The sequence below is a fragment of the Saccostrea cucullata genome, unplaced genomic scaffold (genome assembly GCF_032062105.1).
Source record: "Saccostrea cucullata isolate Sc308-1 unplaced genomic scaffold, CSIRO_AGI_Scuc_v1 ctg18, whole genome shotgun sequence".
Classification (NCBI taxonomy): domain Eukaryota; kingdom Metazoa; phylum Mollusca; class Bivalvia; order Ostreida; family Ostreidae; genus Saccostrea; species Saccostrea cuccullata.
The window spans coordinates 222,549-294,637 of record NW_026932065.1 but is presented as its reverse complement, the minus strand read 5'-3'; the positions used below and the strand labels follow the sequence as shown (position 1 = coordinate 294,637).

Sequence of the window (72,089 nt, the reverse complement as noted above, 5' to 3'; positions counted from 1 at the left end):
TATTATGCACACATCATATCCACACTGCACTTGAGTTTTGAGTATAGTTTCAAGTCAAATTCAACACATGCCACACGATTGATCGTGAAGTCCCAGGGAAAAATACCTCAAATATATGAAATGATTTCGGCACAGTTATACACAGAAGTATATTCATTATCCAATATCAAAATAGCACAAACAACACATTCCTGTGAAATATCTTGAATCCCATCTCAATTCCTTGGATATGTGCCTCTTTGAAACTCTGTCATTATTGGTACACAGATTAATACATCATGATGCTTGATTTAAACGTAAGAAAACGATAACCAATAATACCTGGAAGAACAAATTTGATGTTAGAAAACTGATAGATACATGTATCTTTTAACTCTGAAATCAAAATCATCACCATTGTGGCTAGCAAATCATGCATACTATCATTAAATGATAAAATGAATCAAAATTCCACCATTAGGTTAAAAATTTATGAATTGCACTAATAATTTTTTAAATTAAGAAAAATATAAATGTCATTTTTGGAGAATAATACCATTCACCTCTTACCTATGTAACTAAATACTTAAAAGTATTTCTTTAACTCTTTTTCTATTGACATCAATTTTGCCAAATGGCAATACCACAAATATACTTGGATAAACATCCATAAAATAATTTTATTATAAAATTAAATATATCAAAATTATTTAAAACAAAATCTGTAAACTAAAAGAGCATAATATTGTGCAAAAACACTTTAAAAATTAAAATAACTAAAAGTTCAATTATTGTGAATCAAGAACGCCCTTTTTTTTCCCGAAGACATTCTCTTCAAATGGCAACAACATAAATGTGTGTATAAACATCCATTTGATAATCAAATTATAATAAAGCAGATTTAAAAGATTTTTTTTTTTTTTTTTTACCATCTGACTTCTTGTATATATAACTCTCTGATAAATCATTCTCGTCTTTTTGAATAAAAAAAAAAAAAATCACAAATGGATTTGAAAATCAACCATACGATCATAGTATGATCTAATATGAAATATTAATTTGTCAAGACTGATCAAATTTTAATCAAATTCAAACAATGTTACCTAATGGCATCAAAACAAATGTGGTTGGATAAACACCCATAAAATCATTTTAGATATAATTTATCAAAAAGTTCAAATTCCAATCAAATTTACTTTATTTTCATCAGAATTATCAACCTTTACTTTACTACTTTTGTAGAAATACTTTCTACACAAACAAATCTCGCCAAATGGCATCACCACAAATGTGGTTGGATACAAATCAATACATTCATATTAGGATATAATTTATCAAAAAGTTCTAATTCCAATCAAATTTTTTTACTTTATTTTCATCAGAATTATCAACCTTTACTTTACTACTTATGTAGAAATACTTTCAACACAAACAAATCTCGCCAAATGGCATCACCACAAATGTGGTTGGATACAAATCAATACATTCATATTAGGATATAATTTATCAAAAAGTTCTAATTCCAATCAAATTTTACTTTATTTTCATCAGAATAATAAACTTTTACTTTACTTCATATGTAGAAATACTTTCTACAGAAACCAATCTCGCTAAATGGCATCACCACAAAAGGGGTCGAAAAACATCTATAAATTCATACTATGTGATAAATTTATCAAATACTTCAAGTTCCAATCAAATTTTACTTTGCTCTCATAAAAATTATCAACTTTTACTTTACTATGTGCTAAGAAACACTGTCTACAGAAACCAATTTTACTAAATGGCTTCACCACAAATGTGGTTGGATAAACATCCATAAATTCCAACTCGTATGATTTGAACCCACTTTCTACTTTAACTAACTGCAACACCACGAATATATTTGGATAAACATTTATAACATCATTTTATGATAAAATGTACAAAGCATTTGAATCCAATCAATTTCTATTTCATATTATCAGCAATATAATGAAAACAATCTTTAATAAATTGCCAAATGACAATACCATAAAAGTGGATGGAAAATATTCATAAAAGCATGATATGCTAAAATGTGCCAAAGTTATTCAAATTCAAAACCAATTTAATATTAATTTAAACAGAAATATTAATTTTTATTTGAATATTTCTGTACTTCTCATTGTCTACTGAAATCAATCCCGCAAAAAACCAAACACCACAGATGTGTTATGATAAACATCCATAAAATATTTTATGTTAAGCTGGGCTATAGTTGAAATTCCGCTCAAATTCTATATTTGTTTTAAATTCATAAATAACAGATTTTAAATAGCTACAGTATTTTAAAAACCATTTTCCACTGAAAACTAATTTCAATAAAAGTAAATACTCCATTAATGGTTGCCAATTAATAAACATTCATTAAATCATTTCATTATCAAATGAAATATATCAACGTTATCAAAATTCAAATCTTCCAAACACTACCAAACACGAAAATTGTGCAAAACAACTCATGAAATTAATATTCAGAAAAAGTTGAATTCAATTTTGGTGAATCGTTTTTAAAATTAGAATTCATTGACAAAATTTCCTTTTTACTCGAAAATCAAAACCGACAAAACTTCAGTTTCTGTTATCAAAACTTTTTAGTATTGAAACTAAATACTTAAATCTCTTTTTTTTTTTTTTCAAGATAACTCGACCAAGCCAATTAACAACACCGCAAATATTGCAGAATTAACAATCATATAAGCATTTTATACCATCTTGATCATATATTTTTCAAAATCAATACTCATTTAATAAATTTCAATTCTAAGTAGATAATTCAAATGAGACCTTAGTTTAACTATAAATATATAAATTTGTGGTATCTCTCCATTATATAAACATACAGAGAGAAAATATCTTCAATTCTGTATGAAGTTTGTCAGAGGTCAGAGGTCAATACGTGACCTAATCACACGGCGCAATAATATCTACCGGTACATAAATTATAAAATGACCTGCTCTACTTGCTTTTCGTGTATAAAAATGAATAAAATAAGCAAGTAAAATGATAATTATTTTATTTTAAATGTAAACAAGTATTTCATACAGTTTTTGGGCTATCGATTCAACCTGTGTACATAGAGAAAACTAGGAGCCTAGCGTTTGTTTACATTTTTCTTCAGCTGCACAGTCTCTAACGTTCATCCTTATTTTTTGGATAGACCTTTGGTTAAATTTTCATGATAAACTTTTATTTTATCTTTAAATTTTACTCACGATAAATGTGTAAATCTGTTGGAAAATATCTTTGCAATCATGCCATGAACAGCTGCCAAACACCTCGGCGTTTTCGTAGTTCAATGTAAAGCTGTCGCCAGTGTCTCCGTGTTTATCAGTGTTTTGCGATAAGTATGCCTTTAGTTACTGAAACCGTGGAATATTTTTGATCAAATTGCAAATTAAATGGCTCGGACAAGTGTCTTAGTCCATCGGATCCATCCATCCCTTTCCAGCGACCGAAATTCCTCCAACTTTTTATCATCAAACTTCGGACGTGTTTCTTGTGTCTTTTCAGCATCGATTATCATTTTCACGAATGAAATATTCCCAGACAACAATCTGATTCACTATTACTGATCACAAGTAGCCTTTCACAAAATATTCCCTTCGAAATAGATTCCTTAGCCTAATGAATTTGAAGCGTAACCGCCATGCAAGCCGATTTACACCTTGCGTCATTTTTCAAAATCTACGACGGACGGTTAGTGCAATAAATTAAATTCGAAAATATTTAATTGTCTGTCTCAAATGTATATATAAGTAATAAATAACAAGTTTATAAACTTCAATGGGAATTGAAGTGGGTCGGTACGTGATCAAATCTTCTGAGAAGGCCTTCGGCCTTCACAGGATTTGATCACGTGACCGACCCACTTCAATACTTAAGTTTCGAGATTATCTCCCTTGGTGCGCTCTTTCGTTGAGGAGGGGAGTTTGGTTGCCGCGTAAACAAACAGGTGGGACACATATTTATTATTGGATATATCGCATCATCGATATACTGGTTTATCGTAACTAAATAATTGTAATGATGCACTGTTCAACTCGAGAATAACCGAATTAAAGTAAAGGTGTCATTTTTAAAGCAAAAAAATCAGAACAAAAAAGAAAATTCCGGGGATGTGAGACTTTTCAGACGAGGGAAGAGATATATGGACCTCTAATAAATACGGTAAACATGAATCTGACCATTACATGTCGGCAATCTAAATGACACATTGATTTTTTACCTTATTATAACTTCAAAAAACCCACTAACTTTTTAGAGAATGTTTGTACAATCAAGAAAATCTTTTACTTTTTATAAAGACCACGATGTTTATTTCGTTTTCAAGTACCCTATAACTGAAAGTAGATATGTAAATATACACAATTGAGCTTGATAAAATCATAAACGCATCACTGCTTAACATTTTTATCTTTCTATAACATTAAATAAATTTTAAAAGCCATAAATATTGTTCATTTATTTATGCACGTTTGTATACATAAACAAAATGTCCCACCTCCATGCTGAAATGGATACTTTTTGCGCCTCTATCGCAGGAGAGTTACAATCTCGAAACTCGCGTATTCCCATTGAAGTTTATAAACTTGTTATTTATTTCTTAATGAAAATCTAAATGCAAATATTCTAAACCTTTAATCCACTTAGGCAATGTCGTACCTTTCCTGCATTAATCACAAGACAAGTAAAACTCGTTTTCTTCTATAAAGTCTATATGTCATTAATACATATATTTGGTTAAAAGATACCAAACAAAATATGTCTATGCCCCAAACTCTACTATACGTATTCTTGATTGAATAATCTACTAAAACAAATCGAAAAACGAATTATTATATTCAAGTTCAGAATATGAAATGTTTCTCTTTTCCATTATGATGGAGTTAACTTTTAACTTGAATTTAACTTTCAATTGGCATAAAACGCAAAGAAAAAATCTACCGTACTTCTCTGGAGATCTTAAAATCACCTTCTTCATTATACTCATCGTGATACCAACCCCAACATGTAACTACCTGAAACATAAGAATATACTGTTTTCTCTTCAATATATCTAAAACTTTTCATTTTAGTAGCACATTTAACAAAATGGCAAGAAACTGAAATTGAAAAATAAATTCAAACAATTTTACATCCTCGATATTTTCTATACTTAGAAAATGTCCATGTTATAATGCTGATGCACTTAAGAAATTTAAAATGATAAGCAAACATTCTTAATTGGATATGAATGCAAATATAATACTAATATCTTATTAATTCTATACTTGCATTAATTGAAAAATAAAGTAAATTATCGTAACGTATTTGTTTTGATTTTCATAAACACCAGTTTTCTTCCATGAACAAATCCATCTTTCTACAAAACAAATTATCTATTTCTGGAAATAACTTCGATTATCACAGAAAAGATAAAATATTTATCAATATATAAAACAATCAAGAATTAAACCATGATATACTAACGAGAATTAACGAATCTCATAATTTAATACAATCATGTACATGTATTTGCTTTCAAATTCTCTCTATTACAAGCCTTGTTATCACTACTCTATTTCTTATTAAAAAACTGATCAATTGTATTCTCAATTGAATACTTATCTTATCAAAACAAGCTCTAAGATGGCTTTTCTTTGATGACCTCGTTTTCCACACTGTCAAATCTCTCTCCAACTTTATTTTCTGTGATTACATATCATCTACAATGGCTAAAACATGTCGATGAACCACTCCCTACGCTTCTTCGTTCTGCTTCTGAGATTTAAACTTTATCGTGCTCTACGTGTCGTCCTAAACTGGTATTTAAACCACTATTCACCTCTTATATAGCCTTGCTAACAAGACCGGTTCTAAAGAACCACGTGATATTCACCAGGTATTTGAATGAAAACCTTGTAATTCCGAAAAAAGTAATTCATTATCACACCAAGTAGAAATTGATTTCTGTCTAATTCGTTCCTCAAACGAAAGAAATCATATTGCCATGTGGGCGATGCGCTAAAATCAAACCCGCGAAGTCGAATCAACTCCCGTGTCACATTACGTGCTGGCACTAAAACGATCCCAATCTGGTCAATGGCCCTAATGGTCTAGATTTTCAGCTCTCCACCGGCAAGAGTTGGTGTCTCCATACGAGTGAAAAATAAAATTCGATAGGAACATTAATTATCAAACAAAACGAATGTAATTGCGGGATGTGGTAACAGGTCCTTCGGATGAGACCACATAAGCTGAGGTTTTAGGTGCTTGCACGGCAAATATCCTAAGTAGGTCTAAGACCACCCACCATTACATGTAGCAAGTGGTCGCGACTCAAAGGGACATAAAATAGAACAAAGCAAACAAAGAGTAAGTTTTAAGACCCCAACTATGACACGGGACCTCTGTGTATACGGTTTCATCCGAAGGAACGGTCTCCACGTCCCAGAGTGGGATTCGAATCTGCAACATAAGGATCAACTCCTTTCTTCGCGGCACTCTAGGAAGCATGCGAAGTAAAGAGTTTTCATAAGCAAGAATATTTAAATCTACAGATGTTGTAAGCAGTCAGATCACTAAATAATACCCCCGTCTCCCATATATGATTATAATGGCAAAGTTCATGTTTGAGATCTTTTTACTTATATAAATAATTTCCTTGTATAATTCTTTTGTAAAAATAGAAAAACCTCTGTTTCAAAATAGTCATTAATATTTGAAAATGCACATCAACCTCATGCATGTTTTTTTTAAAATTTGAACTTAACAATTTGTCACTACACAAGATGTGTTTGTGAAACACTGATGCCCCCGTATTGCTGCAGCTTATGGCGAGGGTTTAATTCTCCAAAATGCAGGTCAATACCTGGTATTTAAAGGTCAAGGTCAAAAGTAAACAAGATGTGCTTGTGAATTTACGACCTTGACCTTTGGACCTCAAAATAAATAAGGCTCTTTTTCAAACCATAGGTAGTTGCGATTTAAAATATCTTTACAAAAGCTCAAAGGTTTCTCGAGATATCGGCTGGGTGGAAACAAAATTGTTAAAACAGACATTCTTTTAAATGTTTGACCTTGGTCTTTTGACCTTAAAAAGGCGACAGGGGGTTACTGTGTAAAATTTCATTGCAAAAGTTCAACGGCTTCTCGAGATATCGCATGGAAATGAAATTAATATCCCCCACTTTCTGCGCGGGACAATAAAACAGCTTTACTTACACGAGTATTCTAAATCATTCAAAGATTTCTGTAACTATGTACTTGAAGTGTCTCTCACAAACTTCAATACGTCAATGCAGGATTTTACGCGGTTAATATAAGTAATATTCTTAATTCCAAAAGAGTCCTTGTATTCCATCATATATATGCCACACACCCCTCTTTTAGAAGAAGGGAGGGCAGATTGCTTTGCTGCTGTCGGTCCACCATTAGTTTCCGTTCATTTTCTTTGCAGAGGTTGCACATATTGAATGAAATTTGGTATACAGATTTATCATAAGAATATCTAGGTCAAGTTCGGTTTTGGATACAATCTAGCCATTTTTGACAGAGCTATGCCCCTACGACGTAGAAAAATTCCAATTATTTTCGGGAAAGGGGGGGGGCATAAGTGTTTTACAAACATCTAGGTCAAGTTCGGTTTTGGGTACTCTCTAGCCATTTTTGAGTTATGCCCCTTCGACTTAGAAAAATTCCAGTTATTCGCGGGAGGGGGGGGGGCATAAGTGTCTTGTTCAAGTTAAAGACTTCACCTTGTATTTCCTACAAATATATATCGACTATTGCTTCCATATTTTTTAATTACAAGAACACTTTACAGGGCCTGCATGGATATCGAACAAATCCTCCATCGAGTTCATGTTCTTCTCCGCCCTATAACTATAACCCTGCTGGACACGTTATTACAGGCGACGTAAATGTAGTTAATATTGAGGATCTTAAATCACTAACATCATTATCTTCGTTTGCTCATTATGTATATTGTATTTTAAGAAGAACTTGGATTTAAATCTACAAGTGGCTATCCAACGTATAGTTCCCTTTCTAAGGTGGAAATTCTTAAAATCACATCACCTGCATACGGGGTTTATGTCTCTCAGTTGATTCGATACGCAAGAGCATGCTCTACTTATATAAAATTTCTAAAACGAGGTAAGTTATTGACAAACAAGTTGAAGAAACAAGAATATCAGCAGTTCCGTTTAAAGTCATCATTTCGTAAGTTTTATGGTCAATACAATGACCTGTCAGCAAATAGAATTTATCTTTTTAAAGAATTTATTCATAGATTTCCAACGACGAATTTCTACTTGAGGGTTCTTCGAGTGATCCTGTGTCAGAACCATAGGTTTCCTGTCACCTAATCTTGACCGTCATACCGTAATAATACTAGGCTTTAATAAATACTGAGCAAAAATTCATTTTTGTTCTTCAACAATCTAGTCATCAAGTACCCCTATAAAATGATTTTATAGCAGACAGGAAAAGTAGAGTTTTGGTAGTTATTTGAAGATTGATTATTTGTTTCCAGGTCGGCTAATAGTCATGAAATTAATTATCGGTACTTGACCTTTTCAAACACGTTCTGTCAAGTCGATAAATCATATCTTGAAAAAATGTCACAATTCATCCATGCACAAGAGTTTGTCTTAATTATGATGCTCTGAAGGCGTTTAAGGGGGATGTACAAGCCATATTGGATCTAGTCTGGTGTAAACTAAGAAATACCAAGAATGCGCTTAATACTCTACTAAACTAGCTCAAAGTTACTCAAAGTGCTAATGCACTAATTACCTACTGTTACAGACCAAAATTAGTAAACAATTAAGTTTATTTTGTCTTAATTAGAAGAAAATTAATCATGTTAGAACTGCGCAGCTACAGCATTCATGAGATGAAAAATGCATTGAAAATGGAGTTAGTTTGATTCATTGATAATATGGCTACAACCATTTGTTTCGTTTTTTTCTTGTCATTATCCATAATTCTTGAAAATTTGATTTTTCATATGGGTGTCTTCCTGAGGCCATGTGTTTATTTCGTCCGCCATTCCTCTGTCACACAGAGTTCGAATAACAATGATTTTAGAATAAATGCGACCATAATAACATCAAGACAAGAAATTACTAAGTAATAATCATTAGGTTATATTACTTACTACTTTAATTTGTTGCATCGCATCGTCTGATTAATGAAAAAACGCGATTTTAACCTCAGTCCAGCAAATCGGGAAAAACTGTTCTGTTTACAACTCGAAATTCCTCGTTAATATATTATTCCACTAAGCACATGGTTGGCATGTGCATATATCTGCTGTGGATAAATCCGTTTATTACCATGATTATATTTAATTTTTATGGAACAAGTCTTGATAATTTGTTGGTTTCTTTAAAACTCAAGAAAAAAAGATAAAAATGTCCTAAACATATGTGTTTACGGTGGGTCTTTTTTCTGTGGCGATACAAGTTATTTTCAAATGGGGCACTGCAAGGAGGATGCTTAGCATTTAATTTGAAAATGTTAAACAATATGCAGTGCATGAAAAATAAATTGTAATTACATGTCTTACATTCGAAAAGTTGGTACATATGTCTATTTTGTTTAGAAGTTAGATAGAAAAAATAGGCAGTTATAGGATTTCCTTCAGGCACCTCACATAAATAGCTAGAATGTTTGCAATGACCCACACATTGTATGGGGTCATGTTTGGACACAAAAACGCATCATGTCTCATTATGTTGACAACGTTGTAAGCTCTCGCTCATTGAACATACGAAGCTTGATAAAATATAATGAGTTGTTTCTATGAAATTTAGAAGCGAGCACAATGTTTGCAAAGAAAGGTCCATTGCATATATGCTATGTCTATCATCGCAAAAAAAGTGAGTGCTAACCCCCCCCCCCCCCCCCCCCCCCGAAAATCCTTTGTTTGTTTTTCAAAATAGTGTCAAAGATTAAAAAAAATTGCATTACTAAGTATGTGATGGAACATGTACTAGCCTTATAATACCACTTGTTATAAAAATATTTGGTTGCCCTCTCTCCCGATCTACTGCCTAGAAATGGCCCGACTCATTTTTTTAACATTCCATTACACGATATTTTTTCTTTTTCTTCCGTCAACAATTCTGTTTAAATTTTAAGGATTTTTTTTCTCACCTATAAATACGGACCCAATAATTTTTTCCTGAGTTGGGAGGACCACCAAACATCATTTTAAAGATGTTTATAGGTTGGTTTTTTCTCTTTACTTTGTACAATTGTAATTTTGAAAATATGGGCAAATAGAAAAAAAAATTTATTCATTAAATCTCCTAACCCACTCTGAATGATTTCATGCCTTTTCAACTGTTGCTCCTCTGTAATGAAAATTATAAATGCATGTTTATTTGACACAGTATACGAGGGGTGATCAAAAAGTAAACAATATCTTAGGTATTTGATATTTATATTATTGTTGAAATATTCAAGTATTTTTCAAAGTGTAAAATTTTAATTGAAGGTCTTTGATAGCATATTGCTTTATTAAAAACACATCCCTTTTCAAACTTGCTTTCACCGGGCAACATAACAAGTATCATATTGACCATCTGCCTTCCTTCACTAAAACGATATCCAATCATTGATTGAAATTATAGGAAGCCATTTAATAAACTGCTTCACATGAACAAATTCTTATACGCTACTTCAAAGGCATTTCTAAGATATACATGTGCCATAATTGTTGAACGAGTTCCACTGAGACAACCATTTTTCGTAAAAAGTACCTGAATAATGACGTCATTTTCAGATTGTGACATCACAAACAAGGATCAAAACTTCAGCATATGCTATTTATAGAACTTGTGTTTGGCTATCTAATCTGAACTGTGGTTTTGTAGATATGGAGATATTTCGCGAAATTTTTGATAACGCTTCGTACTAGTAGGTACTAAAACAAGGTCATTCGTATCAGTCAATTCTATGTGTCTAATTTCTTTGTGTTTTATTGTAGATAATTAAATTTTAATAGATAATATAATTTATCTTTGGCAAACTTACAAACTCTTAATTTTTAACTTTGATGGTGCTCATTTTTCCTTACCTGGAATCAAAGAGTTTATTTTTTTTTATATCAATACGTAAACTATATAACAACTGTTCGATATTAATACTAAATAAATTACTTCAAGCCACACCATAGCACCTTTCCTCTTTTAAAAGTGTTCATATTATTTGAAATATTTTGCAACTGTAATTCTCTTCTACATTTAAAGATTGTTATGCCCCTCCATATTAAGAAGAGGTCTGGAAAACAAGATTCTGTGCTAAAAATAGACCACGTGCTGCTATCCATGAACTACTTTCATGGTTCTTTACACTCTTTTTGAAGACAATGGTACCTTGTTTTGAACTTCAAATTATCATTTAAAAGTGCAAAATTTAGACATTTTCTCAACAAATGGTTGTAGAGATAACATTAATGCACAGTTTGCATATTTTTTTGGATTTTTTAAGGCTCTGCTGAATTCTGTAGCTGCGCAGTTCTAAGGAGCATATCAAAAGCATTTTTCTGCAAAAGTATAGATTATATATGCACAACATGCATTCGGTTATGCATATTTATTGTATCTTTATCAAAAAGACTTAAAATTTGATCAAAATATAATGTATTTTAGCCATTTGAAGAAATGTTTACATTTTGCTCTCACTGCACTAAAAGTGGCCGTACATCCCCCTTAAGCTAGGCAGTTATTTGAAATGTTCTTATGAGGCATATAAGATTTTAAATCGCCACACCATTTATGATTAATATGAACATAACTATTTGATCCGTTTCTTGTTTTGCAAGCTAAAGAATTGCAAGTACATGCAGCCTCATTTAAAAAAAATAACCAGAAGTCTCTGTCGAGACTGTAGCTCTACTGGTTTACTTATAACAAAGGATGAGAAAAGAAGCCATTGCCATTAGACTAAAGCTGTAGAAGGAGTAGCGTTTTAAAGGAATTTCACAGACATTTCTATTTTTAGTAACCATGGCAACACTGTTCATCAAAATCAAAAACCGATGCACTATTTAATGTATCTTAGTGTAGTCTACTTGTGTGCTAAGTTATATTGAAATCATACCAAATTTGTAGGAGGTGTAGCGTTAACGTTTTAAAGGAATTTCACAGAAAATTCTATTTTTTGTAACCATGGCAACACCGTTCATCTAAATCAAAATCCGATGCACTATTTTATGTATCTTAGTGTAGTCTACGTGTGTGCTAAATAATATTGAAATCAGACCAAAACTGTAGAAGGAGTAGCGTTTAAAAGGAATTTCACAGAAAATTCTATTTTTAGTAACCATGGCAACACCGTTCATCGAAATCAAAAACCGATGCCCTGTTTTATGTATTTTAGTGTAGTCTACTTGTGTCCCAAGTAATATTGAAATTAGACTTGAACTGTAGGAGGAGTAGCGTTTTAAAGGAATTTCTTAGAAAATTCTATTTTTAGTAACCATGGCAACACCGTTAATCGAAATCAAAACCGATGCACTATTTCATGTATCTTAGTGTAGTCTACTTGTATTTTAAGTTATATTGAAATCAGACCAAAATTGTAGGAGGAGTAGCATTTTAAAAGAATTTCACAGAAAATTCTATTTTTAGTAACCATGGCAACACCATTCATTGAAATCAAAATCCGATGCACTATTTTATGTATCTTAGTGTAGTCTACTTTTGTGCCAAGTAGGCCTAATATTGAAATCAGACCAAAACTGTAGAAGGAGTAGCGTTTTAAAGGAATTTCACAGAAAATTCTATTTTTAGTAATCATGGCAACACCGTTCATCGAAATCAAAATCCGATGCACTATTTTATGTATCTTAGTGTAGTCTACTTGTGTGCCAAGTTATATTAAAATCAGACCAAAACTGTAGGATACGACGGCGTATTCGGGCCATTTTGACAATGTAGAAAAAAATGTACATAGTCTGTAAAATAAATTAATGCTTTGAAATTTGGTATTAATGAACAATTTATGATGAAATAAAATTCATGATAAAAATTTCCAAAATTTTGAAATATGTAGCCCCAGGGTCCGTGGTTCTTGTGGGATGGGTTGCAGAACTGGTTACAGGGTGGAAATGTATTATATCTTTGTTACATGTACATAGTCTGTAAAATAAATTAATGCTTTGAAATTTGGTATTAATGAACAATTTATGATGATAAAAATTTCCAAAATTTTGAAATATGTAGCCCCAGGGTCCGTGGTTCTTGTGGGATGGGTTGCAGAACTGGTTACAGGGTGGAAATGTATTATATCTTTGTTACTCTGATCTTCCTCTGGATATTAAGTAGCAATAACAGGCAATTTTTAAAATAATTTTGAAACCATACTTATTTTACATCAAAAGAAAGGTCAGTTTACAAGGATTTCAATGGTGTAAAGGTTATTCAGATTGGTCAATGTACAAAAAAGATATAAGTATTTGAAATTCAGTAGCATTTCGTGTTTTCTGCCAATTTTTCGGTTGTAAAAAAAAATAATAATAACACTTGAAGAAATGTAAATTGATATTCATTTTAAACAATTTTAAATAATGACAGCATTTACTGCTGATTTTACTTTGAGAATCAAATGCAAAATCTATTAAACTTTTGTTTTCAAGCCCCTGATTCCAGATCATTTTTCAGTTTATAAGTATAAATTGTAGGATCTTCGGAATTATACTTAATGTTATACCAAATAGGGAAACCAGGCACTTAGTAAGATAGAACATGAACACTTTTAATGAAGTACACATCAGCAAAGAATATTATTTAGATTTTGTTTACATACTCATGGATTTTAAATTATTATATCTTTAAATATGTTGTTATAAAAATGTATTATAAAATATTGCAAAATAATATTGTTAGAATATTTTTATTTCTTTTTTGTTGAAACAATTTGATTAAAATATAAATATAATATTTAAACAACACTTCAAAAGTATTAGCATTCATTGTTTTTATTTTGAGCAATTCAAATTTTAAAATAATGCTAATCTAGCTGTACGATATACTGGTACATGTGTATAAATCTGATAAAAAAAAAAAATCCTGAAAAAGAAATTCCAAGTATGAACTCGAGGTCCTCTTAATCTGTTCAATCACTTGATATTCTGTTATAAAAATTGTTTAAAAGAAATATATGAATTTAAAAAAATGAAAACATATAGATCTATTATAATAATTATAATTATCCATACATTACACCAATTACTGCAAATGGTATCCTAAAGTTGCAGAATGCAGTGATACTAATCAAAGTTCATAGATCTGATTAATTAAAATCATGCATTTTTTTTTACTTTATTATCTGTTTTTAACATTGTAAGAATATAACAGCTTGAGATTGACATTGATCAACAAATATACAACTTAGAAATAATGCCTCCTCAAAATCTCCGATGTTGCGCGGGAATTTCAGTTATCTGCCCCTGTTAAAAATGTCGACGTTTTTGTCAAGCATAACTGGTTAAAGCTCCTTGCGCACCTATGCGCAACGATTTATTTTAAGAAACTATATACCAAATGAAAGAAAAATGATTTCTCCCTCTGTTTATTGCTGTCAAAGTATTGTCAAAACGGCAAATTAACGAAAGAAACGAAGTTGAACACGATATGTCATCTACTTTCGCTTTAAATTTCTATTTATGGGACTTGATCTACGTACCCAAGATGTTTTTAGAAATCTCTATCTTTCAGCCTTCGTAAAACATTCATATGACTGTCTAATATCACGTGCTTAAGCATTATAATGCCTATTTATAACATCAGGGTTTTCTCACATAATGGCCGCCATTACGTCTTTGTTATCTATATAACCGTGCGAGTATCTCGTGTTATGCATTTTTTTACGCACTTTTGTCAGGAATCGATGTATGTATTATCCAAAATGGTCTTTTAACTTTTAATCTGAATCAAGAAATTAAAGTATGCACAGAAATTTAAGCTGTTAATTCACTTATAAACATGACCTATTTAGCATGGAGCAGAATAGGAAAGTGCCATAACTCGCGCATGCCTGTCATTGCTATATTAAGTAGCCAAAGTAAGCATTCTAAGTATATAATTATGATGAGGAATACCGTAAATCTGGAAATTTTTACGTCGATTTTATTTTGCGAATTCGGGTCAAAACGGTGTTGATTAATTTTTATGTTTTAAAATTTTGCGAATGACCACTGCTTTGTTTACATTTTCTTATTTGTAATTTATTTTTAAGAAAAAAATTTTTGCGAGTGCAATGAACTCGCAAATTTGCTAAAAATTTATCTACAGCAAAAATTTCCAGATTTACGGTAGTGCCTCTTTCAAAATTGTGAATTTCATGGCCTCAGGTTTAAAATATGAATCAAATTCAATTGTTGGAAAGTTGTTACAAGATACTCAGGTGACCTATAAGGCCTATGGCCTCTTGTTCTTTTTATTGGACTAGGATTAAGCGATGCCGTCCCCTTTCCGAAAAAAAAAAGTGCTGATTGGAATTGAAGCTTCTTCACATAATCTCTTTCACACGAAAGAAAATAAAAACTGCGAAAATATTTTATTTTTAAAGTTGCTCTACTAGAGTAAAAGATAACTGTTCATTTTTATGTCCAGTATGATTTTAATCATCCAATACTTGCGCATATCGCATTTTGTTTTTAATTCGATCGATACTTCGAAATTTCACCAAAAACATGTGTTCTAAGAGACATTGTCCGCAGTGCAGTTGAATGACGTATATGAAAACACATGAAATATTGAACTTGGATCATTTAAAAAAAAAATGGTAGTTCGTGATAATATAACCGATTGAAAAGAATCCTGAAGGGCGGTTTCCATTCTAATAGCGTAATAACAGGATATTCAACGTTTTCTATTTAAATATATGAAATTGATTTCACGAATGAGACAAGTGGGAAGCAAAAACTCCTGTGTCACGAGTGAAATGAATTCTATAATGGAATCCAATTCCACTAAAAATTACTATATTTTCTGTTAATTATCATATTTTCTTTGATTCTCACTCTTGAATACATCAACTAACAATATTACTCCATCCGGGAAAAAACATATCCAACTGCAAAGCATACACTGTAAATATCCTGCGAGTTAAAAAAAAACAAAAGAAAAAAAATGAAAAGATAAGAAATTTGCTGATTGTTTTTTGTTGGTTAGGAACTCGCTTTCTAATGTCAAATAATGTACGATAATGACCAATTTTGATTTCTCGATTCAATAATATCCAGCTATAATGGCAAATTAAACTTTATTTCAGAAACTAGTAACGCATGTTTTACTAGAAATTATTTTATTAGCCTGAACCTAATTATAGTCAAAGGTTTAACATTATAACATGAATATGTAATTCTCAAGTTATCTCCCATCTCCTTCATGAAAATCTGAAAAAAAGTTACGAACATTTTAAAAGCTCGTACACAATCAATGACATATTCTTCATTTTAAAAATCTGAAACTAAATTTTTACTCATTTATATTCTTCTTACACTGGTCTGGGTGAAAAAAACTGAACTGAAAAAGCAGTGTCTCTTGTTTAAAGATTTAAAGTTCCAAGGGTGTAAAAATTCCTCTAGCTTGTTTAAAAACGTTGAACTCTATTCAACGATGGTGGAGGAAAGTAATATCGATATATATTTTGAATCTTCTGTTACATTGTGGTTATGTTACACAAAATTAATATTGAGACCAGATTATGTTTTTACGTAAATTGAATAACATTTGTCAACAATTTATTTTATTGCCCCGTGGGGATCCGGGTTAGAATAGGTCCTCAGTACCCCCTTGCTTGTCGTAAAAGGCGACTAAATGGGGCGGTCCTTCAGATGAGACCGTATAAACCGAGGCCCCGTGTCACAGCAGGTGTGGCACGATAAAGATCCCTCCCTGCTCAAAGGCCGTAAGTGCCGAGCATAGGCCTAAATTTGCAGCCCTTCACCTGCAATGGTGACATCTCCATATCAGTGAAATATTCTGGAGAGGGACGTTAAACAGTATACAATCAATCAATCAATTTATTTTATTCAAATACTCCCAAGCACGTTGTTATTTACTGTTTCCTTGCACGATCAAACCATTGTCCATTGGATTATTTTATTCTCGTTGCCAAAGCTTTGTAAGTGAAATTTAAGGTTTTGAAAAAAATGTAAACAAATGTCCAGTTGACATTAATATTAATGCAAGTGTTTGTTTAACATCCCTTTGATGACTTATTGTTAGAAACCCCCACTTGCCAATGGAGGGCTTCAAATTAAGACCTGTACTCGACACTTTGGACCTTTTAGCAGTGAGGAATCTTTCTAATGTCATCATCTTCCGTGAGAGGAACCTCGATTTACATGTAAACAGTTCTATCCGAACGACCGGTTTCCACGTCCTGAAGTTGGACTCGAACCCGCAGCGTAAGGATAAAATCCTTACCCCGCAACTTTTAGAGCAAACTCTACTGCGCCACGCGGGCGAGTATGAATACCTTGAATTCTTAAAAAAAAACCCAAATTTTCCAACATTCCAAATGCACCATTTTTTTTAATGAGGAACAATGCAAATAGCGGAAAAGAGAAATGTCGATTGATTGATTATCCTTATTGTTTAACGCCGACTCGGCAATATCTCAGCTATATTTCGGTGATAGAAGCTTATGTTCGGAGTAAGAATTTTTTTTGTTTTCTCTTGTGGCCCCAAGACAACCTGCTTTTTTTTTTTCGAAAAAAGAGAAATGATCTTTTGCGTGCCAAGGGAGTTATCCTTGACACGGGGCGCCGTTTAACGTCCCATCCGACGGACATCGAATTTTAAAACTTTGAAAATTTCGAAAAGCACAATACAATATATTAAGGATATCAATCGATTGATTGATTGTATACTGTTTTACGTCCCGCTCCAGAATATTTCACTGATATGGAGACGTCACCATTGCCGGTGAAGGGCTGCAAATTTAGGCCTATGCTCGGCACTCAGGGCCTTTGAGCAGGGAGGGATCTTTATCGTGCCACACCTGCTGTGACACGGGGCCTCGGTTTATACGGTCTCATCCGAAGGACCGCCCCATTTAGTCGCCTTTTACGACAAGCAAGGGGGTACTGAGGACCTATTCTAACCCGGATCCCCACGGGGTGGATATCAATCGAACACAGATGCTTAGGGGTGTGCTTAGTTCTCTCCGTGCCAGGAGGCACACAAGGCCTGGACATCTCTTTTCCACTGGGGCCGGTCTGAAGCTGCACGGCGTGTCGTGTTCCAGGAGTTCCAGCCAGTGTTGTTTCTCTCCACCCCCACCATCCGTCGCCATGTTGTCTTGAGGCGACCTCGTTTCCTTCTCCCTTCAGGCGTCCACCAGAGGGCCACAACACAGTCATCCGTGGTATTCTTAATAAGCAAATGGCCGATCCAATTCCATCTCCTCCTCCTCACCTCTCCACTAATGCTTTCTGCTTCTGCCATCTCCAGAACGGTCTTGTTTGAGATATGCTGCTGCCATCTGACCTTAAGGATCCTTCTGAGGCACTTGGTCTGAAAGATGTCAATCTCCTTTTCCTCTGTCTTGGTAAGCTTCCAGGTCTCGCATCCATATAATAATACAGAGAGGACCAGGTTCTTGAAGAGGGAGACTTATCTTTCTACTGATGTCAGTAGCGTTCCAGATATTGCCTAGCCTCCTGAAGGATGCACCGACCAGTGCCATTCTCTTCCTGTTTTCAGCAGTTCCACCTCCATCCTTGGTGACATTGGTGCCGAGGTATGTGAAGCTGTCCACTTCGTCGGCTTCGCTGTTTCCATGCTTAGGGTTGAATCGCAACATATTCTGACCAAACGGTTTATTATATCTAAATGGTAAATGCACATGGATCTTGCGTTTCTCAGCAGATTTTTTCGATGCTCTTTTTATATTTATTAGGACTTCAAGGACGAAGTGAAAATGCTCACTTATCAATGTTAATGCAAAGGTTTCATTTTAAAACTATTTTTTTAAATAAAATGTTATGTTTTTCGATTTTCCACACATATAATAAAAATTTTACTATTTTTAAGCTAACATAATAAGAAATCTTTAAAAATGGCAAATGGTCAAAAAAACTAATCAGCTAAAAGGCATGCCTAAATGTTACAATTTAATCAAGCATTTCCTTTGTAACGACCACAGTCCTGAAAGTCGCTAAGTGTTCACAGTTCAAATATGGCTCAATGGCCGTAAGTACAGAATATAGGATAAAATTTGCAGCTCTCCAGCAGCAAGTGGTGGCGTCTCCATATGAGTGTAAAATTCTCGAGAAGGACGTTAAACAACATACAATCAATCAATTCAAGTTGTTTTGATCCTCATATGCATCGCAATATGTCGCGGGTTCGATTACACTGCGGGAAATTCATGGGATGGGTGTAATATTTACGTTTGTTGTTTTGCGCCCCTCTAAAACAATTCTCAATCGATCATATAGAGACAAAACTTGACGATGAAAGACTGCAATTTTAGACATATACTCGGCACTCTGGGCCATCGAGGAGTAGGATATCTTTTTCGCAACAGCAATTTCTGCGTCATAGGACCTTGGTTTATACAGTGACATCCGAATGATCAATCTCCACGTCCCGTAGTGGGACTCGAGCTTGCGACATTAGGATCAACTCCTTACTATGGGACTCTCAAGCAAACGTTCGAACCACTGCACCATACAGGCGACTGTGATCAGTATGCATTGGCGTCCAGATTACAGGCTATTAAATATATGCATTTCAAGTTGACAATGGGATATTGAAAACCGAACAGTAGCTTTACGACTCTACAGGGGAATCAACGATTACTTTAACAATCAAGCATAGCTGGGTTTACTTATTGCTAGGGGGATTACAATTTACTCAATCTTATGACCTTAGATGACTTGTAAAAGTAGTTCATGGTTGAGGTTACAGATCCTGCATATAACCTTAGAAGTGTGTGTCGTGAATATTAAATGGTGGTGCTATGTACCAAGAAGCTTTTCATGCTTACGCTGTTCAAGGATATGGCCAATTGTTGACCCACTTCATCTCAGGTGTAGTGTGTCAGTGCGAACAGTGACCAGTTTCTTGGCAAGCTCGTTGTATCACAATTAAGGACAGTGACCAATACATACCCTTAGGAACACCATGGGGTTAAGTTCAAGTTCGTATAATACGCAAAAAGTGATCGAAAGAGTTGCAGCAAGGCCATCATACATATAGTCATAGCCAAAGTATCCTTCGAAGTTTTTTGATATATTTTGTCTAGTAAAGGCGTACGTGCTAGTTTCTGTATCAAAGGGGGAGGTGGTGTATGAGTAATGTTTTATTTTTGTCATCTTTTATCATTGCTAACATTATGACAACACTGGGCTACCCTGGGGCTCTGCAACTGCAGATCTACGGACCACAGTGCGTGTAAATTATCCTAACTGACACACTTTAGTTTTTAGTGGGTCAAAAAAGTGCAAAACCCATCACTTTTGAGACAGTAAAAACGTTATTTTATGTGTATAAAAGACAAGTAGACTTGGCTTCAAGCATTATTCCTGTAATTAATATTAAGCCGGGTTAATTAAAACCGATGAATATTTCTTGGCATAAAACATTAAACTATACGACTTATTATATTCTTAATATGTTCATCGAACTTAATAATTACGTCAGCCATGCTATCAACCTGCAACAATGCAGTAATGAACTCATTAGCGTTCTTTGAAAAATGTTCTATGATAATTTTATTCACTTACGCCAAATATTTTTACATTAGGAAGGTATTTAATATTTAAATAAACTTATAGAAATTAATCAGATTAAGAACAAGAGGCCCATGGGCCTTATAGGTCACCTGAGTGTTATTTAACAACTTTCCAAAAATTGAATTTGATTCGTGTTTTAAACCAGAGGCCATAAAATTCACAATTTTGAAAGAGGCACTATTGCTTATCATAACTATACATTTAGCACGCTTACTTTGGTTACTTAATACCCAGAGGTAGATCAAAGTAACAACTAGAAAATGCATTTCCACTTTATAACCAGTTGAGCACCCACAGGAACCATTTACCCTGGGGCTATATATTTCAAAATTTTGGAAATTTTATATTTTTTTAAATCGTAAATTGTTGAATAATACCAAAAGTGCAGATTTCAAAGCATTAATTTATTTCTAGACTATGTAACCCCCCTTAAAGTACCCCTGACCCAGGGGCCCGGAAATTAAACATTTTGGAAGAGGCAGCTTTTTATCATAAATATGTATACTTAGATCATTGACATAATACCCAGGAGCAAAGGAAAAGATTTTCAAAGATTTCATGCATTTCCACTATAAAAACATTAGCCCCCCCCCTTTCAGGGGCCCTGAAATTCATAAATCTCAAAGAGGCATCCTTCCTCCTCATAACTATGTACATAGTTCATTGGTTTAATACCCAGGCGCTGAAAAGAAGATTTTTAAATAATTTATGCATTTTCACTATATAATCAATAGAGCCCTAATACCAGAACTCCCAACCCAGGGGCCGTGAAATTTACAATTTTGGAAGAGGCAGTCTTATTCAGCATAACTATGTACTTCGTTAGTTTATTTAATACCCAGGAGCAGAGAAGATTTTCAAAGAAATAATTCATTTTCACTTTATAATCAATAAAGCCCCATCTTAACACCAGAACTCCCAACCCAGGGGCCATAAAATTCACAATTTTTGGAAAAGGTAGCCTTATTCAACTAAACTATGTACTTGGTCGGTTTATTTAATACCCAGGAGCATAGAAGAAGATTTTCAAAGAAATAATTCATTTTCACTATACAGTGTTTGATCTATATAGCCCCGCCCTAGCACTATAACCCCTGACCCGGGGACCATGAAATTCAAAATTTTGGTAAAGACAGCCATATTCAACTTAAGTATGCACTTGGTTAGTTTATTTAATGCTCATGAGCAGAAAAGGAGAATTTCAAAGAAATAATGCATTTCACTATATAATCTATTTAGCCCCGCCCTAGCACTGGAACCCCTAATCCTGGGGCCATGAATTTCACAATTTTGATAGCGGAATCAATGCAGATTACAATCATACCAACAGTTTGACTGCTTGATGTCCAGGAGTAAAGAAGAAGACTTTTAAAGATTGCACTAATTTTAGTGGTTTTTGACCTCCCCCAGGCCCCATGGGGGAGGGGGGGGGGGGGGGGCAGGGACCATGAAATTAACAATTTGTCTTCCCCTACGCCCATAGATGCTATATGCCAAATTTGGTTGAAATTGGTTCAGCGGTTTCAGAGAAGAAGCTGAAAATGTTTAAATGTTAACGCACGACAACGGACGAAAAGGGATAGCAATAGGTCACACGAGTCTAGTCCGGTGACCTAAAAATATGTAAACATATGTAGGTAACACGTATGGTGCAACATATGCTCATACATCCTAAATTATTTGTAGACATCACAATATGGTCTGGAATCAACACTTGAATTCTAACTTGAATATAATCGACTTTTCGATTAAACAAGACGTCCCTCTTTCCTCCTAATTAACAATCCTTCTTGCTACAATAACACGCATCCATGCATCTTCTCTGCCCCCACCAAGTATTGATACACATACAACGACTGGTATTGCTTCAGTATATTGACACGCTGGAACAAGTTTTGACAAAAGCTTTATTAGTCACTTTACCCCGCCGGACACGCTCAAAATATGCCATATTTGAAAAAAAAAAAGCAAACTGAAAGACTTGTGGTCCCCCGCTTTCGGTGTCTTTGTGAGGGAGGGAGATGTCATTATTTATTGCATATTGTGTCAAATATGCACGCCCTATTATATGTCATTCAAGAATTAACACCAAAGTTTTTTTTTTGTTTTTTAGGTCACCTGAGTCACTCAGTGACCTATTGCTATCTGTTTTCGTCCGTCGTCGTACGTCGTTCGTCGTCAATCGGTCGTAAACTTTTGAACATTTTCAGCTTCTTCTCTGCAACCACTGAACCAATTTCAACCAAATTTGGCACAAAGCATCTAGGGTGAAGGGGAACAAAAACTGTGAATTTCATGATCCCTGCCCCCCTGGGGCCTGGGGGGTGGGGCCAAAACCACTTAATTTAATACAATCTTTGAAAATCTTCTTCTTTACTCCTGGACATCAAGCAGTCAAACTATTTGCATGATTGTAATCAGCATTGAGTCCTCTACCAAAATTGTGAAATTCATGGCCCTGGGGTCAGGGGATCTTGTGTTAGGGCGGGGCAAAATAAGGGTGTTGCTAAAACGCGGAACGGAAAACGGAACGGAAAGCGGAACGGAACGGAAAACGGAAAATATCATTTGAGATTAAATCATTTAAAATATATCAATTTCTCAGAAACGATATATTTTATACATATTTAATCCCTCCATGATCAATACAAGTTTAATTAGTCATTTTAAGTCTCTTACGAAAAGCGCTGACAAAATAATGACATAGCTCCAATTTCTTTCAGTATTATTTTCTTACACGTACTGACTACTATTGATTTAACAGACAGAAAGTGTTGGAGGTTTCAATGATCATTTCAATGGTATAAAGGTTATGTCTGGAAAACAGTTGAGGGGATGTTTGTTATCTTTCAAAATCATGGTAATTGGTAAAAAAAAAATAAAATGTAAAAAAAAATCTAAACTAGAGGTACTGTGAGCGATGAGCTCACTAAATGATACCCCCGCCTCCCATATGGTTATAACTGGTGAAAAAGTCCATGTTTTCCTGTGGCCGGGAAACCCAAAATATGTGTCAGATCAAAAAGTAAAATAGGAGGTGCACAATGGCAATATGTTATAAAGATTCTGTGAAAGTTGCATCAAATTTCATTCAGTGGTATGAGAGGAGTTGCGGATAAGAGATGGGTTAACAGACGGACGGACGGACGTACAGACGTTAACGATTACTATATACCCTCCCGCTTTTCAAGCGGGGGGTTTGATAACACTTCGATTGTAAAACTGGTTTTTAAAATTTTATACAAGTTAGAGTCGCTTCCTATATCAATTAAAATCTTGGATAGATGGAGCACAGGTACTTGTGGACAGCCCCCCCCCCCCCCGATATTCAACCCCGGGGCTTATTTGACAATTTTTTCACAATTTATATTTAGTACACTTATTCAACATGTTTGCAATAGGAACAAATCGTCAAAACCCCAAAATAATGGCTCCACAAAAAAATACCCCACAAGAGAGAAAGGTAAGCAACTTCGGTTTGTTTACGTTTAGGTAAACGCAACGGAAGTGCCTATTACCAATTATCATAACACCCGAGAGTGATTATTACGTCAGGCAAAAACTCTCTCAGACGTTATCGTAATAAGTGTAACATTCTCTATGCACTTCCGTTGCGTTTACCTAAGGAAATTTCAACATTCTAACTGGAATGTTGTTTGTGGGATTCTTACGAGATGCAGAGTCAATTCGATAGCATTGACTGAGACAAAAATATATGTAGAGACTGTGTGGACCGACATTTTAGGTGAAAATGAAATAAATACATGTTTTTAAACCCAGAAAAACCAGTGGGGGTACAGTAAACAAACCGAAGTTGCTTACCTTTCTCTCTTATAATGTATAGTGGGGGTATTTTTTTTGTGGAGCGATTATTTTGGGGTTTTGACGATTTTTTCCTATTGAACACATGATGAATAAGTGTAATAGATATAAATTGTGAAAAAAAAGTCAAAAAAGCCCTGGGGTTGAATATCGGGGGGGGGGGGGGGGGCCTGTCCACAAGTACCTGTGAGATGGAGTTGTAAATCCTTACTGTAGTAAAATTAATATATCGTCCATACGTTTAATTAAGTTATTAAAGCGTTTTTCTTTTTGGGGGGAGTGGGGGTGAATGTCCCAGTAAAACGTGTTTCCTTATGTTGCAGCTATTCATATTTTAATTTCTCAATATGCATATCATATGCCACTCATGGATTTAAAGGGGAGAAAGACCCCCGTCCTTTTTGTGACCAATATATGTGTGTGACTGAGGGAACCTACTCCGACCCCAAACTGCCCCCTCCCCATTTCAAGATTCCCGGATTCGCCAGTGTATGCGGCATAATCTGTATACCAGTATGTCAAAACTAGTTCGTTTTTGTCTTTACCGATACACGTATGTATACATACTACTAGTCTTTTTTCCTTCCGTCTTTTTCAATACAAGATTTTTTATTTATAAATAAGCATTCTCTAAAAAATGATTTGAACTAAAGTTTGACAGATGGATACTACTGTAGATCACTAAATTTTCGCGAGATTGTCATTGATTCTTTGTAAGCGAGACATAATTTTCACGAATAGTTGTTATTCCTCCATATAATCGTAAGGAATACTTTTATTCGCGAGAATTTAATTTTCGCGAACGCATTGTCTCGCGTAATTACGCGAAAATAAAAAGTTATTTACAGTAGTTAGTACATCTAAATCACAGTATGCATTTTATTGACCATCGCATGTACATGTTATGAGAGGAGCATAATTCACAAATATATCATATTTTACGTTAATTTTTCATTAAATATGACTTTTATATCCTGAATATTGCTTTTTATTTCTGATTCATATCGAATCAAGGTTCTTTCCTTGACATTTATTTTCCGTTTTCCGTTCCGTTCCGCCTTCCGTTCCGTTTTCCGTTCCGCGTTTTAGCAACACCCGCAAAATAAGTATATAGTGAAAATGTATTATTTCTTTGAAAATCTTCTTCTCTGCTCCTGGGTATTAAATAAACTAAGTACATAGTTATGAAGAGCAAGAGTGCCTCTACCAAAATTGTGAATTTTATGGCCCCAGGGTCAGGGGTTCTGGTGTTAGGGTGGGGCTCTATTGATTATATAGTGAAAATACACGAATTCTTGGAAAGTCCTTCTCTGCTCCTAGGTATTAAATAAATTAACTAAGAGCATAGTTATGATAAGCAAGGGTGTCTCTACCAAAATTGTGAATTTTATGGCCCCAGGATCAGGGGTTATGGTGTTAGGGCGGGGCTCTATTGATCATGTAGTGAAAATGCATTATTTCTTTGAAAATCTTCTCTGCTCCTGGGTATTATATAAACTAACTAAGTACATAGATATGATGAGCAAGAGTCCCTCTACTAAAATTGCGAAATTTATGGCCCCAGGGTCAGGGGTTCTGGTGTTAGGGCGGGGCTCTATTGATTATATAGTGAAAATACACGAATTCTTTGAAAATCTTCTTCTCTGCTCCAAAGTATTAAATAAACTAACCAAGTACATAGTTATGATGAACAAGAATGCCTCTACCAAAATTGTGAATTTATGGCCTCAGGGTCAGGGGTTCTGGTGTTAGGGCGGGTCTCTATTGATTATATAGTGAAAAAACATTAAATCTGAGAATATTTTCTTCTCTGCTCCTGGGTATTAAGTATATGAACTACTGTAGGTCACTAAATTTTCGTGACACCTTATTTTCACGAGATAGTAATTGACTCTTAATTAGCGAGACAGAATTTTCGCGAATTGTGGTAATTGCTCTATATAATCATAAGGAATACTATTATACGTGAGAAATAAATTTTCGCGAGCACACTGTCTCGCGTAATAACGCGAAAATAAAGTTCTCGCAAATAAAATGTGATTTACAGTACCTATATAGTCATGAGCAAGGGCCCTAATCTTCCAGAATTGTGAATTTCAAGGCCCCAGGGTCAGTAGTACCATAGGGGGGGGGGGCTGTACTTATATACTGAAAAATAATGAATTGTTTGAAATCTGCTCCTTGGTATTAATCCAATACTTTTGAAAAGCAAGGATGCCTTTTCAAAAATTGTGCAATGTGTGGATCTAGGCCTAAGAGTCAAGGGTTCATTTGTGGTAGCGGCACTACTGATTATTGCTGAATATTACTGATTTGTTGAAATGCATTTTTTGTTCCCCTACCCTGCCTATGGGTATTAAGTAACCAAACTAAGCAACTGCTAAGTGTATAGTTATGATGATCAAAATTGTAAATGCTATAGCATCTGGCTTAAAACATGGACCAAATTCAATCACTGGAAAGTTGTTGCATAATGCTCAGGTGACCTATAAGGCCCATGGGCCTCTTGTTTTCAAATATGAAGGTCAATGGTTCAAAAATAATAGCATGCTCGGAAATATCTTGCCACAGGTAATGCACATGTCAAATATAAAAGCCCTATCTCTTTTAAATCAAAAGTCATAAGGAAGAAATAACAATTTTGAAAAGTAGGTCAAATTTTAAGGTCATGGAGTCAAAAATCAAAGCATACTTGGAAAAGTCTTGTCACCGATAATAGACAGTTCAGATCTCGGTTGCGACTGATCTTAGTAGATAAACATTGGTAGCAACTGTACCTTCTCCATGCGCTCCTTTCTGGAAGTGAAAGTTGCGGGTTCTTACGATGAGACCTTGAAAACCGAGGTCCCGTGTCACGGCAGGCGTTAACGCGATAAAGATCCCTCACTGCTCGATGGCCCTGAGTGCCGAGTAAAGGTCAAGATTTGAAGCCCTTCACCGGTATATGGTGACGTCGCTATATGAGCGAAATATTCTCGAATCGTAAAACAAGAAAAAATCAATCGATCAATCCTATTCAAAAGATATGACCAAGCTAGGTTCAAGTTTTTTGTGACAGGCGAATGAGATGTATTTTCTCCTCGCTTTCCCGACACTGGGGGACAAAACGTGCATATGAATACTGTTAGTTTGGAATAAATTAAAATCGCTAATTCATGGTACCTTCATCTCGTGTTAAAGCAATTCGTCAAAGTTGACACACTTTCAGATCAAAAGAAAGGACAGAAAATCTTTGAACTTTTAGTCCATGACAAATATTTTGCACTTTTGAACTCGGTGATATCATTTTAATGGTTGTGACTTTAGATCATGATAGTAAACGGGTCCTAAACAAACATTTTGGCATCATCAAGCCAAGAACTTAAGATCCTTCTGATCTCTCCCAGATGACCTTATAACCACCCTTAATTTATGTGCATCTTTTCTGTGAAATATTCCACTGAATAACTGCAAACCAGTTAAATTGTGTGTTGGACAATTAATCTCAGTGTACCCTAACTTCTGAAATTGTCTTAGATTGAAGAACGTCATTTGAACCAAATATTGATTCACAAGTTTCACACTGGATAAGAAATTTACAATTTTTACCTAAAAGAACGTTTCATTTAACCCCCCCCCCCCCACGATTATACCCTAACCATCGGATAAGGGCATCTTTGTGACTAGTATTTTTGGAGTTCATGCTTAGAATTTACAAGTTTGAACGGGACAGAAGGCTTCGAAAGATAAATGGACTGATCAAATTGATATGGCGTTGTCTGTTAATGAAATATGTGGACATAACGAACAGTATCCAACCTCAAAAACCCTTTCCTAAACCGTTATATTTAATTCTCATGCATCTTATATTAAGTGTTAGCATCTAATATGTAATTTTCTTGGCTTTTAACCATTTAAAGTTCGTAATAAATCAGTGTCATTATCTACAAGTATGGTAAAGTTATAAAATGCAGGGTTAGGTTGTTGGCATGTACATGTATATCTCAAATGACTATACCGGTCTTTCGTATGAGACCGTATAAACCGTGGTCCCGTGTCGCGGTGGGTGCTGGCATGATAAAGATTCCTCCCTGCTCAATGATCCTGAGTGCCGAATATAGGACAAAATGTGCAGCTCTCCACCAGCAATTGTGACGTCTCCATATGAGTGAAAAATTTTCGAGAGGAACGTAAAACAACATACAAGCAAACAAACAAATGACTACATGTATATAAAATGTATACAAAGTCACAGATTTTTTTTTCTATTTTCCAATCTACGTAATGTATTCAAGGCAGTGTTCCAAAGGTTTCATCCAAAAGACACTCAACTTTCCTCAAAGTTCCAAGCGCTTGGCAAAGAAACAGTTACTACTTATTTTTCATCGACTTTTATCGGTCGCGGCCGGGGTTTGAACGCACGACTTTCCATCACGGCGGTTCTAGCTTTGAACAAAGCACTATGATTAACCGGCTAGCTTGCCTTATTTCTTTTAACGAATGCGCCTTGGATTAAAACCTTTTAGTATATTTCAGTAATGTAAAAATCAAAGTAATTTTTTTTCCAATTGTACTTCTTGCAAATTACGCCATTATAAATTCCTTTAATATTCATGGATCTTCAGTACTTCGTTGGGATTAGGATCAATTATACTGAGACAAATATTGAGTTTCAATGTTCCATCTATATACTCTAAAAGGAAATTGTTCGTTATAACTATGCTGATGTTGCTAGCATTTTTTTCTTTTTACAAGATTACATGAATGTATCTTTTTTTATCTGTAAAATTTATTATCTGAGGTATGATTCATCCTTTGCTTGACCCTATTTCATTCTGCTTTACATGTACATTGTCTATTGCTTTTCAAAATATTCATCATTCTATGAGCATTCTCCTTTGATTTATAAAGCAATTATACGAGGTGCAATGGATTCAAAATATGTTTAAACACTCACTTTCATCGTGGGAAACTGGCCATTAAATTGAATTTTTAGTATAGAAATGATATACTCTATTCAGTGAGCTTGAAGTTAAATCCCAAAGTTATTAAACTATATGCATAATAGGCCTAATACTAATTGTTGAAGTGCAACTTCTAAAGATAAATCCAAAAGATCAAACAACTAAAAATCAAGCCAGAAGGTACGCTTTTCCGGAATATGAGCAAACAAAAACAAGCTCTTAGATTGTTGACCTATTATATTTTATGGCTGAACACAATCCATAAACATTCAAGTTGTTTCAAGTTAAGGTTCAACTACCCATCATGACGTTTGCTATAAAACAATACAGAAGGTACAGACTACTGGCAAAATACTCTCTGTTGGCGGAATCCGATAAATTTAGAAAAGTTGACTAATGGGTGAAAAATTGCAAAATGATGACTGTAAACTTGCCTGTGGACAGAATTAACTCACAAATTGCAGAAGAATACATTGTACATATATATATGATAAATGTACTTTCATTTGCCGGAAATGATGCAGCACTAAAGCAAGGTACTTACCCGAAAGTACATTTTGTTTTTGAAATACTAGTTTGTTTTGCACTGTAGTTGTTAGAACACGTTTCCTTCACGTCATATGCAAATGAGATAATATTTTTATTTCGGCATTTAATTACATATAACCTCACTCAGTGAGACATACTGTGTCAATCAGAAGTGCGAAATCTTTTGCTGAATCTTTTCAGTATTGTCTTCTCAAATCACTTGTTTTTGTAGCCTCTAAGACCTATGGCAAAGTTAAATAGGTATAATTTCTTCAAAGAGAAAAGGCGTGCAAGATTTTGAATCGCTACTCATCAAGATTCAATAATTCAGTTTCAATAATTCAGGATTGTGGTTTAATTTTGTGTATGAATACCTAATTCAACACAATTTTCCCTGCCAGCTATTCGCAATCTTTGAACGCTTTGACTCGAGATGCGGAGATTTACAAATAAGTTTTGAAAATCCATTTCTAAACCAATATCCTTGAATTTGGATAGAAATGTTTTTAGCTCTGATGTGGTTAAAATTAAAAATTAAGATGATAAAAATACTTTTTTCTCCTTTTGATAATCCGTAAGATATATATCTCCAATTATCTTAGAGAACCATGAGGGGACCAACTCAATGTTTTCCTTGGCACTCAATGATTTCTCGAAAAATCTTGTTACAAGATTTGCATATAGGATAATAAATTAAAGAATTTTCAAAGGACTAAATGTTTTTCTCTGATACAACAGTAAATACAAATCAATTCATAGCATCTTTGTGATTTTTGGCAGTTTTTGTAGGTCAAGGTCATTTTTTCTTCTGTGTGTATGATTGTGGAAGGCCTTACAGGTACATATCATAGAATTGAAACTGTACATTTGTCAATTTCGGGTGATTAACTCAGGTGGGTGATGATTTAGACTTTAGATGAATTATTTGAAAATAAAAGTCATGTATATCTATGTGTGTGTAATTCGTATGCACGACGTCGATCTATACACTTATTAATTAGTTTGGTCTATTCCCTATCTCGTGTACTTGTATTCGTTGAATTCAAGCTACAATGATAAGAAATGAAAAAAAAAAAAGAATTTTGTGATGACTTTACACGAGTCGCATTTTCTTTGTTTGTTCGGACTTCACCAATTGTAAATGAAATACACACACACTGGACAATTTTTTAAAAGGGGATAAAGAAAAGGGGGAAAATCCGGAACACTATGAGTGTTCATTATGACGACACATCGGAAGATCGTTAAGCAAGTAATTATTACTTGTTTTATTGGCAAACAGGTACAAGGGCCGCAGGTAATTATGAAGTAAACATATGTCTTCACAACTTCTGTCTGTATGTACAGAAAGGTTAATGCGTCGTTGTCTTTTTATCTCCCTGTACCTGGAGATATATATCATGTGTCACCAGAAGGCTGTTCATCTCGGACCATGATAAGATGAGAAAAGAGGAAAATATGATTAAAAGTAATTTATTTCATTGAATTGATCATTTTTACTTTGTTCATATCAGACTTTCAATTTGACTTCCTATACATCAAGCCTTTAGATTGCTTTCCCACGAATTCGGATCCCTTTGCTGGTACAGGGTCCTCCAATGCTGATGTTAGTGAAATATCTTAACCAGAAGTCTTTGTTGAGACTGTAGCTCTACTGGTTTGTACTTATTATAAAGGAAGAGAAAAGTAGAAGTTGGGACTTTAAACTTTACAAATTTTAAAGCAATAAATAGAATAATGATCCTTGATTAAGTCTCTTTTTGTGGTAAGATTGCAATAAGACTACATCTGTAGGTGTAGCTTTTAATAAAATGTAATACAGCATTTTCAATTTCAGTTACCAAGGAAACATCAATCATCAAAATCAAAAACACAAAACTGATATGTATATGTATATGTACATGTGTATGTGATTATGTATATCAGTGTAGTCTACTTGCATGCCGAATCATATTATAATGTGACTAAAACTATACTTGGAGTAGCCTTTTGAAAGTATTTCACAAAAAATTCTATTTTTAGTAACCAAAGCAACATCGTTCATCGAAATCAAAAACTGATAAACCGAATTATGTATCTCAGTGTTATCTACTTGTGTGTCAAGTAATATTGAAATCAGACCAAAACCGTAGGAAGAGTAGCATTTTAAAACTATTTCACAAAAATTTCTATATTAGTAACCATGGTAACAACGTTCACCGAAATCAAAAACCGAAACATGAAATTATGTATCTTAGTGTAGTCTACTTGTGTGCCCAGTTATAATTAAATCAGACCAAAACTGTAGGAAGAGTAGCATTTTCAACTATTTCATAGAAATTTCTATTTTTAGTAACCATGGCAATACCTTCATCGAAATAAAAAAAAGATATACAGAATTATGTATCTTAGTGTAGTCTACTTATGTGCCAAGTTATATTGAAATCAGACCAAAACTGTAGGAAGAGTAGCATTTTTAAAAAAAATTCGCAGAAATTTTGTTTTAAGTAGCCATGGCAACACCGTTCATCGAAATCAAAAACCGATAAATAGAATTATGTATCTGAGTATAGTCTACTTGTGTGCCAAGTTATATTGAAATCCGACCAAAACTGTAGGAAGAGTAGCATTTTGAACAATTGTTTACAGACAGACAGACGGACAGACGACGGACGCATTACTATCGCAGAAGCTCTACTGGTCAGACATAAGCTCTTCTGGTCTCTGACCAGTAGAGCTAAAAATACAATCTTTTATGGCACAACATTCGTATCTTGAACTTTCTGTGAAATACTTGAAATTCATTTTAGTCAAGGGTCTTATCACAGACATGATTTAATTGCTGCAAACATCAGTAGTTGTATTTAACAAATCATATTACCTGGTGCTGTTAATTGGATACAGATACAAGAGAACCTATCTCGGTTAAATCTATTTGTAAGATTACGATTAAGTGATAATTCTTTGAAAGCACCTTCCTAATTTTTTATTTGGTAAACGAATTACAAACATAATCAGTGTTAAATTAGGCACAAATGTGTATTGAACCAAGACTTCTATAAACGCAATTTTATTGACAATCCTTAATGCTCTTGTGGTAAACAAGGAGATGCTTATCATTCTTCTTGTTTGCAAAAAATACCCTAATGCTTGAGATATAATCTTTTAAGTCATCCTTTTTGACTTGATTAAGACATCATAGACGTACATCTTTTATATTCTATGGGGCAAGGCAACGAAAAGACCTTTATTAGAGTTAAACATTTGTATTTTGCCGCTGTTCATAAACGAATCTGTAGGTTAAGATAGATATATTATTGACATTTTATTGTACAAGATTTCGTTATTCCCATGACAATTCTTATGAGTTTTATTAAGGAGAAGAACAAGTAAACTGATAGAACTTTGTTTCTGAATCCTTTTGATTGTTAATAAAAGTACAAACATCAGCAGTTGTGTAGCATAGTGCTTAGCGTGATAATTTCAGATAATACTCAGGATTTTTAATGATTATGTTCGAACCCCACAATTACCAAATCGTATTTAAAAAAATGTCCTGGAATTATTTTCTCAGAAAAGTTTTGTTTGTTATAATTTATAGATTTTCAATAATGAGAATTCTAAATACTAAATTATTCACAAACTAATGTTATTTTATACATCTGAAGCTATTATAGGCGTTCTGCATTCCTTGTTCACCTATCTCCTTTGCACGATATACCCGGTACATGTAATGCAGAAAGTAATACGTATTAAAATACTTTTTTAAACAATCTCGGGTGGACCAAAGCCTTACGTCGTTTTAGTCGACCAATATACCAATGTTTAGTTTATAGGTTGAACAAAGCGATTGGTGTTGTTCGTTAAACTCACTTATTGAAATTTTCTCTCAATTTTCTCGCCACCACTTGTTGGTTTTAATAAACATTTTCTCGGCATCAACGGCCATTGCACAGTAAAGGATTTTTGTGCCAGAAATAACTGCAACACGGTCCCTTGATTTGAACAGTTTCGTCCGAAAGTCTATTCTATACGCCCCACAGTCGGATACGAACCGAAGACGTAAAGATCAACATTTCGGTGCAAACGCTCTGACCACGCTGGCGACTAATGATGTGGTCAGAATGCTTTTGGGTGGATTCAGAACATTTCGATCGACTGATTCAATGAACCTACGGTTGTTAAGATGCAAAATCGTATTTCTGAAGAAAAAAAATCACTGAGTATTTGCCACTGTTTGATAACAATTACGTATTTTATTTGTCAAATTGATGTATCGAGCTACTGTAATACAATCTACAAACTGGTACAAATATTGAACGGGTCAATGCACTAATATAACAAACGCTACATTATAAAATTGTCATAATAGTATTTCGAGGAATTGTACTGAATGGTTAAGTGCTAGTAATCCTAGACAATATACACAAACCAAACATAAATATTTTTTGTTCAGTGCAAGTATTTGGCCAAAAAAGAAACCCATATGAACATCATATTCGGGATTATTATACATCTTGACGGCAATATAACAATGGAAATGCAAACGTTATTTCATTCGGTAAATCAGCAGAGCTGTAAAAGAATAAGAATTTTTAAGCAAGGAATTTTGTAAGGAGGTGTGGTAGAGAAATACAGACACAGACATGCAGCAAAAAAAGACTGAAACAGATTAAAATATGTCTGTCATCACAAAATTGGTTTAGATTTGAGTAAAAGAAAAAACATTGCCAGAAGAAATTGAAAAAAGATTTATTTATTACAGAATGTTTCATGTGCAAGGAAAAAACTCTTTTAAGGTGTTGATTAATTTTCGTATGCATAATACTTGAACTATTGAACTGTACATATCGTAAACCTTGTCATACACAAATGCTTTAAAAATTTATTTCAGATTCCTTTCAGCTGTGACCAGTAATTTTAAAAGGTTCATTAGGAGAATATTAAGCCATAAAAGTTTTCATCTGGACAGTTTCTGCATAAGTAGCCTAGATACTATCCCATTCATCATACGAATATGACGTATACAACACTAATCTTGTTGACCCTTCCGTCAAAAGGTCATTATTTCTAGCAATAAAGTCCTTCTAAGTGGGAACAATTGGTGACGGTCCTGTCAGAACAGAAGATACTCTTGCAAGAGCAAAAGGCTCTCTTCAGTCAGTGTGACTGACAACAGAATCTTAGAGATAAATCTGGATTTCTGGAACTTCAAAGCAAAACTTTCGAAAATTTACATAAACTTTCAATCTATTGCAATAAATATTTTTTAAAAACCCATACGTTTAAAAAATTTATGATTTACAATGCGATTATTTTTTTTCCTACTTCTTTGTAAAGGCTTTCTATGTCTGTTATTGCTATGTATCATGTCTATTTATCAAAATGTATAATTAAATAAGTAATATTTAAGCTTTCTTAAAGCAACTCAAAATAAATATTGTATCATTTTCCTAGGAGGGAAATGAGCAACAGTATAATGTATGTGAACTTGTCGGTGCTTGGGGCGGGAACATCAATTGAGCGGAAGAAAGAAAATGTACTGACCATTTATAAATGATGTGGTGTTTCTCTTTTCCGCGTTTAAGGAGTTTTGCAAATTTGTCTTGTTTGAAAACGCTTATTCTCAGAAACTAAGAAGGTGCGAATAGGGACAGAAAAGACGCACTAGTTTGACATTTGAATTTTTGAATAGGCTATTTTTTTTACTAGAAAAATGCGTAGAAAGATTGTTATAAAATATGCATGTATATCGATTTCAGCTTAGGAACACTCAACAAAGGCAAAATATCAGACATATTTTTAGATTTTTAATTTTATTTCAAAGTATGGTCTAAATTTCGATTTGTAATCCTTCTTCATATTCTTTATTAATTTCATTTAGGCCTATATCGGGGACTTTGCATGAAACCTTCTACAGCTTTTAAGACAAAAACAGTAAAAATATTCACAATTTTCATTGTTAATCAACTTTTCTTGTCATTGGCCGCAGTTGATCTATCAAATGAGATACCCTTAAAGACAGACGAGACGTTCCTCAATAATATATAATTTTTTCCAAGACTTTGTCACTGAACAAATACTTCTTTAACATGTTTACTCACAAAATATTGAGGTACCTTACCAGGCATTTGTGCGAGATACCAGAGGATGGCATTTCTTATATAATCCATTTGGGAAAAAAAATTAAGTTTGCCAAAATCACATTTTTCGTGTTTCAAATTTTTAAAAACAATTAGAAATAGGTTTAGAAATCAGAAAGTAATTAAAATTTTGTATATTTTTCATGCGTTATGAAGATATACAAAATAGAAATTTGGGGAACGTATCGTCTGACCTTAAGGACCGGTCTTCGCGTCACACGGTGGATTCAAATCCGCGACATAAGAATCAAATCGACAGCAGACAGCCAGATACTCTTACCACTGCACCACGCGGGTGACATGGAAAAGACATTTTTAATCTACTTCCTTTACACAAAGGGATTGAAAAAGAGTAAATCTTCTTCTTTCTGTAGCGATAACTCTGTTTTTCCGGGTGTCATTTGAATCTTAGTCTGACTCTGGAATTAGTGGCAATACCAGAGTTTGCCATTTGTAATCAATATGGTACATCTGTTACCTCCTGTTTAGCGCCATTTTTAGCCGGGCTTATTGCTCAAAGAGCAATTGCCGGCTTATGTGATCCTGTTCAAGGCAGGATGTTGACCCCATAGTCGCCATTTTAAAGTTACGTGCAAAAATATAGCTCTTACTCTCAACCGTTTTTGAGATAATACAAACGCTAAATAAAGCAACAAAAATAAAACGAAGTTTTATCTATATAAAATAAACATTAGTAGTAATGACTTTGAAAACTTCATAAGTCAAAGAACATAGTTCATTAGCGTAAGGATTTTTGATAATCGGTGTTACCGTAGTTCTCTACACATACGAGGTAAAGCAGACTGGCCTGTTTGTTTACATTCAGCTGCGGTACCAGATTAATTCTGATTCTGACAAAATCGGACCATGGTATTAGGATTGAAAAACTCACTGTCAGTGTCTTATCATTTATATTGATAGTTTTAAAATAATTTTTCATCAGATAAACGTGATTCATGTAAGAAATCCATTTTACTCTGTAAATGAGCCCGGCTCTCTGTACTTCTGAGTACTTTGCTTAGATATGATAATGAAAATGTCACAGCAGCATTTATACAATCGAGATTCCTGTCAACTCAGGCCTGAAGCTTTAAAAAACGGCAGGTTTCTCCTCTCGGTCTCTTCCGCAGGAAACGGGGATATAATTTTTCTGAGGTTAAACACATGCATGTTTTTTTCCGATTTTTAACCAGATTTTTCATCAAAGGAGTTTTGTTGAATGTTTTGGCATATCGTATTTAAGAAAAGGGTATTTAGATATACCGAGTCTTCTTCAAAACCTGTTTGAAGTTTTTCTAGATATATAACTATGTTTCCCACTTTTTGTTGTTTATTAAAGGTTTTAAAAGATTGTTTTTCAAAGTCTAAAAATCTTAATTTCTATAACACTTTGGGCCTTTACACCAAATACCTTAAGGACTACTTAAAGACAAAAAAATTCCAATTATCTAAGTATCGTACATAAAGAACGGAACCAAAAAAAAAATCTTATTTTCTAATGCATTAGATGGGAATATATTGTGAAATAGCTGTGCAGAACTGTAGCTCTCCGAAAAAAATATATTGACAGACTGGTTTGCCGATATACATGTACATGTATTGTTTTCCCGAGAGGTACAGTTCTGCAGCTAATGGTGAATATTCCTTCAGGGAAAATAAGAACTTTAAAAAAAAGAGTTGTCAACCCAATGGTTAATCTCGTACAAAGAATTGTTCGAGATTTTCATTCTTGAGTAGCTACAGTAATCGAAGTTGTTACATTTTGAATTTTCTCCTGTTTTGTTTCTCTTGTACCCAAGTGAAAAACATTAGCCGTCATGAAATAGTTTAGAAAGAAAAGTATTTACATATTACATGCAGAACCGGACAACTATATAATTTCCCCATGGTGTTTATATTGAACTAATAAGATGCAGTGTATAACAATGTATGAGAATTAAACGAGGAAAAGAACTGCACTTCTTACTTCATTAATCTCAGTCTGCATTCCGATTACATTATGACAGCAAAACATGAATATTTTGTTGTTCAAGTACAATTATCAAGAGTTCCACATACCGTGATGACAAAGTTGAATTTCAGAAAAAAAAGTTAAAAATTCATCATATATCCAATATCAAAAATTGGATTTGTTTTATATGTACATTTGTATATTTCAAGTTATGGGTTTACAGCTGAAAATAGGATGTGACCTTGTAAATGGTGAAGGCCATGATGACATTTTCATCAAAATCAAACCCGAAGGTCACATTGGATTTGTTACTCCTTAGAGAATTATGGACTTCTTATTTGTTTATCAAAATGTCAAAAATTAAACTGCTTTGAAAAACTGGTATAAATGTCTCTGGTTTAAGTGGTAATTTATAAAAACTTAATGATGAAATAAATTAATGAACTGAACAGATGCTGCGTGGTTTTTTGTTTTTGGTTTATGCCATTGTCGATAAAAACTTTTAAAGACTGAAATTGTGTCCTGTAAATTACGTATAATTAATTACAGTACCGGACCTTGTATGTCACTTTTTAATTAACATTTCTGTTAATGTTTGATAAACGATGAACTTTATTATATATTCACGAACAAGAGATCAGTAACCCAAATTTTTTTTTTCTGTACATTAAATATGCAGTTTCGTTTAATTTACAAATTACCTGCAAATATTAGAAGGCTTTTGTAAATATTCTCTTTCAATTAAGCCTAAAGTCGTAAATCTTTGTTTCTAATTTCATGTTTCTATTTTTTTCTCCTATTTTGAATTATAAATACATAATTTGATACAGTTTTGAATAATACATTGTTGTAATACGCTCTAAATAAGACCCCGCGTTCACAGCAATTGGAACCAAGACAATAAAAGCAAAGTATTTTTGTCACATATTCACCATTACTATTGTTTCGTAATTATAGAAATTTCATTTAGCCATTTTTAGGAGCCAAACAACTTCAACAGCAAGTATTTTAAATTCCTAAAACCAGAATCATCAAGATGATAGATCTACTAAATGTAAGAGAGAGTTACACTAAGACAAGCAATGTACAATGCCTTTTATTGTACATTTATTTTGTTGATGTACCTATATAGATGATTTCATTTTAACATATCCTTTTTGGTTGGGTTGAGACATAGTTTTGGCAAAATTGTTAAGTAAAATGTCTTTAACCCAAAGCTACAGACTTCAACGAAGCTTTGTTGTGCCAAACACCCCAAATCAATTGCTTTGTTGCATTTCAATAATATCTTCTGGAAATGTATTTCGAGAAATACTTGAGTATTGTAGCCAACTTGTAAGAACTGTTTATGTGAGTGTTGTATAAAAAGTACCTGCTTTCTAATGTTTGACTTCCTTAAATGCAATACTATTGACAGACATACTTTCACGTGACCGATTCCAAACTGCTTTAAACGACAAAAAGCCTATTTCCCAAGCTGTTGGGGGAAAAGGCTGTTTAAAATCATTCATATTAAACGTCTCTCTCTCTCTCTCTCTCTACTTTTAATACATTTAGTTAAAATAAAATCAAAATCTTCATTGCATTATTCCAAATATTCTTCATTATAATACGAAATATGTTCATTATTGCTTATCTAATAAAATTAGCCCCAAAACTGGTGTTCTTTTCCGTATTTGGCAATCATTAAGCTTTAAGGTAAAATTGTGTATTGTGTGGCATATATATTATTTAAATACACACGCGCACACAAAAATCCCTTCCGGCCTCTCTTCGCTTGTCAGAGCTGGGACGGTGGTTTATCATTAGTCCAGTGGGGCTAAGTCTCTTTATTTTAGTGCAGATGACAGACTCGGCAGACGGGATGTAGAGACATGGAGGCAGAGCACACAAAAAATCCAGTCTTGCTCTCCAGAACAAATTAGTGAACTACTCAGCAAGAAAGAAACCAACCCTAATCGGAAGCGGGACTTTAAGCATTATAAAATCTCTCCTTAGTGTTGTTGAATTCTTGGTCCGACTTGAAGGGAACGATTTTCTTTTTTTTTAGCTGATTTAATTCATATTTTGTGACAAGACCTCCTAACTCAGTTCTTTGGTATTTTAACGTAAAAAAAAAATCACGGGGTATATTGCCAACATTTTGCTAACAGGACAAACATCTTATTGGTACCTTGATTCCTGATGTGGAAATTGACTTCTTGATATAGAACGATTAATGTCTGTGATACAACGAGAAATGTTTCCTTCAAGAAATCCATTATATACAATATTATATTTTATTTGGACTATCCACTTCTCCGGAGTATTCATGTTTGCTGGACATTTAAACGAAAAAGGTAGGAACATTATTTCAGCTATAGTCAGAAAAGAGGAAATTCTGGTAAAGATATAGTCACAAACTGTCAAAGAAACTTCACGACAGGAAAAACAAAAAATACCTTATATGCACTATTTGTTTGTAAGGATTGTTTAGTTTCACTAACACTGCAGATTCCCCGAACATTGCTATTATAGATCTATAATGTGCATATCGTGATAGATTTGTGCCAATAATATCGCAAAAAAGCAATGACTATCAAACCGTTGTGGCTAAACGAAGGAAACTATGTCCTTGCAAGATTTATATATAGACCTGCCTTCAACAATAAGGATTCTATCTAAACATGACCAATAATTTTTGAGTATAGGATCTTGATCGAGAAAAATCAGTTTGAATTTGTACAAAACTTGTTTCATATGTTAGTAAGGGGGTGCTTTCTAATAAGGTATACTTAATACCCTGTTTTTTTTAAAAACATTTTAGAAATCAATTTATGTATTCCATATTTGTCTTTTTCTTTGAGAAAAATCATCTCAAGAAAAGCAAGTTGAAACTAATCACTAGCCTCTTGAAAGTAAACTTTTTTGAAAATAATAGTACATCCCAAAAGATTTCTGGAAACTACCATTGGCGCCACCTAGAAAAGGTGATTAAGATACTAGTAATAGTGTAATTCAGAAGATAAATGTTGTGTCCCACTAAACAAAGTAGTTCATGTTATGTCTTATATTATTATGATTTTTAGATATTAGGAGGAGGGAATAGGTTGTCAGTTAAGTTGTAAAATGGGTCTTTAACCTCAAAGCAGACATATGAAAAATACGGCGCGGAATTTCACATTGAGTAAGTTCGATTGAAATATAGCGTTCATAGAAAAAGCTATTAAAAGGGTCTTGAACCTCTAAACAAACATACAAAAAAATGTGTTGGAATATAAAATATTGAAACAAATTCGTGTGGTTAAGGAATGAAACTGCGCTGTATCCTAGCGAACATATACAATGTAATAGTACCGTGTGGTACGGATCTAGGTCGTGCATAGATAAATCTAAGGAAGATTGGACGAACAGAGCCCATAACTCAGTCAGATATGTAATGCAGTCTCAACTAAAGCCTCTCTGTGTAAGGCTAAATAAAAATCAAATTGCCATACGTTAAAATTACCACATGTCATTAAATACACATAAAAACTGTTCAAGTGGTATAAGATTATACCACAAATGCATAAAAAAAGTTAAAATTCTCTCAAGGTAATGTTACGATTAAGAACTTGTAATATTTTTAAGAATGTTTTACGGTATATGAACTTAACATTGAAGAGATAAGGATAGGTAATTTGAATTAAGTAATGAGATTTTATTCAAACTTTGGCATAACTTAAGTTCATTTTGATTCTCATTAGTATTGATTACTCAGCACGACATTAAGTACAAACTAAAGACGACTATGCAAGTGTTTTATTACAATCTTATTTTTAAGATAAATTTGTCAAAGGGGTATGAATCATTGTAACAAATCAAAACATTTAGCCTTGGGGTCACCATTGTAATACTTTTTTGGCAAATCAGCTTTTTTAAACAAAATTATCAGACAATAAGAAAAAAAAAAAGATTTTTTAAAATTAAAAAAATGAACAAAGTACAGTTGGATTGCATTTAAAATCTTTCATCCTTTTGTCATATCATATTAAACACCCCAGTTGTCTCAAAAACAACATGCTCGTTAGCCAATGTTTATGGTGAAAACTGCACGCTAAACAACACGCTGATGGCAGACAAAAAGAAACCGAAGTGAGAAGCCATTATGTGTTTATTAATTGTCTTATGTAACTATGTCATATTACACGACATTATGTGTATTCTTAATTGATAAAACTAATTAAGAAGCTATAAAGACTTGTGGTTGCTTTGCATTATATTGCAAATAATGCATTATGTAATACATGTTGTTTTGACGAAAACAAAAACATTTCCTTGTTGGCAATCAGAGGAAGGGAAAATCATAGGATTTCTAAGTCATGTAGTTTTTATATGAAATATTGCAACTGCTTCTTGATTGTAACTTTATTTAAGTCAGCATATTTGAACCGGAAGTAACTCGGGGATTAAGTATGTCGTCACGAAAATTTTAGTTTTGCCGTTTTTGTTTTTAGCAAAATGCAAATTAAGTTATCAATATTTTTTAAAAAGTGTAAATTTATAATATTATAAAGGGTAATTAAGGCTTAATTGGTACCATCCCTATTTTATTTACATTTATGTTTATTTTTCAAATTGATATTATGGTGAACCAATGAAGTGATCCACGATATTATTATAGCACGTATAAAAAGTAATAAATAAACTTTATAAGCTCCTTCCCACAATGGTATTCTTCATTGATCTGTCAAGTTTGAAAATTAATTAAAGATCTTTATTAAATGACATTTACATGATTGTGGTCGGTAATAAAACGTTGATTTCAATCTGCATGTAAATATATGCAGAAAACTGCTTCATTTTCCACTGACGACCATAGATTTCTGGTAATTAGACGACACGAGGCCCGTTCCGTTCAGTAGAGCAGGTGCGTAAATCTCCTCGCGGTAGCTTGAGGTGTTAAAATGGGCAACATTTGTTGTCTTTACGAGACGGGTGAACAAGGGAAACTGATTTATTACTTATAAACTTTTCATACATACTAACCTAGTATTTAGAGAAAAAAGGTTAAAATTAAACACCGAGTAACATCGCGTAATTAATTTCATTTGAAATTCAAAGTACTGGAATAGTCATATTTGGACCAGGCTTCATGAATGTTCAGAAATATAATAATGCATATAATGAAGTCGCAATTGTGTACCTTCAAAAGTTTAAATACATAGTTATCATAATCAAACCTTTTCAATTAAAGAATTTCTGTATTTGTGAACAATTCTTTATATAATAGATATATATTGATTTATACAATTTTGATATGCTCATAAGGAAGCAGAAGCGACTTATTTACTTCTAATTATCATGATTAAAGTGACCTATGCCATTTATGTTGATATTGTCCATAAAAATAGTCTCAAGGTCAAAGTATTAAAAATTAATACCAAATCCTTTAAAATAAAAAAGAAATGAATAGAAATTTTTTTACAATTATCATTATATGAAACGAAATGATAAGAAAATTAAAAAACACTGTAACTAGAAAATACCTATGTAGAATAAAGACTACATCGATTCCATGATGGAAGTCTGAAGGAGAATGAATTTATTCGAAATTCTTCTTGTTTGGACATTAATAACCATTGTTGTAATAAACAGGTAATTAACCACGTATCACTGATCCCTTTATGTAGATTTCATTGATAGTCTAACCATCGTATCTCTGTAGCGTTTTCTCATATGGGGCACGCCCGTGCGACATCAAAGTATCACTGCCAATAGACTGATTCAGGGCCTGATGTGAAAACTAAGCACAAAATTGCTGAGAGACACAACTGACAGTTTTCATGGATTTCGGACATGGGACAATCAGAGAGTTATAAATAATGTTTCAGTATCTATTGCTGCCAAATGAAGACCTGGTGACGTGTAGCAACTAAATGGAATTCATATTGGAAGAAATTTCCGATGCCACTTTGTGTTAGAGCATAGATTAGCTACTTAAATTTGTATCACTTTAGATTTTTAAATAAAATTATACTATTCGTGTTTATATGTATATTAAGCTTATAAAATTTGTTTTAAGCCTGGGCCTTCTTTTTTTTTAACACAACATTTGATTTAAATTCTAATGAAAAAAGAATATTCTTGCACATCTGGATAATAACCAAAGAGAGCAATATATAATGTTTTTGGTTTTGTGGTTAAATTACTAATGAAATTAAATGGTATGTTATAAAAAGAAAATTGGCAATTTCCTCGATTTTAAATAGAAACTCGGCAATTTCAGTTTTATATTCACTTTAATGCTTATTATAAATATTAACAGTGTTTCCGATTATTCTAAAGACTTGCAAAATACGAAATTATAATCTTTTTTTTGCTGTACAAATGCCTCAATAATAATAATGTAATATGCAGGCTCCTTCGTTTTAAATAAGCCTTGTAATTTCAAATTGAAGTACTATTTTAAGCAAACTGGGAATCTTGAAAATCCTTTCAGCAATCCTTGTACCAAATGAAATTGTATTTAATTTTTTGCTGCTGCAAAATGGTTCATTTACATCTATTTTTTTTTATTTTCAGAACAAACTTACACGTTAAATATACCATGGCACTTTGGAAACTATCATCCCCGCCACGTGCAATATACAGTCCACGGCATCCCAGAAATCCAAACATTAAGACTCAAAAGAAATGATAATATAAACATTAATGTACCAACATGTGTTATAGATCAAGGCTTTACAGTGTGTGAATATGGAAATATACAAGTGAGTACTTTTTTGTAAATAGTCTTTATTATTTCTATTAATGATTTACTGATATTTTTACGGAATAATTGATATCTTACAGTTGCTGCAATGGTCTAATGCCGCTTTTTTTTTTATTCTAGGATATAGCATTTTACCATACTACCGATAAACAAGGGGCATTTTCAATAAGGTTAGACCGCGGGGCACCTACAAACACACAGACACAAGTGGTAAGATATCGATAGGTTCTATTCTTTTTACGATTTACATGTAGGACTATGAATTATACCGGTATATATATTTATTTATTCATATAAGACAGTTTATGATGAAAAATAACAGAGGAAGGTAATTGGAACATTTTTCTCCTGAAAATTGTAGGAAGGTGTTTTAGTGGCGGGAAAAGATGCCTTTGTCTTGGAGCCAAATGGTCCTCTCAGCCACACCATTACCCCAGCACACAGCCATAGAATCATGAAGAGAAGTTCATATATAAATAGTAAGTAAATCTGATTTATACCATCACACCTTCTCATCTTACTAACCTATCAAAGGATGCAGATTAATAAAACGGATGCGATGCACCATAACGCAAATTTAACACTGAAACCGAAACAAAGCTCAAGGGATCAGATATGCTTGCTCGTCGATTGGGTCGCAATGTCACAGGGAAACAGACCAAGAACAATTTTGTTCCCTCCCACAATCCCTCTTTAAATCTAAGGAGGCCATAAGGAACCGATAAAATTTCGCTGCCCCCGTATATTTACCGTATAAATCTGTTCGAGCTGTCACAAAAAACTGGTTTGATACCTTTCCAGCGTGATGAATGGATAAATCGAGAGAGGCCAAGTAAGCATCTTCCGAACTGTCGTCATTTCATTGCTAAATGTATGTCATGCCTAAGATGGGAAAAATTCAGCTTATCAATATGATGTTTGAACCTACACAGTTACCCAGAAATCATTGTTAAGGATATTTTAATTTTAAAGAGAGCAGTGAATTTTTTTCCCTCAAAGATAAGTTTTTTCACGAGAAAAAGAATAATACTTAAGATTTATATTCCCCATTCCAAAATTGCTAATTACTTTCTCTTTTTTTTCTTGTCAACTAACAATTAACGATAAAGGTAGCATGAGACACACACATTTCCTATTGTCTTATATAATTAACTCTTGTAGAACAAATGAGTGGAATTAAATTCAGCCGGCAGGGGCTAAACATAACTGTGATAAATTACACGTTCTTTTCCGAAAGACATTTTTACTTCTTGTTAAAATAGTGTGGAATCTTTTTCTTAAATATCTCAAACTTAGTGTATGCAGATTTATAAATTACAAATTCACGCCTTTTCTCATATTGGTTCCAGAAAAATTTCAAGACGCTTTTTTGCAAAGAGATGCGGAATTAATTGTCTGGATAATTCATGCAAAGTTTCCTTGAACGCATATAATAATATCCTTGTCATATTTCAGAATTCAAACACAAACTGATAAAAATTCTTATGAAAGAAATACAGTTATCAATGTAAGTAAAATTTAAAATTGATTTTTTTCCCATACAGATTGGCATACATCAACAGGTCGTCACGAAATGACGTATACAGATAGACGAATGGTTCATTTAACAGACAGACATACATTCCAAGATTTCCAAGATAATATGCTTCATGATATTAACTATAGCACCAAAAGACCATATGTCGTGGAAGTGTTGGTACTCATAGATAACAGCTTGTATCAGAAGTAAGTCTATTCGATTTAGGAGGAACTCTTTTAGACAGTTCTTCACAAGATTGCTTATCTTAGTAGTAGAAAATTTTATTTATAGCGCTATATCCTCATTTCTAGCATCGTTGAATAGTCAACATATTCCATATACATGTATATTTTTCACTTTGCTATTGTAGATTCTACAAAAGACATGGGGGTGACGAGCTGGAAACTATGACAAAACTTAAATACTATTTCGCACATATTGTTAATGGTGTAAGTTTAAATTTTGTAACCTGAGAATATTTGTCTACCATTTTCTGCAGGTTGTGAACCATATCACTGATGGATATTAAATTGTATATTTCAACTTATTTCAGATGGATCTTCGTTATTCCTCAATAAATAATACTGGGTTTACCATTTCTATCCGGCTGGCCGGTTTCTTCATTGCCAAGGTAAAGACCCCAGAATGACCTGTACAGAAATCAGGTCCTTCGTCAAAAATTTCGTGCTCAGTGAATTTATTTTCAAGTGTCAGTGAAACGTTTAGGTACGCTACACGTCGAGGTAACTTTTTTGACAGATATTAGCATATCTTTGCAGAATGTCAGCGATCTCCCTTTTGTGATGACGTACCGACAAGGTGGCGACAGGCGATCTAAAGTGGACGGAAGCTCTACACTTCTGGGACTGACCAACTTCTTAAAGTCCAAAAAAGATTTGCCCCACCATGACCATGTCATGCTATTTACCGAGTAAGTCAAGTGGAAACCCAATGGTATTCTTTGCATGTCATATAACAAGTAGTCAAATAAATGTAAAACATCCAAATAAAGAGAAAATTCCTTGCAATGTATCATTTAAACCGTTGATTGACACACTGTACCTTTTGTGTCAGCTTTGAATACATTTGACGTGAAATTATTCAAATCAAAAATATAATTTATACCGATTGTCACTTGTAGTCCAATACCTTTACAAAGAATCAAGACCGTTTTGTGTTACTATATTTCAAAGTTTAAAAAGATATGCATTATGGAAAAACAATGATGTCTATTTTCTTTCCCCTAAATCTCTCTCTCGGAGTTAATCGTGACGGGTGATTAAAAGACCGTCTTTGTCACGTGGTACATTGACATTTTAATACCTTCAGAAACTTAATGCTCCAATAGGAATACGAACTGTAATTTTAATTACTTTTTTAAAATTCAGCATCAAGATGTTCCAGTTGTTGGATTCTCTTCACTATTCAAATTCATGCTTATGAAGTATTCTAGATTATGCAATTATGTTTAAATAAAAAAAAACAACACTGAGCAATGAGGGAGCGATTTGATTACAATACAGATTTAAAAAAAAATATTTCAGCATCCGTATTACAAAATTCTGTATAACGTTTCATTGATATGGAGGTTTTAAAGGTTATGGGTCCCCCCTGTTCCTAAAAAAAAAAACAGAGCTACGTTTTAGTTTTGGTTGACACTTCCTCACAGAGAAAATTAATGTTCTTAGGCAGCACCTGTGCAAAAATTACGTAAACTAAACACTAAATCTTCCGGACAACATTATGAATTTGAAACATTTTATGTCAGCATTGTCCAAAAATTACATAGGCCTAAAGTTTTCTCATCCAAAATAGGGTATCATTATTAAAAAGAAGTTCTTTTTTTCTATCACTACACTGAAAGAAAAACCTGTGAATTTAACACATTTCATTTACTGCAATGTTCAAATACTTTTGAAAGTTACTATCACTAAATTTTTTTTTTAGTAAATATACCAATATCTGTAAAACTACTTTAAAAATACAGTGAATCACTTTCATTAATAATTTTTTTTATGTTGATCTCTCTAGTATTGCTTAAGGTTTCAATGCATCAGTTCAATACATTCATAATTATAATACTTGTTGATAAAACAGAAAGTGTTGACAAGGATTCCAAAAAAAAAAGGGAAATGAAAATCAATTTCGTGCAGAAAAGAAAACCGTGACCTTGACAAAATTTTAATCTACTTAATTCATTCAAACTGAATGTGAGAAAATTTATATGTTTTACTTGTATGTATTAAGTTCTCTACATAGAGAAATAACTATAGAGAAGGGTTTTTTTTTCATGTAGGTCATAACAGTGTAATATTAACTTGGTTTACTTGGAAATATGTAACTCATTAAAATTGCTGATTTTCATTTTAATGTCAACTTTTATTCTCGATTTCAAAAGAATGATGACCAGACACTCGTTAACGCCATTATTCTGTATCCAACATGTCAAAATTGTATAATGATGCTTCAATTTGCATGAAAGTAGGCAAATATGTGTATAAATTCATGGGGGCTTTCTCATTAGTAAATGATTTATCTTTTGTTTACGCTTTCCAATGAAAAGCCATCAGACTTTGAAGTGTAATATTCCTTGTAACACTTTCTAAAATGATACTGTCTTGAGACATACTCAATGTTATATTTAGACTTAAAGCATTACTAGTATTCATGTATGTCACGTTTTATATTCTTCAATATGACATTTTTGAAATGAGATACATTGAGAAGAGTTCAGCTGCAAAGTTGTTTCATAAGTTCACCATTAAAATGTAAAATTGCAAAATTGTCTCTTTAAATAGTTTTAGAACAATATCCATTAAGACCATGATGAATAACAAATTATGCTTTTCTTGTGTCAAAATGGTCATCAAATTAAAGTTCTAAAGCATTTGAAAAAAGTTCTTTACATAAGCGATTTCAAAGTACCTCGTTAGTATTTTAGTAAGTTCTTATAACCAGCATTTTGCATAATGTTAGCCAGTTTCGTAATTATAAAAATGAGAAATTTTCTAGAATTATTTCCATTAAAATATGATGACTGACAAATTCTACTTTTCAAGTGTCAAACCATCTTAAAATGAAAGTACTTTGGTATTCAGAAATAGTACTTTACATAAATCATGTAAAGTACTTCGTGAGTCCTTTTTAGCATACACGTGTACGTAAACTGCGTCTTCGCACAAAGTGTTTACTTAATTTCAAAATAACTTATTTATACCACAAAAAATTGAAAGATTAACTATCTGTAAAACGTGTACTCCACTCACGTCTGTAATAATAAAAAGAAACGCATTTGAATGCAAATAAAATAAAGTTACTGCAATGATTTATTTTTGCATTCCTTTCAATAGATATGACGCTACAAATGGAAGGGGATACATATTAGGTATGTACAATTTTAATTAATTTGCCAGCATTCTAAATTGCTTTTTAATCTTTGACAAGATACAAGAAAAGAGGATAACAATGCATATGTATTTCATAATTGTGTACCCTTTGAATATTTTGAGCCGTTACCCTTACTGCGTCCACTGTTTTATAAAGGTATGATTTTTTCAATTTTACAGGAACCAGTTACCTGAGTGGAATATGTACAGCAATGAGTACTTCTGTAATAGTGGACCACGGGTCTTATAACTCAGCTGGTATCGCAGCCCATGAACTAGGACACAAGTAAGTAGTCCTTTGGTACTAATATAAGCGACCATTCCATTTCTCTCCGAATCCACCTTACATGTAGTATCGCCTCTGCAATTAAAACAGTAATATGAAGCGAGCACTACAAAGTGAGGAAAGAATTTCTATTAACAACACAGTAAATCAATCGTGTAAAAAATGAAGTTACTATGTTAAACATATTTATTTTTCTTTATTTTTTCCCTCCCGATCAACATTTATTTTATTTGTTTTGAATGAAATAAACCCAATGTATATGCATTTCACCTAAAAATACTGGTAGATTTTTTAGCTTTCTACTTAAAATTCCGTACTTACACTACAACAATAAAATCTGGCTAAAAAAATAATAATTTTATAAATATAAGTTGCAAGGAATTCAAGCTAGACAATTTAATGCAAGTATCCACGTATGAAAAAAAATTTCAATGAAACTGTAAAGTATAGATGTTTTAAGAATTCATATATCATAATTACACTTGTGTATTAGAGAGAGAGAAAAAAAAACCCATTAAATGCAATACAAGGGGGAAAAGTTATCCGTTTTATTTAAGTGGCTATTAATACATACAGAATATATTTGAAAATGTCTCAAATCGAATTAGAACAATATTCTTTCCATGACAAAAAGTGCGCTACTTTTCCCTATTTATAATAAATACAGAGAGAACAAGATGTCCTCTCCAAGTATTTTATGATGTTTTGCCACCATTTCGCCAGTGGTTGAGAAATACAATGATGTCAGAGATTACAAAAAAAAGTTTGTAGATTTGACAAATAAACGCGATATGACATGTTGACAAAATGCATATCAACACTTCTTGATGTTAAAAGAGGAACATGTTTTCTACAGTGACTTGAATTTTTATTTTTAATTTGCATACTAAGTATATTGTAAGCTTGTAGTAAACACAGTTTATTCCAAATGTAAATTAACTTAGGCCCCTCTAATTTCATTGTATGACAGTAATTGCGGTATATACGTAAGATTTCGTAACGAAGTATTTTGAAAGATTTTGTAACTATAGTAAAATGTACTTATTAATTCTATGGTTACTTCGAGTACCACAATATGTCCCTTGGAGATTAATTAAAAGAATACATGTATGTTCAAAGTGCATATCAGCCTTGTCACTAAGTCTTACATAGAAGCAGAGAGAACTTTTTAACCTTTATAAGAAAATTAATTTATGAAAAAAATTAAAACATAAAAATCAATCACAAGCATGCATTTATAATGATTGAATAAATTTGAAAGTAAAATAATGTTGACCAGTGATTATACCATTTTGCTGACAACCCTCTCATGCAACAGTTCAAATAAAATGAAACCATCATTTGATATGACACTGATAAATTTCATAAATTGATTGCAAGATAAAAAAGATCATTTCAAATATTTCCTCTCTTAAAACAGTCTTGGAGTGATTTACCATGATGGTGATGACAACCCGGTTTCTAGACGCTGTCCACGTGAACTGAACTACATCATGGCGCCATCATCTGCAATTATAAACTCAAAAACCAAAGAATACAGCTTCAAGTTTTCCGACTGTTCCATAGCTCAAATGGAGGATCATGTTAACTTACTGACACAAAGGTGAGACTCCAGACAAGGAAAAAAATTATTCTCTGAAATTTTACCAAGATTAAAAAAAATAAAATTAATAATTTGGATTGATGACTTTATAACTTTTTTGTATGACATGTTTCATTTCTGGCTTTCAGAGCGAGAATTTTCCGTAGAAAAGGTAATTGTTTAGCTGATGACGCTGGTCCATCTTATGCTACAATGATAGTAAAACCTTATCTCAGTATACCTCCGGGACAATTAGAGGATGTTCATACTCAGTGCAGGCAACTGTATGGAAATGAATCCTTTATGTGTGTAAGTACATCTTTACGTTTTTTTATTCTTTTATTTGAAATTTCATTTTTTTCATATCAGATCCGCTTACATCTTACATAGGTTCTTGGTTTATATAATTTCTATAAATATTCTACAGCCACCTGCAACAACAGATGAAATGTGCTACAAAATGTACTGTTTTGATCCCGGAAGGAAGATGTGTATTACCGGAAGTGAACAAAGAGCTGCTATGGGAACTTCTTGTGGTGACAAGAAGGTAAATAACAGAAGGAACTATACATTGCGTATATTTTGTACAAAAATAAATCAATATAAAAATAAACATCAATACACAAATCATATTTTGATTTACTAACATTATAACCTTATATTGCAGTGGTGTAAACTTGGAAAATGTGTTCGTGATGAAAAAGCTCCTACAGTACCAGGTACAAAAAAAATGAACTGGTATTGAAAAATTTCAAAATCTACTTTCTGTTCAATTATTCCTCATATATTTATTTTCTCTATCCATTTATTGATATCTTCCCAATTATTTTCTCCTGAGTCCTTTTATATTTTTAGAAATTTTTATTTTCTTGGCTGTTGGTTATATTTATTTTTATTAATGAGCAATGAGACTTTTTGTAACGCATTTGCTAATTTCTCACGTCATTCGATTCATCAGACAATTGTCCATTCCCTGATGTTCCTCCTCCTAGAGCTTCTTGTAAAGAAGACGCCTCTCCTATGCAATGCCAGGATCCAATATTCTATAAAAGATGCTGCCAGTCGTGTAATAGAAGTAAGTATTAAAGCCAAATCAATCGTAGAATTTATAATGCGGTCATTGACACAATGCTGTGAAGAATTTACAACCGCTAGGCAAAAGATTTTTATGTCTTTTATTTATTTATCATTTGCTTTCCACTACTCTGCAATCATTTGGGTCTTAATATATCGATATCTGTTTACGTATGTATTTGGGGATTTTAGAAAAAAAATTATCCATAGGGCTTTTATAGAAAATGGCTTACAATGAAAAATTTTCAGCTGTCTTAATATAAAAGCTTATACAGCGTATTGCTTGAACCCTTTATCCATGAATAGCAAATCTACAATCAAGAGGCGGCAAAAGTATACCACTTGCTTTCCTAACTAATCACACGTAAGAACTCAGTTACCTGATGCTTCAACATGCTTGGCAAGGTATTGGCATGGCTATCGTTATATACTTGCGCTTTCTTACTTTCAGATTTTACGGAGGAGGACTTTTGCAGAGACTCTAAAATTTTAATAAATGGCTTTAAATGCGACCAATTTATTGCAAAATATACACAAGAGATTTGCAATTATGACCCTAATGTCAAGAACTTTTGCTGTGCCAGCTGTAAAAAGTCTAGTGAGTACCAATATGAACTTCCTCATTTTTAATTGATCATCCTTTTACATCCTGTTTTTTAGCGGTTTGTCCATTCTTTCATTGGACAAAAAATGCTTGTGCTTGCAAGATTTATTGTAACCCCCCAAGTTATTTGCATTCTCCGTATTACTCCGTAAAAATATCTTGAATTCCCAATCCTCTGGTTTATATATGTATATTACAATGTAGCATATTTTATCAAAAGTTAACCAAGCAACTCTTTCCTTTTAGTTCCCTTTGCTCCTACGCCGCCATTACCTACCCGCGCTGTGCCTATGAACTGCCAGGACAATCTGTTCGTAAGAATAAACAGCCTGCCTTGTGAGGCATTTGTAGCCAAAACTGGTCTCTGTGACAGACCTATTGTACAGCAACATTGTTGTGAAAGCTGCCAAGCATGGAATTTAAAGAAATAAAAAAAAGTGTAACCGGAGCTCACTTCTTTTGTTTTCATTTTCATTAAGGTACATACGTACCTCTAACTAAAACGACCGGAAAACAAGTTGTTAGAAGATTTTCTAGGAAGGGAGGGGTGTATCGTCGACATACTAGTATTCGAACAGGCAAAGTTTATGAATATGTGAATCCCGCCTGCTAAATTGGAATGATAATTCTGATACTAAAGCAGAGCTCGTTGCAAGGCAAAGAGTTGGTCTTTCGTTGAAGCTAAGGACAGAAGTGACCTTGAGTCAAGGCCATCTCACATTCTACTGTTGTAAGCAATCTTGTAAGGGGTATCAACTTGCAATATTTCGCTAGTAAAAAGACCTTGAACTTATCCAAATGACTTTGCGTCAAGCCATCGTACAGTCTGGTTATGAGCCAATCCCTTCTGTGTGCTAGTTCAAACAAGTTCTTTCAGACCTTGCATCCAGCCAAATCATCTTTTCATAAATGACCTCAAACTTAATTTTAATGCCATGACACACTCTGTATGATACCAGAAATACCCTTGTTTGCGTTTCCGACTTCTTCACATATTTTCCTCTAAAGTCGTAATTTGCTCTGTATTAAGCCCAACTCTAGCTTGTTTAAAGGTTCAATGTAGACGTTTTATGTCCAGTTCTTTGTTTCTGCTCTGGCCTTTAATCTAAAATAACCCTTCTGCACAAAGTAAAGGGGCATTGCCATACCAAATTTCAGTTGGTCACATTGATTAGTGGTGGGGCACATCCAAAGAAAAATGCTTCGTACAGAATTATCATATACATCATTAAATGTATTTCCTTTTATTGACAAAGCGAGACAACTCAAATCAAGGCAGCATTTGAAATTGATCTCTATCAAAATGTAACATACTTCCATTTTCCACAAATGTTTGAAAGGACAAACAACTCAAACACACAAAAGCGCATATCTATATCCTCGCCAATCCGACTGAACAAAACAATTAATGGCTATTGAATTAATTTGTACTAATAACATTGATTTCATTGATATGTATAAGTTTTTTTGTCAGCGAAGCAACCATCATAACATCCTTTAAAATCTATTACTGGTATTTAAGGTTCACAATTGACTCAAACGTACAGGAATTAAATAAATACTGAAAATTGCACGAAAGTAGTTTTATACTTGTTGTTTTTCCTCTATTATGGCTGAGTTCCTTTTGGATAATGATAAAAAAAGACTAATTCTAAATTGTTCCTCTTAACAACTTTCTTAAACATTCGACACGTCATCCGAAGAATCACCATTGTATATTCTCATGGCTTCTCTGTACTTCTCTGCGCATCCCAAGCCTCTATAAAACTCTGCCAGATAGTAATAATTATCTGGAATCCCAATCAAAGCACATGCATTTTCAGCATCTTCAATGTATTCCGTGAAAAGATCGGTGTTCCCCAATTCCTTTAGAGCTGTAAATAAACGTTGAAATGAAGACATCATCACCATGTAATATTGCAATGTCAGCGTTTGGCCTTGGTAGTTTGTTTGATATAGAGCCTTGTCGTTTTTGCTCTGATAAGAATCCGCGGTTGCTTTGACTTTTTCTTTCAAAAGTCGGATGAGCTCCATTGTATAATGGGAGCAGAGATCATATTCTCTGGTTACAGCTAGCTTCATAGAGAGATCCGTTAGGAAAGCTACGTCAGTTTCTTGCAATGTAATGTAGATTTTTGATTCTTGTAATAAAGGATCAGGTACGCGTACCTCATCAAACTTCCCTTTCTTTCTGTCAGGTCCTAACAGATCCCCGATTGGTGTTCCACCAAACATACCCATGATAAATTGAAGCGCTCTACTGTTGTGGAGATGATCCAAGAAAAAGTAAAACCACCATTGCATACTATTCGGCAAATCTTGAAAATAGGAGCATGCAAATTCTTCCAATGAAGGCCCATCTCTATTAAAGCTAAGAAATTCTTCATATAACTCAACAAATGAGTCTGTAGCATCTCTAATGAAATAGTTATATAACTTATTCTTCACATCTTCAATGCTGATCTGGAAGAAAACATCTCTCTCGGACCCTTCAATGTAATGCCCACTTTTTATGGACTCGATGTGATCTATAAGCGGTTCCGCAATCGAACTGCCTGGTAAGCCACGCTTTTCAGTCACCAAAACTATCGAAATTATCGGAAACTGTCGAATTGCCAAAATCCTTGAGTACAGACTTTGGATTTCCTCTTCTGCTACGTCTTCCAGTAAATTCCATGCTGGAATAAAATAGTCTGGTATCTCCATTTTATGAATAGAGAATAGAAGTCTATCTAAAAGGTATAATAAACATCCGCCTTTATTGTTTGTCCAAAAATCCAAAGGAATTTTTTCCATGGCGTAGAGGAAAATGGATTTCACTGCATACGAAGATAGGTTGATCTTTTTTGTACTAGCAATACCGTCAATTAGAAGTTTAAACACTCTGTAACAATGGCGTTGGTGAGAAGTGGTTCCTTCTTTAATCAAAACTCGAATGGGTAGCATAAAATTAAGCCTCCAAGTTAATTCATCGGAGGATTCGCATGGAACAACGACGCATTTTTCTTCCGATACTTTAGCAATTATATCCTTCGAAGGCCAACAAGCGGGTCTTTCCCTCGCGAGCCATGAATTTAATATATCAGCTGGCCATTTGAGACACTCTATTCCTGGAATCATTTTGACTTTTCCTTTATTAGAAGAGTAATGAAGAAGAAAGTTTGCTGAAAGATACGCAGTCCCATCCTTGAATTTGATATACGCCGACGCGTAAAAGGAGGGCTGGATGACTACTAATTTCGTTAAGGAGGGCGGCATGTTCTCGAAATCCAGACAAAAATGGTTATCAACCTCGCTTTTCTCATGAATATCGTTCAAAATGACACACTCGTTGCTGATGCTTAAAAGGGTAAAACAAAAACTTCTTTCTCGTTTGTTGTAGGACATTCCAAATTTTGGGAAAATCGAGAGGTTGGGATCTAATTCCTCTTCAATGTTTCCGACCTGTGAGAATAAAATATTTGTTAGAACCAATGACAACCTCGACGACAAATTTCGTAAACTAACCATAGAAAACTCAAGCTCAAATATCTTTTGCTACATATTTGTATGAAAATATTCTTTATAAAGGGTCCATCGCTCACAATGCTCACATGAGTTACCTTGAATCTGCTTTTTAAAAACAATTGTACCGCCCCAGTCCAAGATGCCATGATTTAAATAAATTTGATTCTGCATTTCCTTGGGATGTTTTTACATTTAGAAGACAAATCATGACCATGTTATTCTCTAAAAGATTTTTTAGAATCTCGAATGTTGTTCTATTTATCTAGTAATAAAAAACTTGAATTTATACGATCTGACAATATTTCCTTATTAATATCACTAATTAATATCCAACATATGTATAGTTCATGAAAGATTTCAATAGTTTCCCCCCTATAATAGTCATTCAAAACGACTCTTTAATTATATATTTTGGCTCCAATGAATAGATTACCCAACAACGATGACAATGACAAAAAAATATACAGGTTTTCATCAAATAGTCAGTGAAGTTTATTTAAGAGCAGCTCAGGTGATCGAGTTAAAATACAATCTCACCCACAATATTATGACATCTTTTGACCTTTGATCCTATAAAAATTATTTTTCGCCAAATTAAAGAAGTTCTCAAATGGTGTTATTCTTACCGTTACTGAGCGATACTTTTCACAAGTCTTGTCGGAAGCCCAGGGAGGTTTGTCGTTGACGAATGCCCGAATTGGAATTGTTTTGTTGATGAGGAAATGTAGATGAATGAAAGGTATAGAAGTCAAGAGATCAGTATGGACTCCAAAGTACGTGTCCATTTTGTCTGTAATTCAATTCAAGCACAATATACTGATTTTATTGTAAAGAAGTGAATTGGTGAGGTTTCATGGATGATAGAATTATTCTATTCTAAAAAATCTTAGATATTCTGAACCGCTTCTAAAAAATCTAACATCATAACATTTATCCCACTCAGGGTCACGTCAGATCAACATTTTGATGTATATGCTATGTACGACTGTGACATCTATGTTTGCATTTAGTATGGCGGATGGGCCGACTATACAATTATCCAAATGAATGCAACAAAAAAGGCTTTTCAAAGCGTCCGCATGCACCTTGGTTTCAGGAGAAAAACAAAACCAGGAGTCCTTTCCTTTGCACAAATCCTTTAAATTGTGTTGATTTCTTTCTATACTTGTCTAAAATTTGTCATATTTGGCATATAAACACGTATTAAGAATTTCATACATTGATTTTGCTCAGGAATATATATCTTTGAGTAAATAGATTTATGAAATCATTTAACTGTCTGAATGATGCCATTTACTGACTATAAACTCTTATGTTTTTATTTTTGGCTTGTTTGTTTTGTGAAATAAGTAGATTTTGAAACAGGAATGGATGCTAAACAGTGACAAAAAGCTGGAATGGCTTAACTTCAAGCAATTACATATACATTATTACACATCAGAAATGATAAGTTGCATCAGTGGAATTATCTTTAGAATCGTATAGAGAAGCTTGGCCAATGCAAATGGCCAGAATTTGTTTTGTGTTTTTGATGTTAATAAGTAGATTCAGTACATCGACTATTATCATATCGAGCTATTTCCAAACAAGCCTTGCAGTCATAGATCAAGATGTGTTTGAAAATTTTAATTGAGGGTACCTGGTATATTTGTATTATGAGAACTCTACTTCTGGGATTAGAGCAATTACAGAAAATACACTATTGCCTTTTATAATACAATCAAATAATCTCAAAAAGGTGAAGAATTTAGCGAACAATGATCCATCTAAAAAAATCTACAATACAGATATGTGACACGGACACATTATTAAACACAGACCCCCAGGGGCCAACAACACTCAATAGGTGAAATCAGGTGCCTCAATGACAAATTGCACTTACTTGCTTCATCATCAGTCTCCGAAACTGGATAATCCTGTCTTAGGACACCGTTATTGATGTTAATAAATTTTATGATAACCATGACAAGATTACACTGTATATTTTTTCGATTATTATCAATAATTTTTTTTCAATAAAAATTTATTTTCACTCACGAATTTTGACTTATCCATTCACCATTAACAATTATGCCTTTGAAGTCATAGATCAAGATGTGTTTGAGAATTATAATTGAAAGTGGATTAAAAGCGGTTAAAGTGTATATTTGTGTTATGCGATTTCATGAACGTTGAAAATAAACCTCTGGACGACCCCCATCTGGGATTCTCTAGAATGTCAAAAAAAAAAGAAAATATTGGAAATAACCGATGAATACAACAGGTCAGTGCCTTTTATAATACATTCATCAATTTATCAGCAATACTGGAAAAAAAAAATTGGCGAAGAATTTAGGAAACGACTTCAGTATTGTAGGGGGAAATTAACCAAAGTTGACCAAAAAAAATTTATTTTTAGTGATGAGATGACCATAGTTGTAAAACCAGATGGTAAAGTTAAAGTTTGGAGTATTAAACACAGACCTCCGCTGTTTGAAGTTAATGGTGTGGGGGACATCAAATGGAGCTGGAATAGTTGCAAATCAGGCAGAAGTGCATTAGTGTGTTAGATGAACATTTATGGCCCGTACAAAATATTTTGCAAATTCACCTGCATTCATCATGACAATTGCCCTGTTCATCGCTCTCGAGAGACAGAAGACTGGATAATTCTACCAATTTTTTGGCCCCCGCAATCCCCTGTATAAACCCAATTGAAAATGTCTGAAAAATCATGTTAACGTCTAGATTTTCCATCTGTCCATCGAATAATATGATTTTATGGGAAATACCGAAACGAAAAGATTTGAAAGGCTTCATGACAAAATATTAAGTCAAAATAAGATTTGAATTTTTTATTCAAGTAGTAAACAAAAACTATGGCGGCCATCTTGTGAAAAAATTGACATACTTTTGGCACGTGAGTGTACATAGTTCTGGAAGATAAAACAAAAATAAACCTACCAAAACAGATCAATCATCATACAAATAATAAAAAACTCACGTTCAAACCAGGTATCTGACCAATTTTTCTTCCTAAGGCTGACGTAATGTTGCTCATCAAAATGACCTAGCTGCAGTGGTTCTTTCTTTGTAATGTCGTCACTAGGAATATACGGTTCGATTGTGGTTTGATTATGGCCACTTCCAATCGCACTGATGATCGAAAGAGTTCTCCCAAGAATGTTGCTGATTCCTCTGTAACAAAATAAAACATTACTAGTTTTGTTTAAATTGTGGTGCAAATTAAAGTTTCTAAATAAAATTTTGAAAGGTAAAGTGCACCACGAAGGCATGTAATGCTCACATCAGGATCGTCAAACATTACCGCGTACTTCAGAATTTTAAAACATGAACAACCATGCATGGAAATGCAATAATTCCGCGTCTCACAAGCCCGATTTCATCATATACCGATGAGCCTTACTTTTCAATCTGATTTAAATCAGATATCCTTCTACATAGATCTCTACACAAGGATCAGCCTTGAGTAGCTACATGTATCCATGTGAGCAGATCAAAGAACTTGATTTTATATTAGATAATCGTTCCTTTAAGAAACAATGTTTGATGATCGTAGACCTTAGAAAGTCAAGATATATTAAAGACGAAAAAAATTTCGCTTATATTGAAGTAAAACCAACCGTAAAATAAGTTGGTCACCCCATTCCTTGTCTCTGGACATTCTAGATAAATATTCATCCCAGGATTCCGTGGATAAAAACATCGCAAGGGGAGATCCATCTTCATGTTGGGGATTTGCCCGCAAAAATTCTACCGCCATGAGACGTATAGTTTTAGCCGTCCAATGAAATTCTCCGTTCATTCTCAGTTGATCAACAACAGAGCGGAAGAGACAGTTTCCGTCTGGGACCACATCATGGATTTCACAGTCAATGCTTTCCGACAGATGCTCCATGGTGGAAATCATATTTCCTGTCTTGCAATTTCGACATTTTCCACAGCCTTCAAGAATACATTTAGTCATATCAGGGAAATTCTTAATTTATATTGTCGATGCTATAAAAGTGGTACTACATAGAATGTGCATATGAATCTTGCAAACACATCTAAGTTCAATTGCGATGTTGCAAATAATTTTAGGATAAATAATATAGTTTGTAAAGCAATCGAAATACGCTTATTTTGTTCATTAAGGTACTACAGTATCAGTAGACACTACACAACATGTAACTTAAAACAGGTTTTATAGCTTGAGGATGCATGTGAATTTGCTGCAGATTCCTATGAAAATGTAAATGAGAGTTCTAGGAACATAGAACTTGTGGAGAAACATACTGATTCCATAATTGTGGCCGTTAGGATTAAACTGAACATTTGGAAACCTTTTTCTGATCTACATGTATGGACACTGTCTTCTTGCAAAAATGATTTTGCTGCTGCTCAAAATGTAAAAAGTGATGAATTTAATACAAGAAAAAACTATAAAACATGTAACATTAAAATATACCAAAACTTTATTGAGAGGAATTTAAATATATATAAAACATGTAACATTAAAATATACAAACACTTTATTTAAAAAATTTGGCTTTAAAATATCTGAAACTGAAAATAAAATTGTAACCGTATACTTTAATTTCTATCGATAAGCTTAACAGACCTAACTTTGGTTATTTAATAATGTTTCCATTTCTATTTGCTTTCTCTGTGATAACTCTTAGAAATTAAGTTAGTTGAGTTGATTTCATTTTCAACTTCATGTATTCTCTTTTTAATGAAGATTTTTTCCAACAATGAGTTTTAGTAACATTAAACAAAGAGGTTTGATATAAAGATGAAGTAAAAAGACAAAATTTACGTGCAAATTGTACTTGACATCATGAAACATGAAAGAATAATTACCCTCGGCATAACCACGTACACAGGGATAAACTGAAAATAAAATGCACGATGTTCTTGTTACATTCGAAAGAAGGTCTCTTTAGTCACTTCCTTTTCTCTTTCTCTACATTTCTGCGTATTTTACATTTTCTTACCGTAACTCACTCCGTATGTCTTCCAGCTTTTCGGAGGTTCTCTCTCTTCATCGCAATAATCAAAGGAATACTTCTGTTTCTTCTCCCCCTCCTTTCCTGGGCTGTGAGCGCCGTGTGTGCGGCAGACAATGTGGTGTCCCTGGTGATTGTGGTGACAGTGGTGGTGCTGGTGGTGACAGTGGTGGTGTTGGTGGTGGCAGTGAGTCTGGTGGTGGTGGTCGCTCTCATAGTCATCGTTCTCACCATCAGAAAATTCATCGACTGTGCCAAAAATGTATATAATATAATATTAAATCTATGATAAAATTGTTTTTATTTTGAATTTCACAACTTGTGTATGGTGCATATTTTTCCAATCAGTATCAACTAGTGCATGTAAATATATACATGTACAATGTACCCTCCTTTCGGTGTTCAGCATCGCTTCAGGGTAATCTCTAGAATATGGCAAAATCTTAAGTGTGTACAGCAGGTATGTATCTGTGTGTGTGTATATACAATTAAACATTGTACATGTGATCAATTTCGGTGCCAATCGACATAAAACAGTCAGATACAAATGCAATTTCCGGGGAAAAAATGTTTTCTGAGAATGAACAATTTCATACAAAATATTAAAAGATTGTAAAAAATGTGAAATACATTTATATGTCATAATTTTTAAATTAGACCAAATTGAAAATCATGCGTGAACGTCACCTGTTTAGCTGTATGAATTCAACCTCTTATTACATATACACCTTTATCTAACTAGTTTTTCACATTTTTAGCTCACCTGAGCCGAAGGCTCAAGTGAGCTTTTCTGATCACATTTTGTCTGTAGTCCGTCCGTCTGTCTGTCTGTCTGTCTGTAAACTTTTCACATTTTCGACTTCTTCTCAAGAACCGCTAGGCCAATTTCAACCAAACTTGCCACAAAGTATCCTTGGGTGAAGGGGATTCAAGTTTGTTCAAATGAAGGGCCATGCCCTCATTCAAGAGGAGATAATTGGGAATTAATAAAAATTTGGTGGCATGTTTTAAAAATCTTCTTCTCAAGAACCACTGTGCCAGGAAAGATGAAACTTATATGGAAGCATCCTCAGGTAGTGTAGATTAAAGTTTGTTCAAATCATGATCCCCGGGGTAGGGCGGGGCCACAATGGCCGACCAAAGTTTTACATAGAAATATATAGGAAAATTCTTTAAGAATCTTCTTCTCAAGAATAACAAAGCCATAATTGATCATATCTATATGGAAGCATCCTCAGAAGATTCAAGTTTGTTCAAATCATGACCCCCGGGGGTAGACCACAATGGCCGACCAAAATTTTACATAGAAATATATAGGAAATTCTTTAAAAATCTTCTTCTCAAGAATAACAAAGCCATAATTGATCATATTTACATGGAAGCATGCTCAGGTAGTGTAGATTCAAGTTTGTTCAAATCATGACCTCCAGGATAGAAGCTGATCACTTCTGCTTGACAGCAAATAATAATGTCTTGGACAAGTACAAGAATTTCCTCCAGTCTTACAGAGAAATGACAGTTGATAAAAGAATGGTGGACACAAAGTAAAAGTGCTCTTCAACATTTTTGTTGAAGATTTCAGTCTGATTCATCTTGCAATATTTCTGGATTTGTATATTTGGATATAAACGTCACATTTTCAACTTATTGACTTAACAGTTTTGCATTAAATATTGCCAATGCTATCTATTATTATTATTTCCCTCCAAGATAACATGTCAAGTCTTTATTGTACCCCTTCAGCTCTGTTATACCAGAAAAATCTTGTAATGAAATCATTTAGTTTATTTTTCTTGTTAGATTAAATCCATGAAAATAAAGATTATTTTTAATTATAATGGCATCAAGAGAATGGATTTTTTTGTTTAACAAAAAGATTGTATACATGTTTTGCTAAAAAAAAAATTCTTTGCTTGCAAGTTTTGTGGTTTGCCATTTTTATCACGTCAACTATTAGATGATTTATCCATGATTAAAGCATTTCAAAATTGATATTTACTTACAATTTAAAGCAGAATTCTGTACTGATATGACCTTGACCCCTTAAAAACAAGAGTGTCAAGGTCAATTTTTAATACAAAAATATTCTTTCATCTTCATGGCCCATATCTTACATACAATATCATAAAATATACAAAAAGTGTCATGTGTCCAGAATGTGAAATAACAAACATGTATATAGCCAAAAACTTTAAAAAGTTGTTGCTTAGCAACCACTTAAAGGTCATTAAACAGATATTTGAACTAAAATGATGCATGGATATTGCAGTTCTAATCCCTTCTTGAGAGTATATTCAGAATTTTCCATTTCAGCATCCATTGTGTAAAATTATGGCAAGAATATTGAAAAGTGTTGAAAAAAATTGATGAAACTTTGGTACTTATTTGACCTTTGACCTCCTAGAAATAGTACTAAAGAGGTCAAACTTTAAGATAATTTATCTGTTGTTCCTTCCTTGTAATTTTATGACCTCACACCTAACTTTTATATGTGCTGGGATGCATAAATATGTCTAGGATGAGTAATAAACGAAAATTCTTGTCCGAAAATTAAAAAATTCTGGGTTGCTAATCAACCGCTTTTAAGTAGTTATATGCAGAATTGAAAAAAAAAAGTTTATATGTTTCATGTAGTACAGTATCATGCTCTTTTGTGAGTATATCCAAAATTTCCTATTTCAACATACATTAAAGTAAATATTTAGCTTGAAGATTAAAAAGTATAAAAAAAATCCCATAAAATTTTGTACTTAATTGACCTTTGACCTCCATTTTTACTAATAAGGTCAGTAGTTGAGTACCTGAATAGTCATAAAATATCATCTCTAAGACATTCCCTACAAAATGGTATGCAATATACCTAGCTTTCTCCTTGAATAAAAAAGTTGGAAATAATTTAATAATGTCATATCAAAAAGTCTCCAAAATCACCTTAAATGTGCCGGTAGAGAAAGGGTTAAGGAGTTGTATAAATTTTCATTGCAAAATCTCAGAGAAAACAAGAGTTATTATCTAAAAGTACCTAGCCTAAAATAATTTAATAGAATATATAATGGAATGACCTTTGCTGGTCATGGAGAACATAAAAAAGCATTACCATATTTCATGCGTGTCTTTGATCTTCGATAAAAAATATTCGGAAGATCTGTATCATCCATGCTCCTACATGCACTATTCCTTACGCTTAATGATAGCATGAACATACTTCCGGTCTTTGTGCCTTTCCATCCACTTTTAGATGCCTCGCTGGTTGTTGAATCTGCATCCAAACCCATTTCCTCTTCAGGGAGATTTTCATCATCGGAACTTCTTCTCGCTTCCAAGTTTGACCCTCCGGAGTTCATAAAGACGATAAGACTCGGTCCATGACTAGAGCTGCCATAAAAATCTTCCTGCTGTCCTCGTTCAGCCTTAGGTGTTACGTCTCTGACGAAGAAGTTATTGTGAATTACTTCGTCATCATCATCATCATCGTGGGTTTTGACGGGAAATGATTTCCTATAGGAAAAATGCTTCTTATTCTCCAAAAATTCCTCATCCTCTGAATCCGTAAACATCAGCTGTGACTCAGCAGATCGTGTGTACACATTTCTATTACGTCGGTTGGTTTTCTTTGAATTTATATCAATGTTACATTTATCTGTTGTATCATATTCGGATTTAACCGCCTCTGATTTCGAATCTGCTGCTTTCCATATATTTCTTAAAAACTCGAGTTGTTTCTTTCTATTTTCAAGCTGAACTTCGCTGTTTTCCATATTTACCTCTGTGAATAAATAAAGATGGTCGTATCAAAGGATAAATAGTTAAATACACGATTAAAGTATTTATACAAAAACATTAACTGGAAGCTGAATTTCGCTTTTTTTTCGATATTTACTTCTGTGAAGAAGTAATGGAAAGGTTCAAGGATAAAGTCAATGTCTCAGAACTAGACAATTAGCTGAACGCAGTCAATGACAGCAAAATATAAATACTATAACAATTAAGATTTATTTAATTAAATTCCTTTAATTTGGCGATTTATACACGTCTACATTTTTTAATCAAAAAATTTTTGAACCCTTAATAATCAATATATTTGAAAACGCATAAAGAATAGTTCATTCGTGTGAAACCATTCAAAAACATACCCATGATAAACGTTTTTTCTGTGTAAAGAATGTAAATCTTCAAGTTGAAGGTCAAGAGGTAAAATATGAACGCCCTATCGTATGTCATTTAGAAGTTATCATCGAAGTTGATTTTTTTTAAAAAAGTAGGTCAATCGTGAAGGTCAATGGGTCAGAAATCATAGCTTGCTCGGAAATATCTTGTCACGGGTAATGCACATGTCAAATAATATGAAAACCCTTTCTCTTCTCAATCAAAAGATATACATAGGGACAAATTAATATTTTTGAAAACTTTCAACGTCACGAGGTAAAAAATCACAGTGTATTTAGAAAGGTCTTTTCACAGGTAATATACATGTATAATATGAAAGCTATTTCTTCTCATTTAAAAGATATAACGAGGGTTAAAGTTTTTGAAAACTAGGTCAAACTTCAAGGCCAAGGTCACAAGGTCAAAAATCATAATGTATTTTAAAAGGTCTTGCCACATCTAATATACATGTTTAATCCCTAGCTCTTCTCATTCAATAGATATGACCAAGGTTAAAGTTTTTAAAAGCTAGGTCAAACTTCAAGGTCACGAGGTCAAAAATAATAGTGTATTTTAAAAAGTTTGCCACAGGTAATACACATTTTTACATGAAAGCCCTATCTCTTCTCATTCAAAATTTATGGTCAGTTCAAAGAAATTTTTAAAATTTTAAAAAGTGGATCAAACCTCAGGGTCAAGGGGTCAAAAATCATAATGTATTTAGAAAGGTCTTGTCACAGGTAATATACAGATATAATACGAAAGTCCTGTCTCTACTCATTCAAAAGATATTACCAAGGTTAAAGTTTTGTGATGGACGGACAGACTGACAGACGAATAAAATCTACTTTCCCCTCGCTTTCGCGAAAGTGGGAGACAAAAAATTTTAGTTGTATCCAAGAGATCTTTTTGTAAGAAGAAATACACGTGAAGGTCTTTGTGCCAACTATTCAAAACGTTACCCCAGTATGACAAAGATTTAAGTTTGTCAAAAGTAGGTCAAACTCCAAAGTCAAGATGTCTAAAATGCTGGTATATTGTCACAAGGAATACAAAAAAGGATGAAAGTCCGAGGATCATCCCTTTACAAGATATAATTAACAAAATTTAAGGAAATGTTTTAATTACGAAAAAAAAAATTGCAAAAGTGGGTCAAACTCAAAGGTCAAATAATGAAGTACCCAAAGAAGGTCTCGTAACAAATATATGTCGAAAGCCCTATATTTAGCTCCAATCAACCAAAACTAAGTATTCGACTAGGTAAAGTATTTGAAAACTTTTATATCTTCAGTCAGAACATTGCTGCATATGCAGGTCTGTATGTAGCTCGCTGTTATAAAAATAAAATTGAGATGGATGACCAAAGAGCTACAAAGTCACTGGTTTAAAATCATATATCTTGGGCACAAAAAAGTGTGTTGTTCCGTATATGTAAACTGTCATCTAAAAAATTAATACATTTAGTTTAATTTCTTGTACTACTTCCAAAATAAAATAATCCCCAAAACCATTGTTAATAGCTAGCGCTTCTCTGGGCCTGATCTAGCTGCAGAACTGTAGCGTTATGGTTTTATATATTTGTCTTTGACCATAACGCTACAGATCCCGTGATGCAAAAAATGTGCAATTTACGGCGCAATATTTTTTGCGCGCTTTTGGGGAGAATTTCTCCACTTTCCAGCATCGGTCAATTAACTACCTTTCATTCCCTAATTCTAGGCATATTATTTAACTAATCTGTATATTTTATCCATCTCCCAACTCTTTATAGTCGTCTCTACAAGTGATAAACTCACTTGATTAAAATTATATGTTAGATTGCTGAAAATTCACTTCAGGCGAGTTCATTGCCTGTAGAGTTGGGAGATGGATAAAATATACATATTGGCTACAGAATATGTCTAGAATTAGGGAGTGAAAGGTAGTTGATTGACCAATGCTAGAAAGTGGAGAAATTCTCCCCAAAAGTGCGCCGTAAATTGCAAGTTTTTCGCATTACGGGATCTGGTGTTATAATAAAAGACAAATATATTTAAGGAATCACTGTCTAGTTAGTGTAGTATGCCAGGGCATCAACGATAGTGGGAAACATGGGATAATTTGCATAACAGGCGAAGCCCGTTATGCATAAATTATCCCATGTTTCCCACAATCGTTGATGTCCCTGGCATACTACACTAACTAGACAGTGATTCCTTATATTTCCATTTCATTGTGAAATAAAATTGTAGATTTAGACTTTAAAAATGTAGACTAATCAATTTAAATTACACGAGGACTCCCATGCCAATTTCAATAGTCCTCGCCCACTGACGTCAAACACAAAGGCAGCCGCACGAGATTTACATGTATATTTGGCTTCTTTAGCGTCAGACACAGAGACAGATGCGCAAGAGATTTGCGTGCATATTAGGCCTCCTTAGCTCGTGACCTATCGACCTGCCTAATTTGCATTCCGGCAGAATTATCAAGAAATAAACTCCCCTAACTTTCAAAGAGTTATCACAGAGAAAAAAAATTAGAAATGGAAATATAAAACCATAACGCTACAGATCTGCAGCTAAGCCTGATCAAACTTGACAACACTGCCATATTGGTTGCATTCCGCCAAGACAAAGCGGTCCATGCGACGTGTGCGTCCTTCATGGTTTGTAAAAATAATTTTGTCGAAGAAGCATAGTAAGAATATGATAAGAAAAGTCGGTTTGTACTAATATTTTTATGTATATGGAGAATTTTGAATAAATTAAGAAGCTGATTTGTACGCAACAAATAAACACTTTTTTCATTTGGTATAGACTAGCTCTGGTTCCACTGTAGCATCTTTATCGGTTTCAGACCAGCGAGCTTACAGATTAAATCCCCACTCAAACACATTACCTCACGAACAAGTTAAGACCGACATTTTAGAAAGGATAGGATGAGTCCCAAGAATTAAGATGCAATCACTGTCTTTCGAATTTTTTAACAAAGTAGGAATTTATGATTATCAGTTTAGTTGTAGAAGGTCGGTTGTACATGTATGCATTACAAGTGGTAAACAAACGAGTCTGAAGAAAAGGAAGAAGGAAAGGCTTGGATACGTGTACACAACCATTTTTTTTTTCTTACACCTTATAAACACGTATAAACAATGTTATTCCTAATTGTCACTAAAATGCTTAAATCAACGAGTTTCCCAAGCAATGTACTTGTATTATTTGAGAAAGAAAATAAAAAATACCTGAATTGCCCTGTTTCACTTTGAATTACATTGTGTGGTGAGTTCCGTTCTAAATTCCGTACTTGAGTTCATCATTCTTCTCTGTCTGCTAAATCGAAAGTAGAAAATTTTCAACACGGAATTTAAAAATCCACAAATCTATAAATAAACCAAATATCTATTTAGTTATCAGCTAGACATTAACTCCAACCTTAGAAAATTTTAATCTTATTAAAAAGCAAATTGTATAATAATTGCATTGATTTTACTGTACACTTTGATCAAATTTATGAAAATGAGACTTTCTTTTCGAACATTATTGAATTGGTATATGTAATAAAGAAATCATAGTTCCTGTTTGTTCCGGAAACAATTAGAGATGTAGTTAAATGAAAGGTGACCATTTTCCTATACGTGCGAAATTTAATTAATTAAGACAACGGATGATAATATTTTTATCCGGTAAATCAACAAGAAACAAAGCTCTGAAGAGCTATTTTCTGACTACAAATGGAAGCAATTCCACCCTAAAGGTCCAACAATTTATTTTTACAATATATAAAAAGATCCAAAACAATTAATGTGAGGTATAAAGTTAAAACTTTTACAGATTATAAATATATCATTGTTTAACGGATAGAAAGTATCACCTGAAACCAAATATTTTTTTAAAAAAATATTTATTGAGAAAAAAATTTTCATATTAAAAAAAAATGTACCTGCTTAATTCTGTAATTTTTAGTGAAAACCATCATTGCAGAAAAATAGTATATGTTTATCAATGAAGGGCAAGTTAATTGGTCTATTTAAATGGTCTTTGAAAGGCTCTTATTGAAAGCATATACTAGTATGTATATATAAAGACAAGACGCCTATAAAATCCACCATTTGCAATGTACTTTCAGTTTCAACTACCATTGAACTCAGATTTTTTCGTAAAGAGGATCAACTGCACTAAGGCATTTGACCCCCTCCCCTTTTTGAAATATACCAACATTTGGATTAAGGAAATAAAAGGTAAATTTGCATTAATGTATGAAGTTTCATGAAAACATCTGGAATATTTTATGCCCCCGTAAACGAAGTTTCGGGGGTATATAGTTTTTGTAGTGTCCGTCCGTCTGTCTGTCTGTTTATCTGTTTGTCCGCAAAAACTTTAACCAATAACTTTTGATTTAGTGGAGCTGTGAATTTCATATTTCACATGTGTATTCCTTGTGACAAGACCTTTCATTGGGTACCACCAAATTTAACCTTTTGACCTTGACCTTGGAATTTGATCCATTTTTACACAAAAAATTCAAACTTTTACTTTGGCCATAACTTTTGAACAATAAATACCAGGATATTCATACTTCACATATATATTTTTTGTGGCAAGACCTTTTACTGGATATCACCAACCTTAACCTTTTGACCTTGACCTTGGAAATTTACGTACTAATGAAAAAACTTTAACCTTCGCAATAACTTTTGAACAGTAAAGACTAGAGCTTTGGTACTTCACATATGTAATCATTGTAAGAAGACGCTTCATTGGATACCAAAAGCTTTGACCCTTTGACCTTGATCTTGGAGTTTGACCTACTTTTAAAAATACTTCTTGACCATATCGTTTAAAGGGTAAAAGCTAGTTCTTATAAACTTTACATATTTAATCCTTGTGACAAGACCTTTTATTTGATATCAAGACCTTTGACCCTTTGACCTTGACCTTAGTGTTTGACCTACTTTTTAAAAATCTTAACCTTGGTTGTAACTTTTGAACGGTTAGAGCTAGAGCTTCCATACTTCACATATGTATTCTTTGTAGCAAAAGCATTTATTGGATACCAATAACCTCGACATTTTGACCTTGATCTTGGAGATTTCCGGACTTATGAAAAAACATTAAACTTGTCAATAACATTCAAAGAGTAAGGGCTAGGGCTTTAATACTTCACATATGTAATTCTTGTGACAAAGCCTTTTATTCAATACCAATAACCTTGACCTTTTGACCTTGATCTTGAAGTTTAACGAACTATTAAAATCTTTTTAACTTTGGTCATAACTTTTGAATGGTTAGGGTAGCTAGGGCTTCCATACTTCAAACATCTGATCTTTGTGGAAAGACCTTTCATTGTATACCAATAACCTTGACCTTCTGACCTTGATCTTGAAGATTTCTGTACTTATGTAAAAACTTCAGCCTGGCCATAACTTGGAAACAGATGGTGATCGGGCTTTCATGTTTTACAATTGTATTTCCAGTTAGGTGAGCCTACTTTGGGTACCAGTATATTCAATTTGCATATCTAAGAAAAGTTTAATCTTCACTATGTTGCCATACGGGGGCATCAGTGTTTCACAAACTCATCTTGTTTAAGCTGGGTTTAATTACCATTAGTACATAATATAATTAAAGGTCATTGAGAAGGTCAAGGCAAAAAAAAAAAAGACCTTATAGTTGAAAAAATTCTCACCGAATAATTTACATGCACATGTATCGGAGCATAAGACTTAGAAATTATCCTATATACCGGTATTTTCTTTTAAACTTAGCTAAATGCACATTTGAGAAAAATCAGATCAAGGACAAATGTCTATAAAATTGAAAAGCTCTCCTCAGTATGTATCAGAATAGGCAGTCTGATGTAAATATATTGATTTTTCTCTTTGAAACTAGTCATGCAGCTAAACACAAATTAGAGAAAAGTCATGGTAGAATGAATGGTAATTAACAGCAAAAAAAATTTAATGCAAAAGAATAGCTTTCTCCAATTTATCTCTCGTTTGTTGGTTTTTCTTTTCGAAATTGAAAACATCATAAATATTCGAAAGGTTGAGGTAAAGAAGTGAAATCAACTATTAATATAGCTCTCTTCAATATACATTTATTGACCGAGTTTGAGGACAACTTGCGTTCTGTCGGGACCCCAAGAACCAAACTGTTTGCCTGAG

The 72,089-nt window shown here is 33.5% G+C and overlaps 2 protein-coding genes across 3 annotated transcripts; one reads left to right on the top strand and one right to left on the bottom strand.

Moving 5' to 3' along the window:
• Positions 1 to 39,891: 39,891 nt before the first annotated feature.
• Positions 39,892 to 53,744, top strand: LOC134234400 (A disintegrin and metalloproteinase with thrombospondin motifs adt-2-like). Of its 2 annotated transcripts, XM_062716463.1 has the most exons (17): positions 39,892 to 40,455; positions 44,660 to 44,847; positions 44,970 to 45,059; positions 45,211 to 45,328; positions 46,394 to 46,574; positions 46,739 to 46,817; positions 46,922 to 46,999; positions 47,148 to 47,299; positions 49,719 to 49,753; positions 49,935 to 50,040; positions 51,461 to 51,643; positions 51,772 to 51,931; positions 52,050 to 52,169; positions 52,290 to 52,341; positions 52,581 to 52,697; positions 53,148 to 53,294; positions 53,547 to 53,744. In XM_062716463.1, exons 1-17 carry the CDS (start codon positions 40,335 to 40,337, stop codon positions 53,729 to 53,731), a joined length of 2,112 nt encoding a protein of 703 aa, XP_062572447.1. In that variant the 5' UTR covers positions 39,892 to 40,334; the 3' UTR covers positions 53,732 to 53,744. The 2 variants fall into 2 exon arrangements, with proteins under 2 accessions (XP_062572447.1, XP_062572448.1); XM_062716464.1 differs by lacking the exon at positions 53,148 to 53,294.
• A 670-nt stretch (positions 53,745 to 54,414) lies between these two features.
• LOC134234405 (uncharacterized) lies at positions 54,415 to 69,378 on the bottom strand. Its single transcript, XM_062716468.1, has 11 exons — positions 69,168 to 69,378; positions 65,004 to 65,564; positions 61,787 to 62,047; positions 61,653 to 61,682; positions 60,431 to 60,752; positions 59,791 to 59,984; positions 59,186 to 59,313; positions 58,991 to 59,017; positions 58,690 to 58,783; positions 57,434 to 57,597; positions 54,415 to 56,744 (listed from the first exon to the last, which is right to left on the bottom strand). Exons 2-11 carry the CDS (start codon positions 65,554 to 65,556, stop codon positions 54,978 to 54,980), a joined length of 3,540 nt encoding a protein of 1,179 aa, XP_062572452.1. The 5' UTR covers positions 65,557 to 65,564; positions 69,168 to 69,378; the 3' UTR covers positions 54,415 to 54,977.
• Between the last annotated feature and the right edge of the window lie 2,711 nt (positions 69,379 to 72,089).

Bases quoted from the DNA above. Each gene is read 5' to 3' on its own strand.
- LOC134234400 (XM_062716463.1), top strand. From the start codon at position 40,335: ATGTCTGTGATACAACGAGAAATGTTTCCTTCAAGAAATCCATTATAT. The intron at 46,818-46,921 runs GTAAGTTTAAAT...AACTTATTTCAG, and splicing joins TCGCACATATTGTTAATGGT to ATGGATCTTCGTTATTCCTC. The intron at 52,698-53,147 runs GTAAGTATTAAA...TCTTACTTTCAG, and splicing joins CTGCCAGTCGTGTAATAGAA to ATTTTACGGAGGAGGACTTT.
- LOC134234405 (XM_062716468.1), bottom strand. From the start codon at position 65,556: ATGGAAAACAGCGAAGTTCAGCTTGAAAATAGAAAGAAACAACTCGAG. The intron at 60,753-61,652 runs GTAATTATTCTT...GTATTCTTGAAG, and splicing joins TGTACGTGGTTATGCCGAGG to GCTGTGGAAAATGTCGAAAT. The intron at 56,745-57,433 runs GTAAGAATAACA...TTATTCTCACAG, and splicing joins AAAAGTATCGCTCAGTAACG to GTCGGAAACATTGAAGAGGA.